Source organism: Hordeum vulgare, chromosome 2H, assembly GCF_904849725.1.
Source record: "Hordeum vulgare subsp. vulgare chromosome 2H, MorexV3_pseudomolecules_assembly, whole genome shotgun sequence".
NCBI classification, from domain to species: domain Eukaryota; kingdom Viridiplantae; phylum Streptophyta; class Magnoliopsida; order Poales; family Poaceae; genus Hordeum; species Hordeum vulgare.
In genome coordinates, this window is record NC_058519.1 from 134,502,980 (window position 1) to 134,575,068 (window position 72,089).

At 43.1% G+C, this 72,089-nt stretch overlaps 1 protein-coding gene and 1 pseudogene across 4 annotated transcripts; both read left to right on the forward strand.

Moving 5' to 3' along the window:
• Nucleotides 1-10,293: 10,293 nt before the first annotated feature.
• LOC123425534 lies at nucleotides 10,294-10,965 on the forward strand (annotated as a pseudogene).
• A 13,820-nt stretch (nucleotides 10,966-24,785) lies between these two features.
• On the forward strand, nucleotides 24,786-29,326 carry LOC123425535 (heterogeneous nuclear ribonucleoprotein 1-like). 4 transcript variants are annotated; one of them, XR_006621858.1, is made up of 5 exons: nucleotides 24,788-25,110; nucleotides 25,351-25,597; nucleotides 25,718-26,897; nucleotides 27,639-27,709; nucleotides 28,783-29,326. XR_006621858.1 is itself a non-coding variant. In XM_045109224.1 (4 exons), exons 2-4 carry the CDS (start codon nucleotides 25,376-25,378, stop codon nucleotides 28,794-28,796), a joined length of 1,416 nt encoding a protein of 471 aa, XP_044965159.1. In that variant the 5' UTR covers nucleotides 24,792-25,110; nucleotides 25,351-25,375; the 3' UTR covers nucleotides 28,797-29,326. The 4 variants fall into 4 exon arrangements, 3 of the variants coding, with proteins under 3 accessions (XP_044965158.1, XP_044965159.1, XP_044965161.1); XM_045109224.1 differs by lacking the exon at nucleotides 27,639-27,709 and having other exon boundaries at nucleotides 24,792-25,110; XM_045109223.1 differs by lacking the exons at nucleotides 27,639-27,709; nucleotides 28,783-29,326 and having other exon boundaries at nucleotides 24,786-25,110; nucleotides 25,718-26,953.
• Nucleotides 29,327-72,089: the final 42,763 nt, after the last annotated feature.

Genomic DNA, 72,089 nt, shown 5'->3' on the forward strand with positions numbered 1-72,089 from the left:
TGAGCATCACAGTCATATGATACTCATCTTTTGCGCAAGGCTTTGTGTCGAAAAACTTTGAACCACGTCCTCCTACCTCATCCATTTGCGAAGACCATCTACATTTTAATACTCTATAATGTGATAAGAAAAAACAGATTGGACGAAGGCCATGTTTGTTTGGGGTTATGCTTCAGCTTTTGCAGTTTTTTCTTACTTTGACTTTAGCCGCATCTGATCATGCATGTAGCATATTTGAATTACGCGAGATGTTTTCTGGGCATGAGAGAGCATGTCGTTTTCAAACCATTTAATCCCCTTAGAGCATCTCTAGTGGATCCTCTATATGGAGGTGTATAGCAAATATATAACATCCCAGCAATATTTTACCCCCCAGCGGCTCGTGTAAAACGACATGTACACCATCCATGCCCATCCACGATGGTAGGAGGCGTGGAAGTAAACACGAGCCAGCCACGCTCGTGGAGCTCGCGTCATCCCAATGTCTCGCAAGGTAAATCGCTAGATCTGGCATCCGGGCGGGCTGCGGGCGGCGCTGTGCGGGGCGGGCTGCGGGCGGCGCTGTGCGGGGCGGGCTGCGGGCGGCGCCGCGGGGCGGGGTGTGGGATGCAGCGCGGGCAGGGTGCGGGGCGGCTGCGGGCGGGGTGCGGGGCGGGGTGCGGGGTGCGGGGTGCGGGGCGGGGTGCCACTACAGGAATCAGCTTCTTTGCCGTCTGCCATCACAGACGGCAAAGACTAAATCCCGAACGGCAAAGACAAAACAACAGACGGCAAAGAATCTCAGGGCCGGCAAAATTTCTGCGTCATCCTACGATGGCATAGGACCTTCTTTGCCGTCTGTCCCCCCAAAGCGGACGGCAAAGCTCTTTGCCGTCAGCTTTCCTTAGGAGCTACCGGCAAAGTGCTCGAGACGGCAGCCGACAGGAGTTGCCTCTCTTAGGGGTTAACGGAGGCTCTGCCATCTGCCTCCCCATTATTCTTTGCCGCCTGCCTCACCCTTATTCTTTGTCGTCTGCTCCCCCTTACTCTTTGCCGTCTGCCTCCTCCTCCCCCCCCCCCTCCACTCTTTGTCGTCTGCCTCATCCTCCCCCCCTCCTCTGTGCCATCTTTTTTGCCGTCTGCCCACCCTAGAGGCAGACGGCAAAGAGCCTATATAGACACCCCAGGATGCACAGCTGGGTGCCATGTGGCACCTTTGCCATCTGCCAGCTGATGGCACAGGTCTTTGCCATCAGCTGGCAGACGGAAAAGAGCCCATATAGTACTTGTTTTTTTTGTTTTATATTATTTCACAGCACACACACACACACACACACACACACACACACATATATATATATATATATATATATATTACATCACATTTATATAATTCACCACACATATATGATATATAGTTCACCACACATATACTTGCCAACACATATATATAATTCACCACACATATATGATATACATATAAAGTTCATCCATCGACATTGTTCAACTCCATGAATGCCACCTTCCATGCATGTAGTATATCCAATCTGCAAAAATATGAATAAGAAAGTCAGAAAAAACAAAATATGATGTTTTTCAGCTAATTATGTCATTTTTAGGGGAAAACAAGCTAAGAATATAATATTCATGAGCTAACCAAGGTTCTTATGCCATTTTTAGCTTATTATGGCATGTTGGAGCTAAATGGGTTAATTAAAGCAAGGATAATGTGAAAGAGGAGAAGAAAGAGGAGGAGGAGGAGGAGAATAAGAAATCAAGAAGAAGGAGGAGAAGGAGGAGAAGGACTAGAAGGTCCTTGGCCTTCTCCTCCTCCTCCTCCTCCTCCTCCTTCTCCTCCTTCTCTTCTTCTTCTTCTTCTTCTTTCTTTTCATTTTGCCTATTTCTTCTCCTCTTCTCCTCTTGTTGGAGCTAAATTACCTAAGTATGTCTTTTTGGATCTAAATGGATTAATTATCCCATTTTAGTGGAAAACAAGCTAAGTATATAATATTCATGAGCTAACCAAGGGTCTTATGCTATTTTGAGCTTATTATGGTATTTTGGAGCTAAATGGGCTAATTATGTCATTGTTGGGGAAATTAAAGAAAGGATGGTATGAAAGAGGAGAAGAAAGAGGAGGAGGAGGAGAAGAAGAAGAAATCAAGAAGAAGGAGGAGAAGGAGGAGGAGGAGAAGGACTAGAAGGTCCTTGGCCTTCTCCTTCTCCTCCTACTCCTCCTCCTCCTTCTCTTCTTCTTCTTCTTCTTCTTCTTTCTTTTCATTTTTCCTATTTCTTATCCTCTTCTCCTCTTGTTGGAGCTAAATTACCTAACTATGTCTTTTTGGAGCTAAATGGGCTAATTATCCCATTTTAGAGGAAAACAAGCTAAGTATATAATATTCATGAGCTAACCAAGGTTCTTATGCCATTTTGAGCTTATTATGGCATTTTGGAGCTAAATGGGCTAATTATGTCATTGTTGGGGAAATTAAAGCAAGGATAATATGAAAGAGGATAATAAAGAGGAGGAGGAGGAGAAGAAGAAGAAATCAAGAAGGAGGAGAAGGAGGAGGAGAAGGACTAGAAGGTCCTTGGCCTTCTCCTCCTTCTCCTTATTCTCTTCTTCTTCTTCTTCTTTCTTTTCATTTTTCCTATTTCTTCTCCTCTTCTTGGAGCTAAATTACCTAACTATGTCTATTTGGAGCTAAATGGGCTAATTATCTCATTTTAGATGAAAACAAGCTAAGTATATAATATTCATGAGCTAACCAAGGTTCTTATGCCATTTTGAGGTTATTATAGCATTTTGGAGCTAAATGGGCTAATTATGTCTTTTTGGGGAAATTAAAGCAAGGATAATATGAAAGAGGAGAAGAAAGAGGAGGAGGAGGATAAGAACAAGAAATCAAGAAGAAGGAGGAGAAGTAGGAGAAGGAGGAGGAGGAGAAGGACTAGAAGGTCCTTGGCCTTCTCCTCCTTCTCCTCCTCCTCCTCCTCCTTCTCCTTCTTCTCTTCTTCTTCTTCTTCTTTCTTTTCATTTTTCCTATTTCTTCTCCGCTTCTCCTCTTCTCCTCTTCCTGGAGCTAAATTACCTAATTATGTCTTTTTGGAGCTAAATGGGCTAATTATCTCATTTTAGAGGAAAACAAGCTAAGTATATAATATTCATGAGCTAACCAAGGTTCTTATGCCATTTTGAGGTTATTATGGCATTTTGGAGCTAAATGGGCTAATTATGTCTTTTTGGGGAAATTAAAGCAAGGATAATATGAAAGAGTAGAAGAAAGAGGAGGAGGAGGAGAAGAAGAAGAAATCCAGAAGAAGGAGGAGAAGGAGTAGAAGGAGGAGGAGGAGAAGGACTAGAAGGTCCTTGGCCTTCTCCTCCTTCTCCTCCTCCTTCTCCTTCTTCTCTTCTTCTTCTTCTTCTTTCTTTTCATTTTTCCTATTTCTTCTCCTCTTCTCCTCTTCTCCTCTTCTTGGAGCTAAATTACCTAATTATGTCTTTTTGGAGCTAAATGGGCTAATTATCTCATTTTAAGAGGAAAACAAGCTAAGTATATAATATTCATGAGCTAACCAAGGTTCTTATTCCATTTTGAGGTTATTATGGTATTTTGGATCTAAATGGGCTAATTATGTCTTTTGGGGAAATTAAAGCAAGGATAATATGAAAGAGGAGAAGAAAGAGGAGGAGGAGGAGAAGAAGAAGAAATCAAGAAGAAGGAGGAGAAGGAGGAGAAGGAGGAGGAGGAGAAGGACTAGAAGGTCCTTGGCCTTCTCCTTCTTCTCCTCCTCATCTTCCTCCTCCTCCTCCTCCTTCTCCTTCTTCTCTTCTTATTCTTCCTATTCTTTTCATTTTTCCTATTTCTTCTCCTCTTCTTGGAGCTAAATTACCTAATTTTGTCTTTTTGGAGCTAAATGGGCTAATTATCTCATTTTAGAGGAAAACAAGCTAAGTATATAATATTCATGAGCTAACCAAGGTTCTTATGCCATTTTGAGGTTATTATGGCATTTTGGAGCTAAATGGGCTAAATATGTATTTTTGGGGAAATTAAAGCAAGGATAATATGAAAGAGGAGAAGAGAAACTTACCGTAGTGGTCATCAAGGAGGAGAAACACCACGGTTGCTCGCGGCAGCTTCGTTTGGAGACGGTTGCCCTGGAGAAGGGTCGTGCGATGCCGCTCGGGAGTTATTCTGCAGAAAAGATATTTTGCAATGTCTCAGTTAGCATGATGACACTCAATTATTAATACTAGTTTATAATGAATCTCACCTTGCCAATCGAAGAGAAGACGGGCATCGGCGGAGGGACTTGACCGCTCTTCTCGCACAGACCCTGAAGAGTGGGTCGTATTAGTTAGTAATGAAACAGACATAACACACATGATTTGGCTAATGTGAAAAAAAACATACCACTAAAAGCTCGTACAGGGCCCGTTGACCCGCCTCATTCCGGGCCCTCTCCTCCTCAATCAATCGTTCCGTGGTGTGGTCCCTCTCATCAAGAGCAGCCCGAAGAGCAGCCTGGCTTGCCAATCTCTCTTTCTCAAGAGCAGCCTGGTTTGCCGCTCTCTCTTTCTGAAGAGCAGCCTGAAACACCATTCCTCGTTACCATAGTAATGATCTATGGTGACACACATAATGAAATGGATGAAAGTGTTCTTAGTCCGTACAGCTAACCTCGATGGCAAGTTTGACTGGCCGTGGACGACGCGTTATCTCAGGACAGCTGCTCGACTGGCGCGCCTTGATCTCCGGAAGAGTGAGTGGACAATGTATTATCCCATCTCCAATGGCTATCGAGCCATTGGGCCTCCTGCCACCAGATATCATCACCAGCTCTGGATCCAAAGGTTCCTAGCTAGGGTTAAAGTCATCCCCTTTTGTAGCCTTCCCCGCGTCCCTGTATGTCACGAGCTTCTGGTGGGATGATATGTTGGTGAAGTTATTGGGATCATCTAGGTCAGACTCAGAGAATGCCTTCGCCTTCTTGTACGAGGCAGTATGGGCCATGCCATAAAGGTCGTACAAGTGTGGCATCTCCGTCTTATTGTGATGCGTCTAAAAGAGAGGAACAAAATATTAGCATCAAGAATGAATTGCATGAATCATGAAACAAATCACATACCCAGTTTCGTCCAAACTGAAGTAAGTTGGCACTGCCTTGATGATGTGGCACACCAACCATTTGGCTACGCCGATCCTTCGCATTCTCGTGGACGGCTCGCCAGCTGCCTGTGCACCACTCATCAACCAACGCCTCCCAACAATCCATCTTATCCGCACACCATCTCGGGGGCACCTATAAGTTATTAGAAAGAATTTTCAGCGCTAGGCCTATGAATGAAATCAAGAAAACTACGTAGAAGGACTTAAGAATAGGTAATTACCTTCATGTATTGCTCCTTCTTCAGAAACTTTGTGCGGCAATCCTTCTTCTGCTTCTTAATACCACGCATAGCGTAGTAATCTCGAATAGCTTGCGGCCGAGCCTCGTGGCGCAAGTTCTGTAGTAACCGCCTACACTCGACCTCGAGAACCCTGGCCGCCTCCTCATATCCATCCTCACACCTATAGAAGGTCTGCAATCAAACGTGAAAACACCGATTAGTACAATAATTAGCTATATTGTTAATTTTAAATTCTATAAAAGGATAATTTACCCAAAAGCTCTTGATCACCATCTCGGCCCTCGTGTGGCACAAGACACCATCTATAATCTCCTCCTGCGGGGCCTGCGCAACCTGATAGTGCTCCCAGGAAAATCCTAGTCACTACAAGAAATATGCTCATACACGACGTTTTTTAAAATGTCGTTGATGAATTCGTCATAAATCTATGACGATTTCATACGAGATCGTCGTAAACCGTTTGAGGGATCAAATCTACATATAAATTACGACAATGTGAGTCAAAAACGTCGTAACCGCATAAGATGAGATCGTCATAAAAGTTCGTCATAACTTTTATGACGATTGTAAAAATGTCGTAACATGTTCTAACTATGTTGACATGTCACTCGTGGGTCCATTCTATCCCACCTCATCCTAGTTTGTGAAGCAACCTACTATTCTGTCATTCCAAAAATTCTCGAAAAATTCTCATAAATACTTTGGATCATATATTTCTCAAATATGTGAAAACCCTTCCTTCCATAGTTCAAAAATAATTCAGCAATATTATTTTTCCTATTCTGTTCAGAATAGCACTTCGTGAAGGAAGTGCTATTTCTATTTCTTTGATTACCCTCATATTTTTTGTGCACGCTTTCCTATCCAAATCATTGCCTCATGAAAACTTTTGTAACGATTTGCCTAGTAAATCTTTCTCAACAAATTTCCAAAGTTTGTGTTCAGCTAATAGCTTTGTGAAGGAAGTACTAGATAGGAATATCCTCATGAGTTGAATTTTTTCCACATCATCTATGTGCCCAAAACATAGCTCTCCATAAATTTTTAGCCACATCTAACAGTCCATGTGAGCTCATGATCCAATCTTTGTTTCTAGTACTATTTTCATTTTGTGAAGCAACTACATTTTATATTGCTTTATAGTTGATGAAAATTTACCACGGGATGACACTAACCATATAACCTCACTCCACCAAATTTTAGCTCATTTAATTCAGCCAGTTTCTCTCAATATTTTTCCCAATATTCTGTTCAGTAGAGAGCATTGTGAAGGAAGTACAATTTTTGTTTATCCAAATTTTATGAAATTTTTACAGTACCTTAATGTGCCCAAATTATCATCCTCCTCCAAATTTCATCTCAATCCAATCACCTATGTGAGCCCAGTTTCAATTACCATTTTCTGTCCAGATTGGCACATTGTGAAGGAAGTGTCACTTTGGCATGTCCAAATGGTATAATTTTTATACAGTGCCTTCATATGCCCAAATTAACATCATACACCAAATTTCAGCTCAATCCATTCATTCATTTGATCCCAGATTCAACATTCATATTTCTGCACAGTGTGTTACTTTGTAAAGCAAGTGTCACCTAGGTTCATCCATTTGAGCTAAAAATTTGCCAATAGAGTCTCCTTAGTATATGATCACCCTCAGCCAAAATTTAGGCCCATTGTCTATGTGAATTACTCGCACCGATAATCAAACACTTGGGTGCTAATTCATGTTTGAGCTTAGTTCAGTCTCCTCGTGAGATTCTTCTATTGTATTCTTCTTGCTAACACCTACCGAGGGATTGTCCAACCCACCAAACATGCATATTCCACCTAGAATGCGGGGCAACGCAACGGTCAGGCGGTGACCATGCGGCTGGCATGCAAGTTCACGCGCTCTGGAGTTGGGCCCTCGACCACCGTCCAAACCTCAATTTCAACGCACCACACCATGTATTTATGATTAAATAGATACTTGTGTACCTAGAAATTGTTTTTAAGAAAAATAAAGAGCAAACTATAATGTACCTGCAGTTCAAATTTGACCCGCTTTCAGCTGATTCAATGAAAAATTGTCTTTTTCACGAAAGGTCGATAAAAGTTTTTAACACCCAACCATTTTGTCAATTGTACATTAAATATGGACTAGTATTTTATAAAAATGATTTGGTCCAATTTTGAAACAAATATATGGTAGGTCCTTCACAAAAGAACTCATTTTGGTCACTTGAAAAATGGAAAATGAATTTTTCATACAAGGAAAATGAAAAATTTCTTAATAAACATTGTTTGCCATTCCAATATGCACCCTTGTGAAAAATATTATATCATTTGAACAAACTATGTCATGAATGTGGCCATAAGATTGATCATTTGGCTTGAAAGCCATATATCTTAACACATGATAGCCCATTTCTAAGAACACTTATTTAAAATAATTGTCATATTACAAGTTTATTATTTTTCCTGGTAATAATTGTCGTATTGTCGTATTACAAGTTTATTATTTTTCCTGGTAATAATTGTCGTATTGTCGTATTACAAGTTTATTGTGGCAATAATTGTCGTATTTCCTGAATTTTCCATGGCCATTTCAAAACGCGGTCAAAACAGCGGGGATGACCGTTCCTACCTATGGTTGAATCTTGGAAATGTTTTGATGTTTCGATGATTAAATAGATACTTGTGTACCTAGAAATTATTTTTAAGAAAAATGAAGAGCAAACTATAATGTAGCTGCAGTTCAAATTTGACCCGCTTTCAACTGATTCAATGAAAATTTGTCTTTTTCACGAGAGGTCGATAAAAGTTTTTAACACCCAACCATTTTGTTAATTGTACATTAAGTATGGACTAGTATTTTATAGGAATGGAGGGAGTGTCATTTTCATTGCTGGCATGCTTATTATCAGTGTTGTCTATATTTTTGCCGATTTTCAAGTTTGTATCACACCATCAGCTACTTAATGCTGTCTTTTGGTTGACAGATTTTGTACTTGAAGGAAATGTAGCCACACCCTTTGAAGGTAAATATGATGCATATTTGGAACTACTATCTTCTATGTACTGTCCTATGCCAGACAATATCTTACTATGGGAAGCTTAAATTTCCTTCTGATTACCCTTTTAAGCCTCCAAGTATCAGGTACTGAAACATTAGAGCATTGGTTGTTGTGCTTTTTTAATGACAATTCATTCTTATTTGGATGTTTAAAAGGAAAGCAATTAGATAAAATGTTGTATCGAATCAATAAATTGACTCTTCTTAGATTTGTACTTACAATTTGTCTTTGTTGTGCAACATGACAACCCCCAGCGGCAGGTTTGCCCCTCACAAACTACACCTAAAACGGTATTATTATGTTGTCCCGTAACAATGTACGGGCATTCCACTAGATGACCACGTAATGCATCATATCAAAGAGATATACCTTTGGAATTATGCCTCTGGAAACCATATAAATTTATATGCGTCAAAGAACTATACAAAAGTATATGAAACTAAAATATATGTTGTTGTCCGTACGGTTTCACACTTACATGTGGATGACCACGTAGTCCATTCAACTCAGTCACTGATGCATTCAACTAGATGACCATGTAATTCAACTACATCGCGTCAAATCAACACGTATCTGTCAAAGTTTTCACGTAGTAGTATTCGTTATCCATATTAAGGATGGAAATTTCCAAGTTTGATACAACACGAAGTTGGCCATGGATACACAATGAAGTGGGATGGCATTAAATCAGATAGAAAGAAGAACATGAGGCGTGATATAGCAAAAGGTCGGGAGAGAAAAACAAGCTTTGATGTAGTGATTTGGTAGAACAATGCATGCACATTACTCTCCCATAGTTTTATGAAATATAGAAGTCAATTGATTAGCCTATATGTAGGTTTTTTGACCTCCAAGGGGGGATGTGGAGGTTGCTAAATAGGACGGAGGAAGGCACCATATTTGTGAATACATTGTCAGAAATAGAAAAATATATGATATTAATTTTTTCGGTGGCAACGCACGGGCAATCAACCAACACTTATCCCATTTGCATCACTTGCATGTAAGTAGCTGATTGCAAGGATGTTGGTTAAGGAGATACAAATGACTACTAAGAAGTTTTATTTGTGTGTCTATATGTTATTTGCTATCCCGTGGCAACGCATGGGCATTAAGCTAGTTTATTTAAATGCATAAAAATAGCTAAAAGAATCGGAAATGCATAAAAATTGGTTATCATCCATAAAATGTGGTATAAAATTAGTGCAAATTTTAGTGATGTCATTTTGCAAAATATTTTTGATAGCTGCTTCATAAAACACTCTCTTTTTAGCACTAAATCATAATTTGAAAAAACCTCACATTTCGAACCAATCAGGAGGCAGCCCACGGATCACCCCCACTGTAGTCGATCTGAGCCGTCCACACCTACCGTCGATCCATTCCACAGATCAGCTTTGCTGAACGCCCGCGCGAGGCACACCCTCCAGTCCTCCTCCCTCAGTCTCTCGATCCAGATCCAATCTCTCTGTAGCCTCCCTCTCTCGTAGCTTCGCCTCACCCTGCCGCAGATCCGGGGCTCCCGGGAATCTCCCCACCGTGAGGCAATGGCGTAGGCGAGGCTCCCCACCCCACCCCCCGTGCCGCCGCCTCCTCGTCTCGTGATTTCGTCGGTCGTCTCCTTGTTCGCTCGTCGAGATTTTCTTTGCTTTTCGTCTCCACTTCGGCCAGCGAGACCATGCTACTAATTGAGCGGTTGTCGCAGCTCCGTGGTTTCAGGGGGGCGCCCACCGGCAGGCGTGCTGAGCTAGGACCGTGAGCAGGCGGGCGGGCGCGGGCTGAAGGGGCGCCGGCCGGGGGATACGAAGTCAACGCCGGCGGCAGATCCCCAGAGTTGATCGATGGGGTCGTTCAAGGGGCACGTGCTGCCGGGGACGCTGTTCCTGGCGGTGGGCGCCTGGCACGTGTGGGCAGTGGGGCGCTGCGGCACCTGGAGCTCTACGTCGTCGCCGGGGGCGCCTTCCTGGACATGTGCGTGGAGGTGCTCTACTCCACCCACCTCCGCATATTCGCCCCCGGCGGCGGGGTCAACCCGGCCCACCTCAACGACCTAGAGCATGGCGGCATGCTGCTCATGTTCTTCCTCCTCGGCGCCCTCGCCCTCCTCTCCCAAAACACCAGGTCAGCTCACCATCCATCCATCCATCATCTCATGGATCCAAAATTCATCCATTTTCTTGCTGGCATATACAAGACAGGTTAATTTCATTTTCGCAGGAGGGCCTAGTGGAGGTGCGCCAGCTCCCAAAGATCAAGGAGAACGTCAAGGACGTGATGTTCTACTGCTGAGCTCCTGTTGAGCTGTTCCCACCCTACGCTACCATTACCATACCCTGAGTTTGTTCTTCGTGAGAGAGAGAGAGAGAGAGCCCGAGATGGCTATGACTTTGTTTTGTCGACTTTGGCCGTGGAGCATGTTACTCGTAGCTCTAGCAGTATCTAGAGTTCCATTTTGAAGTAGCCAGGATACCTATCTATGACTGAGCTTTAAGTTACAAAGAGGTTTTCCTATTTGCCCTGTTGATCTGTGTTATTCTCATCTTTTGGTTTTTAAATTTGAAATTTTCGGTGAACTACTTTGTTTCTGGACTTTGGGCGAACAGGTCCAAGTCAGAGCAGCAACTTGTTTGAGTTGCTCTTGGCTTGCACTTGGCCTTGTCCAAAACCAAATTGGTCAGCCAGATTCCACAGCCGGCTTGGCCTTTGCGCGCTGCATCTATTGATTCTACTTCTCCGGTTCTTTGATTTCGAGAGAACTTCTCATCTCATAGAGTCTTGCAGGTAGAGTATTTTCAGTGGAGAATTTAGGAACAAGTCATCATAGGAGTAGAAATTTTTCACAAGCACCAGGCTGAACCTTCTTTTATCCAATGAATTTTAAGAAGTTAGGGTTTCTAATTGAATTTTCAACTTTTCACAAGAACGAATTTGAAGTTTTAGTGATCACAAATGCCTAACATGTTTGTACAATGTGGTCACAAGCTTCATAGCACACTTTAATTCCTTTTGTTTAGATTTTTAAGTTGCTCTTGGCTTGGACTTCGGCTTGCCCAGTTGTAGAGTGCATAGTCGGATGGCTTTTGCACAATGCACCTTTGTTCTTAGTGCTCCAGTTAACATAAGAGCTTTTGTAGACAGAAGAATTCCCTGTGGAGTTATTTAGTCACTTGAGTTTTGTTGCTTCAAGGGAGCAACACTTTTCAAAGCCATCAGACTACACCTTTCTTTTTCCAATGAAATTCAATAAGGCAGGATTTTTATCCCAACAATGAATTTCATAGTTAGTACCCATAGATCACAAGAATCATCAGCTAGTACTAATGCTAGCTGATGATTCTTGCAGTGGAACAGTATCTGTGAAAAACTTCCACTGTGCTGCATTTACCATTTTATTCAGTAAACAGACACTAATTGAACACCAAAATTTATGTTTCAGATTTGTTTTCGCAGGGGATTTCGCTCTATGGGATCCACCAAATCATGCAGTATGTGTTGTCATGTTTGGTGCGATTTGTCTAGTTTTTCTCCATGTTAATCTTCATTGCTATGATTGGGTGGTCAGTTAACCCATTAGATCTGATGAAGATTCCTTTTTACTTCACTGTCGTTAGATGTGTAGTATGTTTTGTCATGATAGATGGTATGTAGTAGCTCACTATTTTTGTAGGGTGGGCGGCTGTGTGGTTCTCTGCAGAATTACACTTAGTGAAATATGACTAGCTTAAGTTAATGTATATGGCACATTTACAGTTTCTCATTTGCAAGTATATTTATGGATCATTGTTTATCAGTCAAGGTTCTACATGGTGCTAGTTTCCCGATCCGCACACTGATTATTGTGATGATGATCATGGTATTTATTGCGGATCAGTTGCTGGTTCTGTCTACTTTTTTCCATGGGTGTGGATATCAAGATTTTGATGTACTCACATCTGTCTTTAGTTTTGCATTATGTGATAGTGAATTATAATGCAATCCTTCTGTTTGAGTACGGAGGGAGTACTAAACAATATGTAGACACGCGTTAGAAGTTAGTACCAATAGTTATAGTTCTTATAACAGAATAAAGTGAGGTTTGGTAGTACATGTCAGATTAAACATGTGAAGCATCCCTTCTTACTGAGATTCAAATATGCTGTAGTAATTCCAGACGCTGTTCAGAAGTCATTATTCTAAGTGTTTTTTTATAACTAGCAGCTTTTATACAACTCTGACATCTAGTATAATGGATATATTTTGTGATTTGAAATTACTGATCTGTGCTCTCGTGTAATATTACGGTCTAATGTTTTTTGTTTTGTATCTTCCTCTGTTGCTAGGAAAGTGGTGATAAGATGTCGATGATGCCTACTTGGGACAATCAAATCAACGCAACATAAAAATTTCTGAACCTATGTCTCATAGGAGAGTGGAATGAACTCCATTGTTAGCAGATGTGTCATTGTTCTATTGTGCAATTATGTTCGTTCTTTCTATATTCCTGTGTAAGGAAATGTATTCATGAAATGAGTTATTGTGTTATGTAAACCTGAGAGATGTATTATGTGATGTTATATGATGGATGATTTTAATTCGACTTGGAGTTTTCTTGATTTGAATATGAAATAGTGCTGCATTTAATATTGGACAAATAATTGGTTGAAAAGGCCCAATAAATAGAAATGAAACCAAGTTCTGGAAAAAAAGTTGCTGAATTAAAAAATGAAAAAAGGCCAAAACTAAAACTGGATCAAATGTATTTGGACATGAAAAGGCCAGGGCCCAAATTAGAATGATAAAAAAAATTCGAAAAAAAACTAAAATGGTTGTAAAGAGGCCAAGGCCCAAAAAGAAGCCCAATAAGAAAAGCCCAAAAAAATAAAACGAGCCCATCTGATCAATTGAAATGGGTTGGGCTGATTTCAACCATGACGTTTTGATTTCGTCGTAATATTGCCACGTAGGATTGGGTTGGATTGCCAACGACGATTTAGGATCGTCGTAAAGGTTACGAAGATCCAGGAATCGTCGTAAAGGTTACGACGATTTTGATCAAAACATCGCTGCTGTTCATTTGTGACGCTCCGTTTTTGATGTTTGGTTTTTCATCGTGAGATCGTCGTAAACTAAAAACCGTGACGATGTAGCGACGAAAATATAGCGTCGTGTATTAGCATATTCCTTGTAGTGAGTGTAGGAACCTGACCCTCACCAGGCAACGTGACAAACCCCGGGAAATTTGTCCGGCAAAGCACACCAAGGACGGAGTTCGGCTTGCAGACTCCAAGAGGGTGTACCCATCCCCTGCAGTATGATAAGGTCAGCGCATTAGATATTTGAACAAACTTGAAGGCAAAAGCTAAAAAAAGAGTAAATGTACTTACCTATCTCCTTCAGGTTTAATCACCGGCCTCTGCTCGCGGGTAGCCGGCGCGACCGGGAGACGTGTACTACCACGCTTGTACACGGTGGCCCCGTCCACCTGCACATCGCCCTCATTATCCGTAAGCTCATCCCCGCATCTCCGCCCCTGAGCCACCCGGACCCTCGGTCCAATCCGGCAACTCGGTACGATCCGACCAGGTCTCCCATCCGGGCCTCTCCACGTCGGGTGAAGCCTCCGGAACCGTACTCTCCTCCGACTGCTCTTAGGCCGAATGCACCTCGACCCGAGGCTGCTCCTAGACCGGAGTCTCATGGGACGAATGCCCGTCAACAACAGGCTCCTGGAACGGAGTCCCCATAGCCTCCTCCGCAAACGGGTCGACCATACTAGTCCTATGCTCGGGTGAATGAGCTGGTGGTGGTGGCGAGGACGGCTCAACAGTCCTCCTGGATCTTCCGCGACCACCACCTCTCCCTGTACCCTTCCCCTTCTTCCCTACCCGACCAACACCTCTCCCACTGGGCAATGCCGCCGACGAACAAGAACCCATGGGTGGTGTCGACAGACTGTCTGCCAAGGCTCTACGGAGAGATAGGGGTGGAAGGGAAGTACCACCCCTCGTGCGGGGCGCCTGGGAAGAACCCGTCGAGCGATCTGGACCAGCGCCCACCATCTTTCCACACCTGGTGACCTGCCATGATAAAGATTAAAAGAAATTAGTACAACATAAAAAAATTGAATAACTGACATGAATAATAAAGATTAAAATATATATAATTTAAGTTGTGAATCTTACAAACTAATAATCATCATCAATAAATGCATCATCATCATCACTATCACACATGTCTTCATGAATGACGTGCTCGTCAGGTTCAACGGCGTGAAGTTGTGAAAGGCATTCCTTTAATCGTTGAAGCATTGACACGTCATCCGCATCAGTAACCTCTACGAGTTCCAGGTCTTCTGGTTCCGGCTCAGGGCTGGAGTCGGATTCATTGTCGCTGTCTACTTCCATGTTCTTGGGTGAAGCACGGTGGTTCTTGAAACGTTTCTTGGAAAGACGTGTTTCTTGGAAGAATTCTCCATCATATGTGTCTGGGTTAATGTGAGGTTCATAATCCTGTTCATTTGGGAGAGGTGGTCTGACATGTGGCGGCACTTCATAAACAACATACCAACCTTCCAGATTCTTATCCGTTTGGCATGCCCACGATAGATAGAAAACTTGGGTCGCCTGTTGAGCCGTAATATAGACATCGGGAACATCTAAATGGGTGTTTGGATTGATTTCGACTAGTCCTATATGTTCATGAGTCCTTTTAGTCTTTTTCGGCTCGAACCAATAACATTTGAAGACTACGACGTTCGGTGGGTTTTCACCATAGAATTGAAGTTCATAAATTGCTTCAACTCTTCCATAATACTCGATAACACCTTCGCCGATAGCAGAGGCACCACAATTTGTAGATTTTCGGTCGGGCATAGATAGCTCTTTGCCAAAGGTACGAAAGAGATACCCGTTGATGTTGTATTTCTCAAATGAACGGACCTTATAGTCAAAACCATTAGCGACTTGTCTCAATTCGGCGTCCATAGGCTCTGAATTAGCCTACAAGTTTAATACGAAACAGTTGTTGCATTAGCCGCAAGTTAGACCAAGAATGAAATGGTCCATTATGGATAATTACCGTTTGTTTGAACCAAGAGATGAAACCGGGATAGCCGCCTCCTGTCTTTGACAGAAGCTCATACTCTTCGACGGAATCATTTTCGATCACCGCTCCATCCGAGAATTTGGCGACGTAATGGCTGTTTGAAATATCCGGGAATAAGAGCAGTTCAAATGAATTAGAAGTTACGGGAAAATGTGCCGAGAACTCACTCGATGTACGGCCGCACTTCTGTTAGGTTGTTGAAGATATACAACGAAATGTTCTGCCATTCTTCGACATCCAACGTTATTGGTTTCGAAGCACCGGCTGGTGCGAGCTTCCCTTTGAATAGGCTGAGGTTGGGCCCACCTTTTTTTAGGGTCTGCATCATTGTGCCGAGGCTTCGGATTATGCAAATGATGATTTTTGGCTTCGTAGTGTGCTGTCACAAAGTTTTCCACCTCCTCAGTAATGAATGCCTCAGCCATCGATGCTTCAATTCTACGCTTATTTTTACATTTAGCTCGAAGGGTCTTCTGCATCCTATCAGTTGCATAGCACCAACGATCTTGCACGGGCCCACCCAATCTTGCCTCGGTCGGTAGATGTAAAATCAAATGCTACATTGGATTAAAGAAGCCCGGTGGAAAGATCTTCTCTAACTTGCACAACAACTCCGGTGCAAACTCCTCCATGTCTTCTACCACGCCAGGAGACAATTCTTTCGCACAAAGAACACGGAAGAAATAGCTCAGCTCCGCCAGTACTAGCCATTCATCCTCAGGAATAAAGCCACGTAACATCACCGGCATTACCCGCTCTAGCCATATGTGCCAATCATGACTCTTGAGACCAAAGATTTTTAATTTTTCAAGACTCGCTCCCCTCTTTAGATTCGCTGCATACCCATCGGGGAACATCAATTGCATTTTTACCCACAAGATAATTTCCCTCATAGCTGGCCTTCCAAGATTGAACCAGGCCTTTGGCTTCGACCACTTCTGCTTTCCTTTGCCTTCTCGCATGTTTTGTAACGGTCTATGACATAGTGTCTCTTGATCGACTCTAGCCTTAATATTATCCTTTGTCTTTCCATCTATGTCGAACAATGTACCAAAAATAGCCTCTCCGATATTCTTTTCAGTGTGCATCATGTCGATATTGTGTGGAAGAAGGAGGTCTTTGAAGTAAGGCAGATCCCAGAAGCATGGCTTGTGAGTCCAGGCGTGTTTTGAATTATACCCCTTGAAATACCCTGGACGCTCTGGATCAGGCTCGAGGGCGTTTAACTGATCCAGGATCTGTTGGCCTGTGAACGCAGGTGGTGCCAAGTTTTTGACAACTTTACCTTTGGTAAAGTTCTTCTTGTCTTTTCTGAACTGATGGTCAGGATCCAGGAACTGTCTATGCAAGTCAAAGCAAGAATACTTCCGACCCTCCTGCAACCAATGAAACTGAAGAGCTACCTTGCATTGGGGGCACGGGAACCTTCCATGCACACACCATCCAGAGAATAGCGCATACGCTGGCAAGTCATGCATAGAGTACATGTACCACACATGCATTTTGAAGTTTTCTTTTCTAGCGGCATCGTATGTCTTGACCCCATTATCCCAAGATTCTTCCAATTCATCCTTAAGCGATTGCAGGTACACATTCATATTCTTCCCCAGATAATTGGGTCCTGGAATTATCAACGTCAGAAATATGTTCTTTCTTTGCATAATCTGCCCGGGGGGGAGATTGAGTGGAATGACAAATACATGCCAACAACTGTATTGGGTTGCCGTCATGCCGAAGGGATTAAAACCATCCGTGGCGGCGCAGACTCGAGTATTCCTTGGATCTACCGCTTTATCCTGATGCAATCCATCGAAATGTTTCCACGCTTCCCCATCCGATGTGTGTACCATCATCTTATTCCCATCCGCATCTAGTTCGGTTCTTTTGCCCAATTTGTGCCATGTCATCTGTCTGGCTGTCTCTTCGATCATGAAAAGACGTTGAAGTCTTGGTACGATTGGCATATACCGAAGAACACTAACTGCGATTTTGGTCTGCCTCTTCTCACCCATACCGTTGTCTACCACAAGATACCTGCAAGACTCGCAATTGGGACAATAGTCCAAGTGTGCATACTCCTTCCTAAATAAGACACATCCTTTCTCACATGCATCTATCTTCTCATAGGGCATCTTAAGTACACGAAGTATTTTGTCCGTCTGGTACAGGTTTGCAGGCATGACATGGCCTTTGGGTAGGAAACGTCCAAATAGTGTCATCATCGCGTCGTAGCATTCTCTTCCCAAGTTGAACTGAGCCTTCAGAGCCATTACTTATGCAATTTCATCCAGCTGACAAAGCTCAGTGTGCTCATGGAGAGGACGTTTTGAAGACTCCAACATTTCATAAAAGGCCTTTGCAGATTCCTCCATCTCATCTTCCAAATCCCGAGCATCATCAAAGTCTTGCACCATGTCTTCGATCCCGGTACCATGCTCGTCCGTGCGACGACGGACCACCTCGGCTCTTGTGTGTTGTATAGACTCACCATGAAATATCCACACCGTATAATTAGGCTTAAAACCACTCCTCTGCAGGTGTTTAATCATTACAGCCTCTATCGTCTTTTTATAGTTGTCGCATCTAGGACAGGGGCAATAGTTTCTTTCCTGGCCATTTGCGAATGCGGCTTTCACAAATTCCTTTATTTTTACAAACCATTATTTCATCATCTCTTTCTGACTAGGGTGACCGGTATACATCCACGCACGATCACTCATCTTGCGTAGCTACTAAAGACAGAAGAAATATATTTATATATAATTTTGCATTTATATTCATCGGTTAATCAGGTTCGCCATTTTTATTACGTCCAGGCAACCTACACGCTAATAGGTAAAGATAGGTCCTAATCCCACCCGAGTATGTGTAGATTGGGTTCGTTTTCCCATGCTCTGCTCCGGATCCAACGCAAAATTTCGGCAGCACCTCCCCGCTGTTCTCCTGATACACGTCTCCGCAATAAACAGAGAGGATGTGCATCCGGAGAACAACAGGGAGGCACTGACGAAATTCCGCATCGGATCCAGAGCACATCATACGGGAAAACGAACCCAATCTACACATACTCGGGCTGTCCATGGATAATGTTGGACAATTCGAAAGGATGGCGGTTATAAATATGCAAAGACATGCATATTCATAGATGTCGCCCTTTCGAACGGGAGACGCATACTGGTCACGCATACTCATGATTGAAGAAACCTATATATAGCTAGCAAGTTTCATCGTCATGAAGACCGGGACAGAGCAAATTAAGGGGGTAGGAGGAGAAGTTATTTGTGCTCACCAACAAACGTAGGGGCGGAGCCCGTCCAACGCACGTGGAGGTCGTCGAACAACTGCACATTGAAATTCACCCGATCAAGACAAATATGATGTTTTTATAAGATAATCAAAAAATATGTGACCTAACTCTTCTTATTCTTATTTTGTTTTTTCCTCTTATTCTTCTTCTTCTTATTCTTATTCTTATTTTCTTTTTTCTTTTTTCCTCTTATTCTTCTTCTCCTTCTTCTTCTTTTCTCCTCTTCTTCAGGTTATGTCTTTTTGGGGAAATTCATTTAGCTAAATTGGCTAATCATGTCTTTTTGGGGAAATTAAAGCAAGGATAATATGAAAGAGGAGAAGAAAGAGGAGGAGGAGGAGGAGAATAAGAAGAAATCAAGAAGAAGGAGGAGAAGGACTAGAAGGTCCTTGGCCTTCTCCTCCTTCTCCTCCTCCTCCTCCTTCTCCTCCTTCTCCTCATCATCTTCTTCTTCTTCTTCTTTCTTTTCATTTTGCCTATTTCTTCTCCTCTTCTCCTCTTGTTGGAGCTAAATTACCGAATTATGTCTTTTTGGAGCTAAATGGGTTAATTATCCCATTTTAGAGGAAAACAAGCTAAGTAGATAATATTCATGAGCTAACCAAGGTTCTTATGCCATTTTGAGCTTATTATGGTATTTTGGAGCTAAATGGGCTAATTATGTCATTGTTGGGGAAATTAAAGCAAGGATAATATGAAAGAGGATAAGAAAGAGGAGGAGGAGGAGAAGAAGAAGAAATCAAGAAGAATGAGGAGAAGGAGGAGGAGGAGGAGAAGGACTAGAAGGTCCGTGGCCTTCTCCTTCTCCTCCTCCTCCTCCTCCTTCTCCTTCTTCTCTTCTTCTTCTTTCTTTTCATTTTTCCTATTTCTTCTCCTCTTCTCCTCTTGTTGGAGCTAAATTACCTAACTATGTCTTTTTGGAGCTAAATGGGCTAATTATCCCATTTTAGAGGAAAACAAGCTAAGTATATAATATTCCTGAGCTAACCAAGGTTCTTATGTCATTTTGAGCTTATTATGGCATTTTGGAGCTAAATGGGCTAATTATGTCATTGTTGGGGAAATTAAAGCAAGGATAATATGAAAGAGGAGAATAAAGAGGAGGAGGAGGAGAAGAAGAAGAAATCAAGAATAAGGAGGAGAATTAGGAGAAGGAGGAGGAGGAGAAGGACTAGAAGGTCCTTGGCCTTCTCCGCCTCCTCCTCCTTCTCCTCCTTCTCCTTCTTCTCTTCTTCTTCTTCTTCTTCTTTCTTTTCATTTTTCCTATTTCTTCTCCTCTTCTTGGAGCTAAATAACCTAATTATGTCTTTTTGGAGCTAAATGGGCTAATTATCCCATTTTAGAAGAAAACAAGCTAAGTATATAATATTCATGAGCTAACCAAGGTTCTTATGCCATTTTGAGGTTATTATGGCATTTTGGAGCTAAATGGGCTAATTTTGTCTTTTTGGGGAAATTAAAGCAAGGATAATATGAAAGAGGAGAAGAAAGAGGAGGTGGACGAGAAGAAGAAGAAATCAAGAAGAAGGAGGAGAAGGACTAGAAGGTCCTTGGCCTTCTCCTCCTTCTCCTCCTCCTCCTCCTCCTCCTCCTCCTTCTCCTTCTTCTCTTCTTCTTCTTCTTCTTCTTCTTCTTCTTTCTTTTCATTTTCCTATTTCTTCTCATCTTCTCCTCTTCTTGGAGCTAAATTACCTAATTATGTCTTTTTGGAGCTAAATGGGCTAATTATCTCATTTTAGAGGAAAACAAGTTAAGTATATAATATTCATGAGGTAACCAAGGTTCTTATGCCATTTTGAGGTTATTATGTCATTTTGGAGCTAAATGGGCTAATTATGTCTTTTTGGGGAAATTAAAGTAAGGATAATATGAAAGAGGAGAAGAAAGAGGAGGAGGAGGAGAAGAAGAAGAAATCAAGAAGAAGGAGGAGAAGGAGGAGAAGGAGGAGGAGGAGAAGGACTAGAAGGTCCTTGGACTTCTCCTCCTTCTCCTCCTCCTCCTCCTCCTCCTCCTTCTCCTTCTTCTGTTCTTCTTCTTCTTCTTCTTCTTCTTTCTTTTCATTTTTCCTATTTCTTCTCCTCTTCTTGGAGCTAAATGACCTAATTATGTCTATTTGGATCTAAATGGGCTAATTATCTCATTTTAGAGGAAAACAAGCTAAGTATATAATATTCATGAGCTAACCAAGGTTCTTATGCCATTTTGAGGTTATTATAGCATTTTGGAGCAAATGGGCTAATTATGTCTTTTTGGGAAAATTAAAGCAAGGATAATATGAAAGAGGAGAAGAAAGAGGAGGAGGAGGAGGAGAAGAAGAGGAAATCAAGAAGAAGGAGGTGAAGGAGGAGGAGGAGAAGGACTAGAAGGTCCTTGGCCTTCTCCTCCTTCTCCTCCTCCTCCTCCTGCTCCTTCTTCTTTTCTTATCTTCTTCTTCTTCTTCTTCTTATTTTCTTTTTTCTTTTTTCCTCTTATTCTTCCTCTCCTTCTTCTTCTTTTCTTTTTCTCTTCTTCTTCTTCTTCTTCTTATTATTATTATTATTATTATTATTATTATTATTATTATTTTCTTTTTTCTTTTTTCCTCTTATTCTTCTTCTCCTTCTTCTTGTTTTCTTCTCTTCTTCTTCTTCTTCTTCTTCTTCTTCTTCTTATTTTCTTTTTTCCTCTTATTCTTCTCTTCCTCTCCTATTTTTCTTCTTCTTCTTCTTCTTCTTTCTTCTCCTTCCCTTCCTTTTCCTTCTTCTTCTTTTCCTTCTTCTTCTTATTTTTTCTTCTCCTTTCTCCTTCTTCTTCTTCTTCTCCTTTCTCCTTCTTCTTCTTCTCCTTTCTCCTCCTTCTTCTTCTCCTTTTCTCCTTTATAAAACAGGGAACTAACCTAACTAAACCTAAACTAAAACTGAACCTAAACTAAACTAAAACTAAGCCAAAACCTCAGTAAAACATATAACTAATTAAACAAAAACTATTAAAAAAGAAGAAAGAAAACTAACCGGGGGGAGGAGGGCCGCAGGGGGAGGAGAGGCCGCAGGGGGAGGAGGGTAGCAGGGGGAGGAGGGGCACGGTGAGGGCGCGCGAGGAGGGCAGCAATGGTGGGGTGGGTCGCTGGGGTCGGGGTGGCGTCGGCGACGGTGGCGGTGGGGCAGGGAGGCCGGACGAGGGCGCGGCGGCGGTGGTGGTGTCGAGGGTGAGAGAGAGGGGTGTCAGGGTGGAGGAGGGGGCGCAGGGCGGCGGTGGAGGAGGGTGCAGGGGGGCGGGGAGGAGGAGGGGCGCAGGGCGGCGGTGGAGGAGGGTGCAGGGCGGCCGGGGTGGAGGAGGGGGCGCAGGGCGGCGGTGGAGAGGGTGCAGGGCGGCCGGGGAGGAGGAGGGCGCAGGGCAGCGCAGGGAGGCCGGAGGAGGGCGCGGGGCAACGCAGGGAGGCCGGAGGAGGGCGCGGCGGCGGTGGTGGTGTCGGGGGTGAGAGAGAGGGGAGTCGGGGTGGCCGTTAGGGGGAGAGAGAGGCGCGTGGGGGTGGGGCTAACGGTCGTTAGGGGGGCACCCTCTTTGTCGTCCGCCTCCCAACGGCAAAGAGCATGCAGGCAGACGGCAAAGAAAGTGGCCGTTAGGGGGGAGAGAGGGGCTGCGGGGTGGGCCGCCCATGCTCTTTGCCGTCTGCCTGCATGCTCTTTGCCGTGAGCTGGCAGACGACAAAGAGCTGGCTGATGGCAAATAGTACCTTTGGCATCAGCCTGCTCTTTGCCGTCTGGTTTCTGGTAGCTGATGGCAAAGATGGTCTTTGCCATCAGCCAGCAAACGGCAAAGATGGTCTTTGCCATCAGCCAGCAAACGGCAAAGAAGCAACAGATGGCAAACAACTGTTTTCCAATAGTGTGCGGGGCGGGGTGCGCTGCGGGCGGCGGGGTGTGGGGCGGCGCTGCGGGCGGCGGCGGCGCGCTGTGCGGGATGCCGCGGGGTGCGGGGCGGCGCTGCGGGGTGCGGGCGACGCTGCAGGCGGCGGGGTGCGGGGCGGCGCTGCGGGGTGCGGGCGGCGCTGTGCGGGGCGGGTTGTGCGGCGAGATGCAGGGCATTGTTGTTGTCCATTGTTGCTGTTCATTGCTGTCTAAAATAGTTGTCTAAAATTTGTATTTGTATTTGTCTATTGCTTGCAGATGAATGATGGCCAAACCTTTTTGGACATCACTGATTTTGGTTACACACAAACACAACCAGACAGTCCAATTGGAGAGCAGGCAACTCCATCAATTCAGCATCGTTCTGCAATAACACAGAAAGGAAAAATCCAACAAAGGAAAAAATTGCTCTAGTGATGAGGACAAGGTTCTCATAGCAGCATGGGCAGATACAAGTTTGGATATTGTTGGAACAGATCAAAACCGAGATACTTATTGGGCTAGAATTTCAGAGTACTACAACAGACAGAAGGAATCATCATGGCCGGAGCGAAATGATAATGCAATCAATTGCCGTTACACATTCATTAACACAGAGACCTCTAAATTTTGTGGTTACCTTCAGCAGATTTTAAATAGGCAAGAAAGTGAAAGGACTATAGAAGAAAAGGTATGCGCCAATATGTGATGTGCAATATTCTATATGTGTTGTGCATATTTTAACCATTTATTTATATGTGCAGACAAACGATGCACACATTATGTTCAAGGAAATGGATCCTACAAAAAAGAAGCCTTTCACATTGATGCATTGCTACATAGAGTTTTCGAAGTATCCAAAGTGGCAGACAAGAGAACTTGAAACTTCTGTGAAGAAACAAAAGAAGACCATTGATGCAAGTCCGGACACAGCCACCAATGATTCGGCTGATGCATCCTCGGTACGTACTGATGCTACCTCGATACGCACTGATGCTTTTGAACATGAGAAAAGACCTGATGGTGTGAAGAAGGACAAGAGAGGTAAGGCTGATGACATTGCTTCCAAGCTTTCATTAGAAACTGTGTGGGCAGCAAAGCAAGAGAAGGATGAGATCAAAGAGGCGACAAGAAATGCTCGCTACGCGCATCAACTTGAATTGCGAAAAGAGAAGATTGCACTAAAAAAAGGAGGATCACGAAACAATAGGGAGGATGCACGAAGACAGTTTGAATTAGATGAGAGGATCATGCTCATCGACACTAGTGGTATGACTGATGTGCAAAAGCAGTTCTACCAAGCTAAGCAGAAGGAGATCCTTGCTCGCGGCCTAGAGTAATGTGAGCTATATGTTGTTGTTGTAAGAACAACTTATTGTTTTCTGTTTGTTGTTGTAAGAATAATTTGATGCTTTCTGCTAGTTGTTGTAATAACAATTTGATGCTTTCCGCTAGTTTATTGATAGCTGCATTACAAATATAGCCGTTGGAAATATAACCGTTGAAATATACACGTCCTAATTTACACGTTTCACTGAAAAACTGGGATATGGACGTGTAAATGAAGATATACACATTCAAATTTACACCATCCACTAAAGATGTTCTTACAAGCGTTACTACATACTGTACATCCCGTCAATGATATCGTACTGCTCCATTTCTCGTCCCGGCTTAGTAAAAGAGCGCTGCCACCATTTCAAAAAAAGCTGGGAGCTTTCGGCGTAAGAGAAGAGAGAATTTGAAACTGGGCCGGCTCCGGTCCGTTTCTCCGCGTCGTCACTGGCAGGTTGCGGCTGGCGGGTTCGTCTTCCTCCTCGCGGCGCACCAGCCCAGCTGATGAGATGAGGGTCCAGCGCGGCAGGGCCGAGCGAGCGGGCGGCACGCACCTGCCCCCTGGATAGTTTTATGCGATTATCCGCGTCACCCCACCCCCCGCCCCGCCCCGCCCCCGCTGCTGCTTTCCCAATCGAGCCGAGCACCGCGATTCCAGGCCAGCGGAAACCGATTAAAAAAGGCAACCCCCTCCGTCCGCGCAAAAGTAAAAAACAACAACCGCATCGCAGCGCAGCGCAGCGCAGCACCGAGCGAGCGGAGGGAGGGAGGGAGAGGAGCGAGCAAAAGTTCGATAAAAAGGAGAGGAGGAGACGAAGCGTCCAAGCCCAAGTAACATCCCCACCTCCCCCTTCCTCCCTCCCCCCCCCGGCCGCATCGAGATCTTGGCTGCCACCGCCGGAGATCGCGAGGAGCGGCCCCGCGGCTCCCCCCGATCCCTCCACCTCCTCCGCCGCCGCCGCCGACGACGACCGCCGATCGGTGAGTCGCCCGATCCGCCCCGGCCACCTCCGCTCCGCCCCGCCCCGCACCCCCGGCGCCGATCGCCGCTGGATCGGCCGGATCTGGTACGGATCTCGCGTAATTCCGCGGCCCTGTGAGGCGCGTTTGTCGTTTTGCCGCGTGGGCCGCGGGCGCGGCTCGATCGCCGCGTTGCTTTCAGCTCGGATCTAGCTGACGCGCGCTCTGTGCGCGCGGGGCGGGGCCGTGTGCGTTTTGTGGTGGCTGCCCTGTGGATAAGTCGGGGTTTTGTCCGCATTTGCTATGGCTGGCTGGTATGAATTGCCCCTCACTCTTGTGGATTGCAGGGGTAGGAGGGGAGGGGAGGACGCGATGGAGGCCGACTCCGGGAAGCTCTTCGTGGGCGGCATCTCCTGGGAGACGGACGAGGACCGCCTCCGCGACTACTTTGGCCGCTTCGGGGAGGTCACCGAGGCTGTCATCATGCGCGACCGCAACACCGGCCGCGCCCGCGGCTTCGGCTTCATAGTCTTCGCCGAGGCAGGCGTTGCTGAGCGAGTCACCATGGACAAGCACATGATCGACGGACGCATGGTAATCACCTCATGCGATTCTTGCTCCTTCTTCCGCTCATGTAGCCATGTGCATTTCGTTGGGAATCCTGTCTGTGGTTCAATCAAGCTTGAGCTCAATTGTCTGGCCAATTCAATTCAGGTCGAAGCAAAGAAGGCTGTTCCCAGGGACGACCAGAGCATCGCAAGCAAGAACAATGGCAGCAGCATAGGCTCGCCTGGCCCAGTCCGTACCAGAAAGATCTTTGTTGGAGGGCTGGCCTCCAATGTTACTGAGGTTGAATTCAGAAGGTATTTTGAGCAATTCGGTATGATAACAGATGTGGTTGTCATGTACGACCACAACACCCAGAGGCCTAGGGGCTTTGGCTTCATCACCTATGATTCAGAAGATGCAGTGGATAAGGCGCTGCACAAGAACTTCCATGAGCTTAATGGCAAGATGGTTGAAGTCAAGAGAGCTGTCCCAAAGGAGCAGTCGCCTGGACCTGTCGCACGTTCACCTGCTGGAGGGCAGAACCTTGCTATCAGCAGGGTTCACAACTTCTTGAATGGCTTCAACCAGGGATATAATCCAAACCCGATAGGAGGTTACGGCATGAGGGTGGATGGAAGGTTTGGGCTGCTTTCAGGTGCACGAAATGGGTTTTCTTCATTTGGGCCCAGTTATGGAATGGGCATGAATGTTGAAACTGGGATGAATGCAAATTTTGGTGCAAATTCTAGCTTCCTCAATAACTCAAATGGGCGGCAAATGGGCTCATACTACAATGGTGGTTCAAACAGACTAGGTAGCCCTATTGGGTACGTTGGTCTTAATGACGATTCAGGATCCATATTGAGTTCAATGGGAAGGAATGTTTGGGGTAATGGAAATGTCAACTACCAGAACAGCCCTACAAACATGAGTTCTTTTGTACCATCTGGAAGTGGGAGTCAAGTTGGTATTACTGCCGATGGTATCAATTGGGGAGGTCCTACTTCTGCTCATGGGATGGGAAGCATTTCAAGCCTTGGGTCTAACATTGGCCGTGGGACTGGAGATAACTTTGGTTTGCCATCTGGCGGCTATGGAAGGAGCAACCCAACTGGCACCATTGGTGAACCTTTTTCTGCATCAGCCAATGCATATGAAATGAACAACATAGATACATATGGCAACAACTCTATTTATGGTGACTCAACCTGGAGGTTCACGTCATCTGAGATCGATATTCCTCCTTTTGATAATGATCTTGGAAATATCGATCCAGATATCAAATCGAACATGCCAGCAAGTTACATGGGCAACTATACTGTTAATAATAATCAGACAAGCAGAGGTCAGTATCCGCTTCAACATTTTGCTATCAGCTACACATGAATTTCCCATCTTTTTTTTGAAATTAAAGGTGCTGCATAACTCACTCGGCTATTCAAAAATAGAATGAATATTTAATAGAGCAATTGATCTACCCTTCATAGTTTATTAGAACCATTACATCTGCATGTCTATGCTTCTGGAAAGGAAAAATGTTGCATAATTGCATGCCGTATGCTTAATCAGTTGATGCTAGAGCATAATCAAAATCAATAGACCTTTGTTGGGGCTTTCGTCAGATTTGACTGGTAGATCAATGGATTAAACTTGAAGGAATTGTCTTGTAATCATATTGTGGCAGTATACTTATCACATTTAACTGACACAATATTGGGTGCTGTCTGACTGCTTTCGCTGTAATGAAAGCACTATTGAGAGTAACAACTTTTGGACGCATCAGCTTCGAATGATAATGAATAGATCAAATAGCGAGCAGTGCCTTCATCCATTCCATTGACCTGGGATATGCTTCCATGTAATGCCTGACAAACATAATGGATTAGGGACCAATGATGCGTTTTGCAATCTGAGTTGTACTTACTGCTAAGTAAATCATGCATCCATTGGTGTAGGATTTATTCAGTAATCTGATTTGTTTAGTTTCCATATCTATTCTATGATCTTTGACATAATACTAGGACAAATTTTGTGACCAGCTTTTTCATAAGTAAAGTTGAGATTTGCTACAACCTTGTTATTGTAGTGCCATCCTGAAGTTGAGGGTAAATGATAGCATTGGAGATGTGTAATGCATGTGCCTGAACAATATAAAGGGTAAGAAATGAGAAAACAATATATTTGAAACATAAATAAAATTGGAAAAGAGGGCGAGCCTTGAGCAATTATGACTACATTTTGTATGCATGTTGTCATTGGCTGAGCAATTCACTTGTCTAAATATGTTTATAAACTAATGTTACAACATCAGTTTGGAACTTGCATTAAGTGAAGTATGTAAAGTGCTTGACTCATGTCTGTGGAGTTTGGAGGATGGACATATGTTGGTTCTTCCTTTTGTCTGAGGAATTATTATAGTTATAAATTACCATTTTCTGCCTGGACTGTTATCGGTTGTTTTGTTTCCAAAGCTACTGTCATTTGTTTCTGTGCTTGATTGATAGTTTAGATACATATGAACGAATTTGCCTTCCTAGAAACTAGGTAAGATAACCCATTGAATGATACTTTTATTATTATTATTATTACCAATTTGTGATAAACTCTGTGTGTTTGTATGTGTTTAGAATTCTGGCAACAGCTTAATCCTATTTGTTCAAATAATTAAATGTACTACAACGAAGTTTGATAGTGATTCTAACTTTTTTTATAATTAGAGAGATAGTCAATCAGTTCCAATTGAAAATGAAAACAGTATTGTAGTTAATATTTTGCTTTCCTGAAAATGTGCTGAGTCAGAATTGTTACATAAGGTAGTGTTGGTTTTGTACTTTGATGCACCAAGGACTGGGTCATGTTGCTCAACTGGTGCTGTAGAGATGTAAATTTCCATTTTAATTTGGACAAGTGTGCTTGTTGCTTGCCCCATTTCCTGTGTAGATGAGTAGATCGTAGTTGAATGTGTGTCGCGAAGAATTACTTCTGCTATCTGATCAGGCATGCGTGACAAAAAGTCGCTCACATGTATTTTGTTACAACTTAACCTTTATAATATGTTTGGGAATGAAAATGCCTAAGTTGTTTTGGTAACTTGATACTAAGTCTTCTACTAGTCAACGCATGATCGAGTCTGTTTGTTGTCAATGCCCTCTTTATTCCTTAAATCTATACTGTGAAGAGAAACTATACAATCTTTGTTCCTGATTATGGTTTGTTGCACCCTTTCGCAGGTATCACTTCCTAGGCGAGAATATTATTATAGTCATATATATGACTTGGGATAGGCAAGACACCCATTATATCAGGTATTCAGGTGCAGTACTGTGAATTGGTGATATCAGATTAATATACAGGTTAGTTAATTGTTTCTAGCTAACCAGAGGTGTGGTTTACGGACACCAACCAACATGCTAGAGGAGCGGGATACAAACATTTTGTGAAGGTTTCAGATTTTAGTTTAATTTTCTACGTGTACTAGGTCTTTTGGTTTTCCAATGAGATGTGCAGTGGTGATTGCGGCACACACTTAGAAGGTGTTCCAACATAAGCTGGAATTCTGTCATACGGACGACAAACTTGTATACCAGGGATGCTGTATTATCTTGCCCATTTATGGCAACATTAGCTTGCGTGTTTTTCCTCTTCTCCTTTTTTTAACCATTTCATTTGTTACTAGAGATTTGGTCGGCTTTACTAGTAAAAACTATTTGGGGGTGCCAATGCCATCTTGGTCCCCATTAATAAAGTCACCCAAAGTACATACACTGTTTCATACAATGTTTCTTCTTGTAGTTCTTCTGTGTCTATTTGTATGCTGTTGCTTGTTTCTTCTTATGGAAAAAAATAATACAAGTTTGCATCTGATCGTGCGTATTTGCACGCCGTGTCTCGGTTGTTTTAAAGCGTATCAGTCGGTAGGTAGGTACTCACATACACAAGCTTTTCATAGCTCAGGATAGGATGCATGTGCTCGTGTATTCCATTTCTATCTTTTTGAAAGTAGCTTTAGATCTCATGTGGAGGGGAACTGCCTTTGCCTTTTGGGTAGTTGAAGTACACCATGCTGCTTGTACTTTTCCTCTATAAATAGCTCGCTGTTTTCTGCTTCTTCCATATTTCTTGGCTTCCTTCCTCATCACGGTCTTCACCGTTTCATGTTAAGCTGTCGCTTTCAGCCACCTACATGTAGAGTGCTTCACCTAACGGTTTTCCATATCTGATGGTTGCCGATGCTTTAGTCCATGTTTGGACTGGCATTTCACTCCACATTTCCAGAAATTCAGACAACCATAGAAATCGTGCAAAATTGCAAAGGTTTGGTGTGTAGGAGGGCGGCACTAACCCTATCCTATTGCGGTTTGCGAACCCAATGGCGTCTGCTCCATGGCGACAGGGCGAAGCTCCTTCCCGGTAGTCTTGGTAGCTAGCTGCAGTTCCAAGCTTCCGATCTCCTCCAGCACATATCTTGACAATGACCTCGCCCTGATGCCCTGTCAACCTAACCTTCGTCGGTATTGTTGTGTTGTGTGGTACCCTCCACCAGCCATCCGTCAGGCTGGTGCCTTCCAGCATCCCAACGCCTAGCCAAGCCTAGCCAAGTGGGAAGGCATCCCTACTCCTAGCCAAGTGCGTAGCGAATCTGATGGAGAACAGACATGCCTGGAATCAAAAGCGAGTGGCTGTTCATCGGAACTGTTATAGTCCGAATACATAAGGTTGGGTCTGCAAACATTTTGCCGGGCCTCGAGCCGTTCCAAATTTTGCTTTCAATCCATGGTTCTGAGCATGGGAGCTCTGGGTAGTCAGGTTAAAACACCAAGACTCATACGTATAAGAGTAGGTTCAGTTAATTGCAGGGCGTATGGATGGTCTGCCGATCCGGTATGTGATGGGCACACCCGTTATGGGGTGTTGCCTCGATGTTAGTGAGATATAGGAGAAACATTGAGACCTTAGGGCATCTTCAACCCTGATTCTTAAATTGAGGTGGGGATACTGATGCGGGAGCTGGCCTCCAAAGCTAAGCCCCAAATGTCCTTTTACATTTTAAACAAATTTGATGCAAATTTAAACAAACATGGCGATTTTCATTGAAACTTGGATACTTTTTACATAAAAGATCATTCAGTGATCTAAAAATAAAATAAATAACTAAACCACCCTATACTTGACGGTGACCTCATACGCGATGCTAGGCTTTCCGGCGGTACCTTCATTGTTGTTGTTGTCGTCGGGGTTCAGGCGACGGTAGGGCATAGTGCCGCGACACTGTGTCCCAGCCGTCGCTTGTGGCTTGCAAATGATATTCTTTGCTTCCTCCATGTCGTTTGTAATGCGACCATAGCGACGACCATCACTGATGGGGGGTGGGGTGTGAGGGAGATGGTGGCCGGAGTTGATGGAGGCGGCGGACTCGTGAAGAGACCACTCATGTCCATATGAAGAGACCACTCATGTCCATACTTGACCATTTCCTTGTTGAGTCGGTGGACACGACGCTTGCTCGTCTCTCTCGCGGTCTTCGATCGGTTGAGGGCCCATGCTGTTGCCATCTCTGGGTCCATCTAGGATGTGTGACGGGGGATCGTCGGAGTCCGTGAACCTTGCCCAACCCACGGTGTTGTGCAAGCCCGTCGTTGCTCCTTGTTGGCATACTCCTGCGATGTAATAGTACTCAGGGAGGATGAGATGCCGCCGTCGTCGTCAAGGTAGCGTCGAATGCGACTGTGCGTCTTCATGGCGTGGGTAGGCCACCACAGGAGCGGTAGGGCGGGGAGATCCGCTCCCCCTTGATGCCGCGGGGTGGCAACGAGATTCGTTCCTCCTTGACTCGACGTCTGATTTGGATTGGACGCCGTAGTTGTGTGAGGAAGAGTGGGGAGGGGAAGCGGGCTATGATGCAGAGAAGCATTTTTGATGGGGTCACCGGATTGTGGACGTGGAGAAGCGAGCGACTAAGCACTAACTCCATCTGCTCCTCGACTCCTCGTGATCGGTATCCAGAACCGCATACATTGCGCCATGCGAAAGGACGACTTGTGCGGCTCGTCCTCCTCGTTGCCGAAGGAGATCACCATCCTTTCCTTCGCCGAGGATCAGGCGGCCAACGAGCAAGAGGTGTGAGGGCGACGTCGCCACAATCCAGAGCAGCCTGGCCGTGCCAAGGCCCAAGACTTGCTCATCGCCGGATTGGTAGAGGAAGAGGGGAAGGGCGGATGTGTGGGGCGATGCTGCTTGGAGAGTACGTTCTGGATTTCATGAGGGGAGGTTCGGTACAACTGCTTCTTTCTTTGACCTTCTATTTTTCTTTGATTCTCCACTGACTTGTGTTCGTCTATCTCGACTTGACTTTATGCCGCAAAGAGGAAATATTGAAATCCCAACATGTCTCTGGGTTTGGTACAACTGCTAGTGGTGTTTTTTTTCTTTTCTTTTTAAACAAAGATTTTTTTTACCTCGTCGATTAATTAAGAAGAAGAAAATTGTTCGATTAACTTATGAAAAATAGGACAAAAACAGACATAAACACTTTTCAAAACGGTCCACTCACATGACCACGTAGACTGCCTGTCAAATGCCCTCAACACACAACAATCACAACCCTCAACACTTGTATGACTCAAAAAACCAAAGCCACATCAACAACACGAGAAGCTGAGCACTATCCGTCATGAATTTGTGAAAGCTTTTCCTTTGGCATCATCAACCAAAGGAACCTCCAACTGCTTACTTGACAGGCGAAACTTGACCCTCACTCAAGGTCGCCGTTATGTTCACCTTCATATACTCCACTGATAGACTTAAACATAACTTCTTAAGCTCGGACATGATCTACAACACGAAAGCCATAAGCACTGGGACTTGCCCTTATGGAAGAAACCATATAAAAGGGGAGGTAGACACCGATGATGAATGGACTCCAACGACGGAAGAAAGAGTCATATAACTCCTTAAGCTCGGGCTAGTGGTGCTTTTCTTTTGGTCAAACAATCATCAACATGATATTCATTGCCAAAGAAACGATTGGATTTCTTTAACCGCGGAAGGAACAATTTAGGCTGTAGGTGGGACTTTAGGTGGTCGTCCCACCACAGTCCACCTAGTCCCGGAAAACGGCGTTGCAAAGTACGAGCTTTATGGAGCTAGTTTAAAGCAAAAATTCAAAAAATATTTATAAGTTCCAAAAAATGTCATTTTTACAAATACATATGCATATTCTTCAAGTATGTATAAAATGTCATCAATTAATTTGGTTATTTACATGCTACTCAGAAAAAACAAATATCTGGCGTAAATATAACAAAGAAAAGTCCTATTTTAATATATGTGTTTATCTTTTCTTTGTGTACATCACATATGAATATATCTGATCATGAAATTTTATACATGTATACTACAAATATATGTCTACATGTATACTTGCTTTCAAAAAAAAAATTGAAGTATGGAAAAAGGTATTTTCGTTGAAAAGAAAATAAAGGGCTCAGTAGAGCTCGACCTCTGCAAGCACTTTTTGACTGAAGACGAGCATATTAACATACATGCTTGCCTTTTGAGGTCCAGAGGCAAGCTAGATTATTGAATAAGTACAAAAATTGACATGGTTGAAGAACAATTGACACAAATTGTATAAAAATCATCATGGAGGCAACAAGGTTGATGTAGACGACCTACATGATTGATTCCCCCTCCGACAGGACACCAGAAAAGGTCTTCAGATGGGAATCACGGCGGAACAGAGACTTAGAACGGCGAAAAAGTGTTTCTGGTTGCTCTGTGGGGTTTTTAAAATATTTTAGGATTTATATAAGTGGATTTAGGCCAGGGGGCCTCACGAGGGGGCCATAAGCCCTAGGGGCGCGCCCAATGAGCTTGTCGCTCCCTCATGCAGTATCTGGCCTCCTCCCAAAGCTTCATGGGCTCAAAATCTTCCAAAAAAATTATCAAAAAGTTCCATTGTGTTTGGACTCTATTTTGTATTGATTTTCTGCAAAAGTAAAAAACACGCAAAAAACAGAAACTGACGCTGGACACTGGGTTAATAGGTTAGTTCCCAAAAATTATATAAATAACATATTATTGGATATAAAATATCTAAGATTGATAATATAATAACACGGAACAACAAAAAATATCGATACATTAGAGATGTATCATCACCCCAAGCTTAATTCCTACTCGTCCTCGAGTAGGTAAATGAAAAAAAACAAAACTTTTGATGCGACATGCTACCCAACATGTAATCTCTTTTAGATATGATCTTTGAGAAACGATGAATTAACTTATATCAACATAATAGTATCAATAAACATAAGAAGCATAATCATTCATATTCAAAATATACGATCCTTAAAAACTATTATTCCCTACTCATCTTGTCATATTAGCATGGCATGACACTGTCTTCACCGCATAAGTATAAATCATGAAAACCTCGATGTCAAGTCATGCAATTGAATAGTACTTCTAACACCCTTCAACATTTTCAACTCCACTCAATACATGAGCGTGAACCATGGATATAGCACATGGGTGAAATAGAGTATGGTGGTAGAGATCAAAATGAGTCAAAGTGGAAAGAAAGTCTTGCATTAACTAGGCGGATCAATGGGCTATGTAGATGCCCGTCAATCGATAACAATGCGAGGAGTAGGGATTACCATGGTCCAAATGCACTAGAGCTACAAGTGTATGAAATCTCAAATGAAACTAAATGGGCGTGCATTCAACTTGCTTGTTTATGAAGACCTCTGGCATTTGAGGAATCTCGTCATCGGAATATACAATTCAAGTTCTATACAAAAAAAATCCACTAGCATATGAAAAAGATAACTGAGGAGACTCTCCATATGAAGAACACGGTGCTCCCTGTAAGCACAAGTGTGGAAAAAAAGATAGTAACACTGCCCTTCTCTCTTTTCTCCCAGTTTCATTTTTTTCTTTTTTTTCTCATGATGGGCCTTTTTTTTTGCCTCCTTCATTTTTTTTCCTTTTTTATATTTTTTTTCATTTTTTGTCTGGAGTCTCATCCCGACTTTTGGGGGAATCATAGTCTCCATTATCCTTTCCTCACTGGGACAGTGCTCTATTAATGACTATCATCACACTTTTATTTACTTACAACTCAATATGAAGAACTATACAAGATGATTCTATATGAATGCCTCTGGCGGTGTTCCAGGATGTGCAATGATCTAGCATAACATGTAGATAATGATGAACGGTGGTTGTGACATAAATACTATGTCAGCTACATGATCATGCAAAGCAATAAGATTATGAACCCACAAGTCATGTGACGGAAGGATGAAATTTGCATGGCATTATATCTCGGGGTGACTACCATAATAGGTAGGTATGGTGACTGTTTTGAGGAAGATATAGGGTGGCTTATGTGCGATAGAGCATATCATATCACGGTGTTTGGATGCACTAATGAAGTTTTCACTGACTCTCGAGGTGAGAATGGGCAATGCACAATACTGAAGAGGCTAGCAAATTACGGAAAAGTGAGAGTGCGTATATCCATGGAGTCACATTAGTCATAAAAAACTCACATACTTATTGTAAAGCCGTATTAGCTCTCTCTAAGCAAAGTACTACTGCAGGTCTCCTAGGGAGGAGGTTGGTAGGAGTTAACCACCGCGCATCCCCGATCAAAACAACATGATAAGATTTCATTCAGACATAAGAATGCTCACACCTCATCACCATGCCATAACCAATATTTAGACGAGTAACAAATAACAAGCTTTAATACCAATATTTATACTAACCAATGATTGTGTACTCATGTCCTTTTATTTACTCACACTTCTCTGGTATGATGAGCTACATGAAGGTTTTTATTATATCCCCCTTGAATACCTATCCTTTTTGGACTAGTCTTATAACACGTGCATATTACCGTCCCTATTTCTTAGTGTCTCAAAGATATTTAAGTGAAGCATGAGAGTACAATTATTTCTCTAAAATTTGAACACCACCGTGCTCTAAAAGATAAAAGTGAAGCACTAGAGAAAATGTCTAGCTCAAAAGATATAAGTGAAGCATATGGAGCAAAGTTGTCAGGATCGTGACTCAAGTCTTAGAATCTTACGACTTTACGATCCAAACTAGCCCCTCCGATTCTACGATTTTGCTCATAGAATCTAAGTTCACACGATCCTAGTAGTTATGATTCTACGATTCACGATCCTACCAACGGAGCTACGATCCGATTCAGAATCGCGATTCTAACAACCTTGATACAGAGTATTCTAAAAAATTATGATGAACATGTGTCTCTTTAAAATATGCGTGTCCAACAAACAATGATTTTAGAAAACTAAAAAAGCAAACTATAATACACGACACTCCAAGCAAAATTCATATCATGTGATGAATAAAAATATACTCCAAGTGACGTACCGATAGAAGGAGATGAAAGAGGGGATGTCATCTGGGGCATCCCCAAGCTTAGATGCTTGAGTATTCCTTGAATATTACCTTGGGGTGCCTTGGGAATCCCCAAGCTTAAGGTCTTGCCACTCCTTATTTCTTCATCCATCGTTGTCTCACCCAAAAATTGAAAACTTCAGCACACAAAACTCAACAAAAATCTCGTGAGATCCATTAGTATAATAGGTAAATCATAAACTTTAGGTACTATTGTAAATTGATTCATATTCAATCATTGTATAAGGTACTGTATTATAAATTCTCCATGACTTATATCTGTAGGGGAACGTTGCATGGGAAACAAAAAATTTCCTACGCACACGAGGACCTATCATGGTGATGTCCATCTACGAGAGGAGATTAGATCTATGTACCCTTGTAGATCGCTCAGCGGGAAGCGTTAAGAAACACGGTTGATGTAGTGGTACAACTTCGTGATTCAAATTACTGTCGTCCCACGACCCGTCCCACGAACGGTTCCGATCTAGCGCCAAACGGACGATACCTCCGCGTTCAGCACATGTACAGCTCGATGATGATCTCGGCCTTCTTGATCCAGCAAGCAAGACGGAGAAGTAGATGAGTTCTCTCGCAGCGTGACGACGCTCCGGTGGTGGTGATGATCTACTCCTGCAGGGCTCCGCCCGAGCTCCGCATAATTCTGATCTAGAGGTAAAACTATGTGGAATAGGCTTGAGTTGCACGTGGCAAAGTTGTGTCTCAAAAAGCCCTAAACCACCAATGTATATAGGAGGAGGGGAGGGCCCCACGGGTGCGCCGGCCGCTAGGGTGGAGGAGGACTCCTCCTCCAATTCGGCTCTTTCCTTTTCTTATTATTCTTTTCCTTTGGTATTTTTACATGTGGCGCCATAGCCCTCTTGGGCTAGTAACGCCCCCGACACACCAGCTGGCGGTCGTTACTCTTGGCGGGATCTAGACTGGCCCCACATATCAATACTAGTCTTTTCTGCGCACTTTGTCCTCACTCATGCGCACCCGGGATCAACTTTCCGGTTGGTCACCCATCCTAGAACTACTCCAAGCCAAGCACGCTTAACCTGGGAGTTCTGTTCGAATGGGCTCCCAGAAAAGAAGGAATTCCTTATTGATATGAGTAGTCTATCATCCCTAATAAGCCAGGCTATCACATACACCACCACTCAGAGGAACCGACGTCCTTGTCGGGCCACAAGAGCGTTCCCTCTTGGTACAAACGTCTGTGCATCCAGTCCAGTACATGTACCATGTCGTGTGCCACAACGGGTCACAAACGTCATGAACAACATGACCGCACACCTGTCTGCGAACATCCGTGTAACCACGAGGGTCGGCTCTGATACCAAACTTGTAACGCCCCGGACACACCCACCGACGGTCGTTACTCCTGGCGGGATCTAGAATGGCCCCACATATCAATACTAGTCTTTTCTGCGCACTTTGTCCTCACTCATGCACACCCGGGATCAACTTTCCGGTCGGTCACCCATCCTAGAACTACTCCAAGCCAAGCACGCTTAACCTGGGAGTTCTGTTCGAATGGGCTCCCGGTAAAGAAGGAATTCCTTATTGATATGAGTAGTCCATCATCCCTAATAAGCTAGGCTATCACAACCAGCCCACTAAGGACTTGGTGCGCCACCCTAGGGCCTTGGGCTCACTCCCGGGTGGGTGGGCCCCCTCCCGGTAAACAACCAGTACCCATTCGTCACTCCCGGTACACTCCCGGTAATGCCCGAAACTTTCCGGTGACCAAATGAAACCATCCTATATATGAGTCTTCGTTTCCGGAAACCCTCGTGACGTCCATGATCTCATCCGGGACTCCGAACAACATTCAGTAACCACACATATAACTCAACTATACTAAAACATCATCGAACCTTAAGTGTGCAGACCCTGCGGGTTCGAGAACTATGTAGACATGACCCGAGACACTCCTCGGTCAATATTCAATAGCGGGACCTGGATGCCCATATTGGATATTCGATGAAGATCTTATCGGTTGAACCTCACTGTCAATAATTGATATAATCCCGTATGTCATTCCCTTTGTCCTTCGGTATGTTACTTGCCCGAGATACGATCGTCGGTATCCGCATACCTATTTCAATCTCGTTACTGACAAGTCTCTTTATTTGTTCCGTAATACAAGATCCCGTGACTTACACTTAGTCACATTGCTTACAAGGCTTGTGTGTGATGTTGTATTACCGAGTGGGCCCCGAGATACCTCTCCGTCACACGGAGTGACAAATCCCAGTCTTGATCCATACTAACTCAACGGACACCTTCGGAGATACCCGTAGAGCACCTTTATAGTCACCCAGTTATGTTGCGACGTTTGATGCACACAAGGTATTCCTCTGGTGCCAGTGAGTTATATGATGTCATGGTCATAGGAATAAATACTTGACACACAGAAAACAATAGCAACAAAATGACACGATCAATATGCTACGTTCATAGTTTGGGTCTAGTCCATCACATGATTCTCCTAATGATGTGATCCAGTTATCAAGTGACAACACTTGCACATAGTCAGAAAACCTTGACTATCCTTGATCAACTGGCTAGCCAACTAGAGGCTTGCTAGAGACATTGTTTTGTCTATGTATCCACACATGTATCTATGTTTTCATTCAATACAATTATAGCATGGATAATAAACGATTATCTTGTAACATGATATATAATAATAACTATTTATCATTGCCTCTAGGGCATATTTCCAACAATACCCCCCGACATAATTCGTAGCATCATAAAAAAAGAATCTATGCAAGTAAAAACAAAATCTGTCTAGAACAGAACAGTTTGTAATGATTAGAACCAAAACCATGCTTCTGTAACTCAAAAAATGCTGAAAAATTGGGACAACCTAGTAAATTTGTATAACAATACTATGTAAAAAATTCAGATCAAAAATATGTGTCAGTAAAATCAGAAAAAGTGTGCACTTGACGTAAACGTTTTTATTTTTGCACACGACCAATTGTACTATCATCCAAATCATCCCAAAGGCTTTACCTGTCACAAAACACTAATTAAACATAAAACACAATCATTAAAATATCAATAATCATGTATACACACCAAAACATAAAGTAAAACAAGAAATTTGAGATAACTACTGGGTTGCCTTTCAACAAGCGCTATTGTTTTATGCCCCTAGCTAGGCATAATGCATAGTATCAAGTGTTATCATCCTTCACGTTCAGCTGTGAGACTTAGCACACTAGTTATTAATGACCATGCTCCTAGGGACAAAGAGTGGATGTTTAATAATAGGTTCCTTTATCACACAATGAAGTTAGGGTGCACTCTAATCATTTTGAGGTCTTCATTCTTCTTACTTGGTGTGGCACTAGTGTTTTTGGGAACATACATAACCTTGATATTCTTATTAAGAGGAGTCCTTTCATTAGTTTTAGAAGTTGAAAAAGAGGATCACACTCTATTAATGATTTATTCCAACTTATCAATTCTAGACGGGCTTTGCCCTTGCCGTTCACTAATATTTGGTTTGTTATCTTTTAACATCTTTAGAATAATCCCTACTTTCGAACTAAGTTGATTAACTTGACAGTGACCCTTTTGTCTAAATTTTCAATGTGCTCAACCATAGGCATTTTATTCTCAATAACATCTAGCCTATCCATGACATATTCCAACATTAATATTGTCTAATTAATAATGATAGGTGGTGATTCCACTGAATTTTCCATAGCATTGAAAGTGACCACAACATGACTCATCAAGAAATCAACACCGGTAATAGTGTCAACCACAAATCTATACCAAGTAGTAACACCTACATAGAAATTACGAAGAAAAATAATAGTGGATTGCCTATGAGTGGATCTACTTTGAGCATCGCAAATTCTATACCAAACATCTTTTAATTTCTCTCCTTCTGTTTGTTTAAAAAGCTCTTCATTCTCAGGAGTACATGGGGCAATAGAAGAACTAGCCATGATAACAAGCAAAAAAGTAAACCAACAAAGGTAAATATTTTTATGTTTTTCATATTTTTGAGCAGGCAAATATAAAAGCAAATAAAAAGGAGAACAAGTGAATGACAATTTGTATGAAGGGGCCTCATGAGAATCTGATGATGTCTCCTCGACAACGGCGCTAGAAATCCTTCCTACTACTTGTAAACTGTGTTGGGTTTTTTCTCACAAAGGAGGGATGATGCAGTATAGTAGAGATAAGTATTCCCCTCAGTAAGAACCGAGGTTATCAAACCAATAGGAGAACCAAGCAAAATCTCGTTGTCAGCACCTGCACACACAAAATTAAACATTTGCACCCAACACGGGCAAGAGGGTTGTCAAGCCCATTGAACTTGTTATTTGCAAGGATCAATACTGAAAGATAGAGATGATATAAATGCAAAAGTAAATAAATATTAAATAAATTGTAGCAAGGTAAATGGGTTTTTAACAATAGGATTAAATGTACCAAGGGGCCATACTTTTCACTAGAGACTTCTCTCTCGAGCATAGCACACGGTGGGTAAACGAATTATTGTTGAGCAATTGATATAAAAGCACATAGTTATGCCATGTTATTCACTACAATGATTATGTGTATATATGCATCACGTCCATAAAGAATAGACCGAAATAATCCTGCATCTACTACTATTACTCCACTTCAAGAGCCCTTCTATGCTTACCTCTCTAGGTATTAAGTGCATGACAAACAAAGTAATGCCTGGAGCAAGATGACATGATGTAGACAAAGTAAGACAATTAATAAGTTTAGACCCCTTCGCTTTATCCTTAGTGGAAACAATACAAATACATGTTTTGTCCCATTCTCCCACTGGGATATGGAGCATCGCAAGATTGAACCCACTACAACGCACTACTTCGAGTGAAGATAAATCAATCTAGTTGGCCAAACCAAACAGATAGATCACAGAGAAATACGAAGCTATAATAATCATGCATAATACAATTCAGAAAAGACTCAATTACTTTCAGTGAATATACTGATCATAAACCCAATATTCATCGGATCCCAACCAACATACCACAAAACAGGATTACATCAGATAGATCACCGCGGGAATCGTGGCAAACATTGTATTGAATATCATAGAGAGAGAATAAGCCATCTAGGTACTAGCTATGGACCCGTAGGTCTGTGGTTGACTACTCACACATAATCATGAAAAGGTGTAGACGGCCTGAGTGATCAATTCCCCCTCCGACAGAGCATCGAAAAAGATGTCCACATGGGATCACGTTGGAATAGAGACTTGCGGCGGCGTAAAAAGTGTCTCTGGTTGATCTCTAGGGTTTTTAGAATATTTCAGGATTTATAGAAGTGGATTTAGGTCAGGGGCCCCATGAGGGGGCTACAAGCCCTAGGGGTGCACCCTCCCCCCAGGGCGCGCCTTGTGAGACTATCACTCCCTCGTGCAGCGTCTCGCCTCCTCGCGAAGCTTTGTGGGCCCAAAATGTGTTGGGGAACGTAGCATAAATTCAAAATTTTCCTACGCCATATTCAGATCTTCCTATGGAGAGATCAACAACGAGAGAGGGGTGAGAGAATCTTCATACCTTTTAAGATCGCTAAGCTGCCTCTTGGGGCTGGTGGACCCTCGGAACCATTTCCGGTGGTCCTGGTGGTCCCGGTACGCTACCGGTAACGCCCGAAACATTTCCGGTGTCCAAACCCATCCATCCTATATATCAATCTTTACCTCTGGACCATTCCACAGCTCCTCGTGACGTACGAGATCTCATCCGGGACTCCGAACAACTTTCGGTAATCTCGTATAACATTTCCCTATAACCCTAGCGTCATCGAACCTCAAGTGTGTAGACCCTACGGGTTCGGGAAACATGCAGACATGACCGAGACACCTCTCCGGCCAATAACTATCAGCGGGGTCTGGATACCCATGGTGGATCCCACTTGCTCCATGATGATCTCATCAGATGAACCACGATGTCAAGGATTCAATCAATCCCGTATACAATTCCCTTTGTCTGTTGGTATGGAACTTGCCCGAGATTCGATCGTCGGTATACCTATACCTTGTTCAATCTCGTTACCGGGAAGTCTCTTTACTCGTTCCGTAGCACGTCATCCTGTGACTAACTCATTAATCACATAGAGCTCATGATGATGTTCTACCGAGTGGGCCCAGAGATACCTCTCCTCGCACGGAGTGACAAATCCCGATCTCGATTCGTGCCAACCCAACAGACACTTTCAGAGGTACCCGTAGTGCACCTTTATAGTCACCCAGTTACGTTGTGATGTTTGATACACCCAAAGCACTCCTACGGTATCCGGGAGTTGCACAATCTCACGGTCGAAGGAAAAGACACTTGACATTAGAAAAGCTTTAGCATACGAACAATACGATCTAGTGCTATGCTTACGATTGGGTCTTGTCCATCACATCATTCTCCCAATGATGTGATCCCGTTATCAATGACACCTAATGTCCATGATCAGGAAACCATGATCATCTATTGATTAACGAGCTAGCCAACTAGAGGCTTGCTAGGGACACATTGTGATCTATTTATTCACACATGTATTACTGTTTCCTGTTAATACAATTATAGCATGAACAATAGATGATTATCATGAACAAGGAAATATGATAATAACCATTTTATTATTGCCTCTAAGGCATATTTCCAAGAGTCTCCCACTTGCACTAGAGTCAATAATCTAGTTGCATTGTGATGTATCGAACACCCATAGGATCATGGTGTTGATCATGTTTTTCTCGAGGAAGAGGTTTAGTCAACGGGTCTGCAATATTCAGATCCGTGTGCACTTTACAAATATCTATTACTCCACTCTGGACATGGTCCTGGATGGAGTTGTAGCGGCGTTTGATGTGCTTGGTCTTCCAGTGAAACCTGGGCTCCTTGGCTATGGCAATGGCCCCAGTGTTATCACAGAAGAGCGTCATCGGACCCGACGCGCTAGGGACCACTCCAAGGTCGGTGATGAGCTCCTTCATCCAAATTCCTTCATGAGCCGCTTCTGAAGCAGCTATGTACTCCGCTTCACATGTAGATGCTGCCACGACTTCTTGCTTGCTGCTGCACCAGCTCACTGCTGCACCAGCTCACTGCTGCACCAGCTCACTGCCCCACCATTCAAAACATACACGTATCCGGTCTGTGACTTAGAGTCATCCAGATCTGTGTCGAAGCTAGCATCGACGTAACCCTTTACGACGAGCTCTTCGTCACCTCCATAAACGAGAAACATCTCCTTAGTCCTCTTCAGGTACTTAAGGATATTCTTGACCGCTGTCCAGTGTTCCATACCGTGATCACTTTGGTACCTCCCTACCAAACTTATGGCAAGGTTTATATCAGGTATGGTACACAACATGGCATACATTAGAGAGCCTACGGCTGAAGCGTATGGGACATACTCATCTTCTCTGTATCTGCTGCCGGGTCGGTGACTGAGTCTTACTCAATCACATACCTTGCAAAACTGGCAAGAACCCCTTCTTTGAGTTTTCCATATTGAACTTCTTCAATATCTTGTCAAGGTATGTACTTTGCAAAAGACCTATGAGGCGTCTTGATCTATCTCTATAGATCTTGATGCCTAATATGTATGCAACTTATCCAAGGTCCTTCATTGAAAAACTCTTGTTCAAATAGGCCTTTATGCTCTCCAACAACTCTATGTTATTCCCCATCAATAATATGTCATCCACATACAGTATGAGGAAAGCTACAGAGCTCCCACTCACTTTCTTGTACAGACAGACTTCTCCATAAACCCGTATGAACCCAAACGCTTTAATCACCTAATTAAAGCGAATGTTCCAACTCCGAGATGCTTGCACCAGCCCATAGATGGAGCACTAGAGCTTGCACACTTTGTTAGCACCCTTAGGGTCGACAAAACCTTTTGGTTGCATCATATACAACTATTCCTTAAGATTCCCGTTAAGGAACGCTGTTTTGACGTCCATTTGCCAAATTTCATAATCATGAAAAGCGACAATTGCTAACATGATTCAGACTGACTTCAGCTTCGCTACGGGAGAGAAAGTCTTCTCATAGTCAACTCCTTGAATTTGTCAAAAACCCTTTGCGACAAGTCGAGCTTTATAAATGGTCACATTTCTGTTTGCATCAGTCTTCTTCTTGAAGATCCATTTATTTTCTATGGCTCGCCGATCATCGGGCAAGTCCACCGAAGTCCATACTTTGTTCTCATACATGGATCCTATCTCGGATTTCATAGCCTCAAGCCATTTGTTGGAATCCGGGCCCGCCATTTCTTCTTCATAGTTCGAAGGTTGACCGTTGTCTAACAACATGGTTTCCATCACAGGGTTGCCGTACCACTCTGGTGCGGAGTGTACCCTTGTGGACCTTCGCGATTCAGTAGCAACTTGATCCGAAGCATCATGATCATCATCATTAACTTCCTCTTCAGTTGGCGTAGGTGCCACAGGAACAATTTCCCGCACTGCGCTACTTTCTGGTTCGAGAGGGGGTGTAATTACCTCATCAAGTTCTACTTTCCTCCCACTTCTTTCGAGAGAAACTCTTTCTCTAGAAAGGATCCATTCTTGGCAACAAAGATTTTACCTTCGGATCTAAGATAGAAGGTGTACCCAATTGTTTCCTTAGGGTATCCTATGAATATGCATTTCTCCGCTTTGGGTTCGAGCTTCTCTCGTTGAAGTTTCTTCACATAAGCATCGCAGCCCCAAACTTTAAGTAACGACAACTTAGGTTTCTTGCCAAACCATAGTTCATACGGTGTCGTCTCAACGGATTTAGACGGTTCCCTATTTAAAGTAAATGCTGCAGTTTCTAATGCGTATCCCAAAAATGATAGCGGTAAGTCGGTAATAGACATCATAGATCGTACCATATCTAATAAAGTGCGATTACGACGTTCAGACACTCCGTTGCGTTGCGGTGTGCCAAGCGGTGTCAGTTGTGAAACAATTCCATACTTTCTTAGGTGTGTGCCAAACTCGTGACTCAAATATTCTCCTCCACGATGAGATCGTAGACACTTACTCTTTCTGTCACGTTGATTCTCAACCTCACTCTGAAATTCCTTGAACTTTTCAAACGCCTCAGATTTGTGCTTCATCAAGTAGATATACCCATACTTACTCAAATCATTGGTGAGAGTGAGAACATAACGGTAGCCACCACGAGCTTCAACGTTCATTGGACCACACACATCAGTATGTATTATTTCCAATAAGTCGGTCGCTCTCTCCATTATTCCTGAGAATGGAGTCTTAGTCATCTTGCCCATGAGGCACGGTTCGCATGTGTCAAATGATTCAAAGTCAAGAACTCTAATAGTCCATCAGTATGGAGCTTCTTCATGCGCTTAACACTGATATGACCAAGGTGGCAGTGCCACAAGTATGTGGGACTATCATTATCAACCTTACATCTTTTCGTACTCACACTATGAATATGTGTAACATCACGATCGAGATTCATCAAGAATAAACCTTTCACCAGCGGAGCATGACCATAAAACATATCACTCATATAAATAGAACAACCATTATTCTCTGACTTAAATGAGTAGCCGTCTCGCATTAAGCAATACCCTGATACAATATTCATGCTCAAAGCTGGTACTAAATAACAATTATTAAGGTTTAAAACTAATCCCGACGGTAGATGTAGAGGTAGCGTGCCGACGGCGATCACATCGACCTTGGAGCCATTCCCGACGCGCATCGTCACCTCGTCCTTGGCTAGTCTCCGCTTATTCCATAGTTCCTGATTTGAGTTGCAAATGTGAGCAACAACACCGGTATCAAATACCCAGGAGCTACTACGAGCGCTGGTAAGGTACACATCAATAACATGTATATCATATATACCTTTAACGTTGCCAGCCTTCTTGTCCGCTAAGTACTAGGGGCAGTTCCGCTTCCAGTGACCTCTTCCCTTGTAATAGAAGCAATCAGTCTCAGGCTTGGGTCCATTCTTTTTCTTCTTCCCGATATCTTGCTTACCGGGCGCGGCAACGGCTTTGCCGTCTTTCTTGAAGTTCTTCTTACCCTTGCCCTTCTTGAAACTGGTGGTCTTATTAACCATCAACACTTGATGCTCTTTCTTGATTTCTATTTCTATAGACTTGAGCATCGAGTACAACTCGGGAATGGTCTTCTCCATCCCTTGCATGTTGTTGTTCAGCACAAAACCTTTGTAGCTTGGTGGGAGAGACTGGAGGATTCTGTCAATTATAGCATCATCCGGAAGTTCGACTCCAAGTGAAGTCAGACGACCGTGTAACCCAGACATTTTGAGTATGTGCTCATTGACATAACTGTTCTCCTCCATCTTACAACTAAAGAACTTGTCGGAGACTTCATATCTCTCGACACGGGCATGAGCTTGAAAAACTAGTTTCAGCTCTTGGAACATCTCATATGCACCGTGTTGCTCAAAACGCCTTTGGAACCCCGTTTCCAAACTGTATACCATGCCACACCTAACCAGAGAGTAGTCATTACTCTGCGTTTGCCAGACGTTCAGAATGTTCTGGGCTGCTGCAGGAGCAGGAGGGTCACCTAGCGGCGCATCAAGTACATAAGCCTTTTTAGCTGCTTCAAAGATGAGCTTCAAGTTGCGGACCCAGTCCGCATCGTTGCTACCATCATCTTTCAGCTTGTTTTTCTCTAAGAATGCGTTGAAATTGAGGTTGACGTTGGCCATCTACAATATTTGTAAAGACAACTTTTAGACTAAGTTCATGACAATTAAGTTCATTTAATCAAATTAAGTATGAACTCCCACTTAAATCGACATCCGTCTAGTTATCTAAGTGATACATGTTCTGTGTTGACTAACCCGTGTCCGATCATCACGTGAGACGGTCTAGTCGTCATGGTGAGCAACTTCATGCTGATCGTATTCAACCATATGACTCATGTTCGACCTTTCGGTCTCTTGTATTCGAGGTCATGTGTGTACATGCTAAGCTCGTCGAGTCAACCTAAGTGTTTCGCGTGTGTAAATCTGGCTTACACCCGTTGTATGCGAACGTTAGAATCTATCACACCCGATCATCACGTGGTGCTTCAAGACAACGATCCTTCGCAACGGTGCACACTCAGGGGAATACGTTCTCGAAATTTTTAAGAGGGATCATCTTATTATGCTACCGTCGTTCTAAGCAATAAGATGAAAAACATGATAAACATCACATGCAATCATATAGTGACATGATATGGCCATTATAATGTTTGCTCTTTCGATCTCCATCTTCAGGCATCGCATGATCATCATTGTCACCGGCGTGACACCATGATCTCCATCATCGTGTCTCCGTGAAGTCGTCATGCCAACTACTACTACCACTACTACTATAGCTAACTGTTAGCAATGAAGTAAAAGTAGTAAACACATGGCGTTGCATCTCATACAATAAATTAAGACAACTCCTATGGCTCCTGCCGGTTGTCATACTCATCGACATGCAAGTCGTGAATCCTATTACAATAAGATGATCATCTCATACATCACACATGCAACATCACAACTTTGGCCATATCACATCACATGTCAAACCCTGCAAAAACAAGTTAGACGTTCTCTAATTGTTGTTGCAAGTTTTACGTGGCTGATTTGGGTTTCTAGCAATAACGCCTTCTTACCTACGTGACAACCACAACGATGATATGACAAAGGTATTAACCCTTCATAAGGACCCTTTTCATCAAATCCAATCCGACTAGAGTGGGAGAGACAGACACCCGCTAGCCACCTTTATGCACGGTGTGCATGTCTGTCGGTGGAACCTGTCTCACGTTAGCGTACGTGTAAGGTCGGTCCGGGCCGCTTCATCCCACAATACCGCCGGAAAAGAATAAGACTAGTAGCGGCAAGCAATTGACAAATCATCGCCCACAACCTGGCTGTAATGCCACTGTTGGGGAACGTAGCATAAATTCAAAATTTTCCTATGCCATATTCAAATCTTCCTATGGAGAGACCAGCAACGAGAGAGGGGTGAGAGAATCTTCATACCTTTGAAGATCGCTAAGCGGAAGTGTTGCTAGAACGCGGTTGATGGAGTCGTACTCGCGGTGATAGATCGCGGTGTGATTCCGATCTAGTGCCGAACCACGACACCTCCGCGTTCAACACACGTCCAGCCCGGTGACGTCTCCCGCACCTTGATCCAGCAAAGAGGAGGGAGAGGTTGGGGAAGATCTCCGGCAGCACGACGGCGTGGTGTCGATGGAGAGACGAGGTCTCCTGGCAGGGCTTCGCCAAGCACTGTGGGAGAGGAGGAAGGAAGGGAAGCAGGGCTGCGCCGAGGGAGCTGGAAAACTGTGTGCAAAACAGCCCCAAAACCCTCTCTATATATAGGAGGAGGGGAGGGGGGTGTGCCACCCCTAGGGTTCCCACCCTAGGTGGTGCGGCAGCCCCCCACGATGGGAGGTGCGGCGGCCAGGGCAGGAAGAAGGGGTGGCACCCCTAGGTGGGCCTTAGGACCACCAGCGCCTAGGGTTTGCCCCCCCTTCCACCTCATGCGCCTTGGGCCCCTATGTGGGTGGCGCACCAGCCCACTTTGGGCTGGTTTCCCTCCACCATTTGGCCCATGCTGCCTCTTGGGGCTGGTGGCCCCTCCTGGTGGACCCCCGGAACAATTTCCGGTGTCCAGACCCATCCATCCTATATATCAATCTTTACCTCTGGACCATTCCACAGCTCCTCGTGACATCCGGGATCTCATCCGGGACTCCGAACAACTTCCGGTAATCTCGTATAACATTTCCCTATAACCATAGCGTCATCGAACCTTAAGTGTGTAGACCTGATGACCCTCAAGTATAGGGGATCACAACAGTTTTCGAGGGTAGAGTATTCGACCCAAATTTGTTGATTCCCCAAAGGGGAAGCGAAAGAATATTCTCAAGCATTAGCAGCTGCATTTTTCGGATTCAACCACACCTCAAAGATTAGTGTGTGCAAGCAAAGTATCAGTAACAAAGTAGTATGATAGCAACGGTGTCAGAAACATAACTGTTGATGGCAGACTATTCCTAACTGTTGTATCAATGGCGCCAGTGTTGCACGTGGATGGGGAACTATTCTTCCCCGACAACAGAGACGAAAGAGGATCTTGCGACAAGTAACGGCGAAGCAACAAGGAACAACAGTAGCAGCAGCAGCAGAATAACAACAGTGGCAACAGTAGTAGCAACAAAGTGGCCCAATCCCTTTTGTAGCAAGGGACAAGCCTAGACAAAGTAACATAGCAAGGACCAGTAGTAAAAGACTCGTAGGCAGTGGATCGGTGATGGATGAGTGTGAATGATATGATTCATCATGTAACAACTATAACACGGAGAGATATGTAACTAGCTCGTGTTCGTCAATCTAATGTAGGCATGTATTCCGTATGTAGTCATACGTGCTTAGGGAAAAGAACTTGCATGCCATCAATTGTCCATCCCTCCCGTGGCAGCGGGGTCCTAATGGAAACTACGGGATATTAAGGTTCTCCTTTTAATAAAGAACCGGACCAACGCATTAACACGTGGTGAATACATGAACTCCTCATACTATGGTCATTTCCGGGAGTGGTTCCGACTATTGTCACTCCGGGGTTGCCGGGTCATAACACATAGTAGGTGACTACAACTTGCAAGATAGGATCTAAAACACACATATATTGGCGACAACATAATAGGTTCAGATCTGAAATCAGGGCACTCGGGCCCTAGTGACAAGCATTAAGCATAGGCAAGTAGTAACAACATCAATCTAGAACATAGTGGATACTAGGGATCAATCCCCGTCAAAACTAACTCGATTACATGATAGATCTATCCAACTCATCACCGTACAACAAGCCTACGATGAGATTACTCACGAACGATGAAGAGCATCATGAGATTGTCGATGGAGGAAGGTTGATGATGACGATGGCGACGATTTCCCCTCTCCGGAGCCCGAAACGGACTCCAGATCTACCCTCTAGATGAAGAACAGGAGGTGGCGGCGCCTCCGTATCGTAAAACACGATGAAACCTTCTCTCTGTTTTTTTTCCGGGCGAGACGGAAGATATAGAACTGAGTTTGGGGGCGGTGGTGCCACGTGGGCCCCACAAGCCCTCACGGCGCGACCTAGGGGGGTGGCCGCGGCCTGTGGGATTGTGGCCCACTAGCACGCCCCCTCCGGTGGATCTTTGCGTAGATATTTTTCTTTTATTCCAGAAAAAATCTCCGTAAATTTTCAGGACATTCGGAGAACTTTTATTTCTGCACAAAAACAACACCATGGCAATTCTGCTGAAAACAGCGTCAGTCCGGGTTAGTTCCATTCAAATCATGCAAATTAGAGTCCAAAACAAGGGCAAAAGAGTTCGGAAAAGTAGATACGACGGAGACGTATCAACTCCCCCAAGCTTAAAGCCTTGCTTGTCCTCAAGCAATTCAGTTGATAAACTGAAAGAGACAAAAGAAAAACTTTGACGAACTCTGTTTGATCTTGTTGTTGCAACTATGTCTAACTCATAACCAGAATTTCAGCAAGATCACAAGCAAACCACATAAGCAAATGACATCTAGGTCTCACGTTAAACTCATATCAATGGCATAATGTACTAGCGAGCAAATAATAATAAGTCTCAAACATCAACACTTCAATCAAGACAATCATGAAGCAACACGAATAGATGGTATCTCGCTAGCTCCTTCTGAGACCGCAAAACATAAATGCAGAGCACCTTCAAAGACCAAGGGCCGACTAAACATTGTAATTTAAGGCAATGAAGATCCAGTCACAGTCATACTCAACACAGTTAAAAGCAAAGCATAAAAATGACAGAGGTGCTCTCTAATTGGTGCTTTTATAAGAGGAGGAGACTCAACAGGAACATAAGTAGACAGGCCCTTCACAGAGGGAAGCATTGATTTGCAGAGGTTCCAGAGCTCAAGCTCTGAAAACAGAGATAATAATTTTGGGTGGCATGCTTTCATTGTCAAAGCAATGACATAGAGTTCTCAACATCTTCCACGCTACACATGCTATAGGAGGTTCCCAAACAGAAAAGTAAAGTTTTGTCTCCTCCACCACCAATCAATCACACTCCACGGCTAACCGAATCCTCGGGTACCGTCCATACCAACATCAATCCTGGGGGAGTTTTGTTTGGAATTATCTTTTCGATTTGAGCATGGAACTGGGAATTTCAAATACCGACCCCTTTCTCGTGAATGATAGTGAATAAACACATATCGAGGATAACAAGCCTAGCATGGAAGATACCAATAGCCCCCTGTCACCACATGAGCGGTTCGGGCATGCAAAACAGATTATTTCTTGAAGATTTAGAGAGTGGCACATGCAAATTTACTTGGAACGGCAGGTAGATACCGCATATAGGTAGGTATGGTGGACTCATAGGGAACAACTTTGGGTTTATGGAAGTGGATGCACGAGCAGTATTCCCGCTTAGTACAAGTGAAGGTTAGCAAAAGGCTGGGAAGCGACCAACTAGAGAGCGACAACAATCATCAAAATGCATTGAGATTAACTAACATTGAGTGCAAGCATGAGTAGGACATAAATCACCATGAACATGAATATCATAGAGGCTATGTTGATTTTGTTTCAACTACATGCATGAACATGCGCCAAGTCAAGCCACTTGAATCATTCAAAGGAGGATACCATCCTATCATACTACAACACAGTCATCTCAACATTCATGTGGGCATCCAAGACAAACCATTATAAGCTCCTAGCTAAGTAAGCATGGCAGAAGCAACTATGATCTCTAAGTTGTCATTGCAAACATGTTTCTCTCACAACAAAGCTGAATCAGGCATGATGAGCTAGTCATACTTACAAAAACCAAATAGATCGAGTTCATACTAGCTTTTCCAGGCTCAATCACTTCATCATATATCGTCATTATTGCCTTTCACTTGCATGACCGAACGATGTGAACAATAATAAGCGTGCTCGTGCATTGGACTACGCTGGAATCTGCAGGCAAGCACAAAGGAGAAGACAAAGTAATATGGCTCTTTGAAAGCTAAACAGGTATGCATGCAAGAGACACTAAACATTGTGACCAATATGTTCTACCTTGACCCAAAGAAAAAGAAAACTATCTACACGGGAAAGCTCCCAACAAGCAAAAGAAGAAAAAGAAAATATTTTTGATTTTTTCTCAAACTAGACAGACACACGAAAAGAAAACGAGAAAAAGAAAATAAACTAGCATGGATGATATAGTGGCAAAGTGTGAACACCAGCTAACAAAACGAAAGCATAAGAAAGAATGTAAAGTCGGTGAGAACACGTACTCCCCCAAGCTTAGGCTTTTGGCCTAAGTTGGTCTACTCCCATGGATGGTCCTGGCAACACCCAGATTCATAATGGGGGTTGTACGGGAGCGCTAACAGCCACTGCCTGAATAGCTGCCTCACGGAGACGAGCAGCCTTTGCCTCCCTCTCATACTCCTCCGCCCCTCCTCTGGTTATGTAATATCTTTGTTTTACCTGAAAGTCAAAGAAAGCAGGAGTAGGAAGGGTAATATGGAAAACGCGCTGCCGGTTAAATATCATACGGTATAGGAGGGATTCCTCATCCCTCTCAAGGAACTGGTAGCGTGTCAAAGTGACGCGGTCAAGGAAAGCTGTATGGAGCGGGGGATCTCCTTCGCAGATGGGTACTCCAAGGAAATTTGCTATGCGAGTGGCATAGATCCCACCAAAGAAATCCCCTTCAATAGCATTCTTAGTCAGCCTCCTTGCTATAATAGCTGCCATGTTGAAGCTTTTGTCACCCGTCACTGCGCTCTTAAGGATATTAAGGTCGGGTGCGCAGAGGTGACAATGCTCAATCTTTCCATTAAGGCATCTGCCTATGAAGAGGGCAAAGTAATGCAAGGCAGGAAAATGAATACTCCCCATGGTAGCTTGCGTAATGTCTCTGGTTTCTCCAACCGTAATACCAGAGCAAAAATCTCTAACCGAAGATTTAGGAGGATCATTGAGACTACCCCAAATAGGTATCTTGCAAATTCTATTGAAATCCTCTAAATCCATGGTATACGATTTGTCATAGAGATCAAACAGCACCGATGTCTCACGGCGAGCTGAAAATTTGAATCTACGAACAAAAGAGGCAGTGAGAGCAACGTATTGTTCACATTTATCGGATATGAATTCTTCGAGTCCAACGTTGCGAACAAGTGCATCAAACTCATCTTTGAAGCCTGCCTCAATCATAGATTCATCTGAAGGCCATTCACATGGTTGTACCTGCGCGTCCCTTGGTTGGTAAGGATCGGGCTCCCGAATCGCAAGACGGGGACCTCTCTTGCTTGAGGAACCACCATGAAAGTTTCTCCTGAACATCTTCCTTTTCTGAAATTTTCAGTGATTCTAAGGAAAGGTGACCAAGGCTCAACAAAACTCGTAGCAACTACTCCCACAAGTGCCTAGAGACCATATTACGCATCAAAACTACTTGGGACCAGCTAAAATCAGCATGCAAAGCTCAAGAACATGGTCACCAAGGCAGCAAAAATACGTGGAGTATAAGGCACTAGAGCAAAAACTAATTGGATCAATGGAGGAGTCACTTACCAAGGAGTAATTTCCCAAAACAGTTCGGAGAACGGTGATTCGAGCAAAGAGATCGAAAATCCCAGCAAGAGGAGCAAGAACACGGGTTTGAGGTGCGAAACGATTTTTTTCTGGAGGTAGGATAAGGGGATAAGAGCAATAAGGAGTGGAGGGGGTGCGTGTGGTCTCCACAAGCCTGGGTGGCGCGGCCAGGGGGGTGCCCGCGCCCCAAGGGCTTGTGGCCCACTGGTGTGGCCCCCAGACAAGCTCTTTGTCTCAGAATTTTTCAGAAATTCCAAAAAATATCATACTTGATTTTCAGGACGTTCGGAGAACTTTTATTTTCGGGGTACTTTTCTACCGGATGCTAAAACAGAAAACAGGAAAAACTAAACTAAATCTATCATTTTTCTTTTAAGCAACCGAAGGTGAAAGCTTGGAACAGAGGTTTGTGACTCCTCGATTCATCCATCTCATGGTCATCGAAAGAAATCCGTCAATAGGTTGATCAAGTCTTCTTGACAAGCCTTTTCGAATCACAAAAGAGAACGGAGAATTCTCGAATAGTCACTAGGTCACCTCAATGGGGATATGTATTTCCCCAACAAGCAAATCATACTTCATCTTGACACGAGGTATAGGGCATTCAAAGCTCCGAATAAGAATCGATGAAGCTTTTTCGATAGCATCGATGCAATGTACTTGATATTGTTTCTTCGGAAAGTGCACCGTATGCTCATTACCATTGACATGGAAAGTGACATTTCCTTTGTTGCAATCTATAACAGCCCCTGCAGTGTTTAAAAAGGGTCTTCCGAGGATGACCGCCATGGCATCGTCCTCAGGAATATCCAAGATAACAAAGTCTGTTAAGATAGTGACATTAGCAACCACAACAGGCACATCCTCGCAAATGCCGATAGGGAAAGCAGTTGATTTGTCAGCCATTTGCAGAGTGATTTCAGTGGGTGTCAACTTATCCAGTTCAGGTCTACGATAAAGAGAGAGAGGCATAACACTAACACCGGCTCCAAGGTCGCATAAAGCAGTTCTAACGTAGTTACCTTTAATGGAGCAATGTATAGTGGGCACACCGGGATCACCTAGTTTCTTAGGAGTTCCACCCTTGAAGGTATAATTAGCGAGCATGGTGGAAATCTCAACCTCAGGTATCCTCCTCTTATTAGTCACAATATCTTTCATGTACTTAGCATACGGAGACATCTTGAGCATATCTGTCAAACGCATTTGCAGAAAGACAGGTCTGATCATTTCAACAAATTGCTCAAAATCCTCATCATCATTTTTCTTGGATGGTTTGGGAGGAAAGGGCATGGGTTTCTGAACCCATGGTTCCCTTTCTTTACCGTGCTTCCTAGCAGTGAAGTCATTCTTATGATATCTCTTAGTCTGAGGCTGTGGGTTATCAAGATCAACAGGTTCAATCTCCACATCCTTATCGTTGCTAGGTTGATCATCGTCATGAACATCACTATTGATATTATCATTAGGCTCATGTTCATCACCACATTGTGTTTCAGCATCAGAGACAGAGGCATCGTTTGGACTCTCAAGTGTAGCAGCAATAGGGTTGCTACCGTGCACATCCCTATCATCTTTCTTCTTCTTTCTAGGATGACTAGGTGCATCAGTGCTAACTCCTTGAGAATCTTGTTCAATCCTCTTCGGATGACCCTCAGGATACATAGGTTCCTGGGTCATTCTACCGCCTCTGGTGACGACTCTAACGGAATTGTCATTCAACTCATTGAGCAAGTCATTCTGAGCCTTAAGTACTTGTTCTACCTGAGTAGTAACCATAGAGGCATGTTTACTCAGGAGCTTAAGATCATTGACATTTCTGTCCACACAAGCACTTAAATGACTAAGCATACGAGCATTTTTTTCCAATAGTCTGCTAACATAATCATTGAAACTTTGGTGTTTGGCAACAAAGTTATCAAATTCATCCATGCATAAGCTAGCAGGTTTATCAAAAGGAATATCACTCTCATCAAACCTACGCAGAGAGTTTAATTCTACTACCTATATCGGGTTATCAAGACCATGGATCTCTTCGATAGGTGGTAGATTTTTGACATCTTCAGATTTAATGCCTTTCTCTCGCATAGATTTCTTGGCTTCTTGCATATCTTCAGGACTGAGGAATAGAATACCTCTTTTCTTCGGAGTTGGATTAGGAGGTGGTTCGGGAATAGTCCAAGCATTCTCATTGCACAAGATGTTATTCAATAGGATCTTAGTTTGTTCTACAGTTCGTTTCCTAAAAACACAACCAACACAACTATCTAGGTGATCTTTGGAAGCATCAGTAAGTCCATTATAGAAGATATCAAGTATTTCATTTTCTCAAGAGGGTGATCAGGCAAAGCATTCAGTAGCTGGACGAGCCTCCCCTAAGCTTGTGGGAGACTCTCTTCTTCAGCTTGAGCAAAGTTGTATATTTCCTACAAGGCAGCTTGCTTCTTATGGGCAGGGAAATATTTTTCAGAGAAGTAGTAGACCATATCCTGGGGGCTACACACACAACCAGGAGCAAGAGAAGTGAACGAAGTCTTAGCATCATCCTTTAGTGAGAAAGGAAACGGCTTGAGGATATAGTAGTGGCGGATCTTTGCCTCACTAGTGAATAGGGTGGCTATATCGTGCAGTTTGGTAAGATGAGCTACAACCGTTTCAGACTCATAACCGTGAAAATGATCACATTCGACCAGAGTGATTAATTCAGGGTCGACACAGAATTCATAATCGTTATCGGTCACAAATATAGGCGAAGTAGCAAACTTCGGGTCGTATTTCATCCTAGCGTTCAAAGATTTTTCTTTCCACTTGCGTAGTAGTTTCTCAACATCATAGCTATCCTTACACGCAAGAAAATCCTCAGCTATCTCTCCCTCCATAACATAGCGCGTATCAGGCATAACAGGCAATTCAGGCATAGTGACAGCTTCTACTTCAATAGTATCGGCAGTTTCAGAAGTATCATCACATCTAGCAGCAATTCTAGCAAGTTGTGCATCAAGGAATGCACCTAGTGGCAAAGCAGTATCAGGCATAGCATCATCAGGCATAGTATCAAGCATAGCATCATCATAAGCATCATGGGCAGCAGAAGTAGCATCATCAAGCACATGCGACATATCAAGATTTCTAACAGGAGGCAAAGTCGCAAACTTACTCAAAACGGAAGGTGAATCAAGTGCAGAGCTAGATGGCAGTTCCTTACCTCTCCTCGTAGGGGAAGGCAAGATTTTAGTTCTTGGATCTTTCGGATTCCTCATAGTGACCAGCAGACGTCAATCCCAAGTGACTCAGAGAATATAGCTGTGTTTCCCCGGCAACGGCGCCAGAAAAATGTCTTGATGACCCTCAAGTATAGGGGATCGCAACAGTTTTCGAGGGTAGAGTATTCGACCCAAATTTGTTGATTCGCCAAAGGAGAAGCGAAAGAATATTCTCAAGCATTAGCAGCTGCATTTTTCGGATTCAACCACACCTGAAAGATTAGTGTCTGCAAGCAAAGTATCAGTAGGAAAGTAGTATGATAGCAACGGTGTCAGAAACAGAACTGTTGACGGCAGATTATTCCTAACTGTTGTATCAATGGCTCCAGTGTTGCACGTGGACGGGGAACTATTCTTCCCCGACAACGGAGACGAAAAAGGATATTGTGACAAGTAACAACGAAGCAGCAAGGAACAACAGTAGCAGAGTAACAACAGTGGCAACAGTAGTAGCAACAAAGTGGCTCAATCCCTTTTGTAGCAAGGGACAAGCATATACAAAGTAACGTAGCAAGGACCAGTAGTAAAAGACTCGTAGGCAGTGGATCCGTGATGGATGAGTGTGACGGATGTGATTCATCATGTAACATCTATAACACGGAGAGATATGTAACTAGCTCCCATTCGTCAATCTAATGTAGGCATGTATTCCGTATGTAGTCATACGTGCTTAGGGAAAAGAACTTGCATGACATCTATTGTCCATCCCTCCCGTGGCAGTGGGGTCCTAATGGAAACTACGGGATATTAAGGTTCTCCTTTTAATAAAGAACCGGACCAACGCATTAACACGTGGTGAATACATGAACTCCTCATACTATGGTCATTTCCGGGAGTGGTTCCGACTATTGTCACTCCGGGGTTGCCGGGTCATAACACATAGTAGGTGACTACAACTTGCAAGATAGGATCTAAAACACACATATATTGGCGACAACATAATAGGTTCAGATCTGAAATCATGGCACTCGGGCCCTAGTGACAAGCATTAAGCATAGCCAAGTAGGAGCAACATCAATCTAGAACATAGTAGATACTAGGGATGAATCCCCGTCAAAACTAACTCGATTACATGATAGATCTCATCCAACTCATCACCGTCCAGCAAGCCTACGATGAGATTACTCACGAACGATGAAGAGCATCATGGAATTGTCGATGGAGGAAGGTTGATGATGACGATGGCGACGATTTCCCCTCTCTGGAGCCCGAAACGGACTCCAGATCTGCCCTCCAGATGAAGAATAGGAGGTGGCGGCGCCTCCATATCGTAAAACACGATGAAACCTTCTCTCAATTTTTTTCCGGGCGAGACGGAAGATATAGAGCTGAGTTTGGGGGCGGTGGTGCCATGTGGGCCCCAGAAGCCCTCACGACGCGGCCTAGGGGGGTGGCCGCGGCCTGTGGGCTTGTGGCCCACTGGCACGCCCCCTCAGGTGGATCTTTGCGCAGGTATTTTTATTTTATTCCAGAAAAAATCTCCGTAAATTTTCAGGACATTCCGAGAACTTTTATTTCTGCACAAAAACAACACCATGGCAATTCTGCTGAAAACAGCGCCAGTCCGGGTTAGTTCCATTCAAATCATGCAAATTAGAGTCCAAAACAAGGGCAAAAGAGTTTGGAAAAGTAGATACGACGGAGATGTATCAAGACCCTACGGGTTCGGGAAACAGGCAGACATGACCGAGACACCTCTCCGGCCAATAACCATCAACGGGGTCTGGATACCCATGGTAGCTCGCACTTGCTCCACGATGATCTCATCAGATGAACCATGATGTCAAGGATTCAATCAATCCTGTATACAATTCCCTTTGTCTGTCGGTATAGAACTTGCCCGAGATTCGATCGTCGGTATACCTATACCTTGTTCAATCTCGTTAGCGGTAAGTCTCTTTACTCGTTCCGTAGCACGTCATCCCGTGACTAACTCATTAATCACATAGAGCTCATGATGATGTTCTACCGAGTGGGCCCAGAGATACCTCTTCGTCGCACGGAGTGACAAATCCCGATCTTGATTCGTGCCAACCCAACAGACACTTTCAGAGGTACCCGTAGTGCACCTTTATAGTCACCCAGTTACGTTGTGACATTTGATACAGCCAAAGCACTCCTATGGTATCCGGGAGTTGCACAATCTCATGGTCGAAGGAAAAGACACTTGACATTAGAAAAGCTTTAGCATACGAACAATACGATCTAGTGCTATGCTTAGGATTGGGTCTTGTCCATCACATCATTCTCCCAATGATGTGATCCCGTTATCAATGACATCTAATGTCCATGATCAGGAAACCATGATCATCTATTGATTAACGAGCTAGCTAACTAGAGGCTTTCTAGGGACACATTGTGATCTATTTATTCACACATGTATTACTGTTTCCTGTTAATACAATTATCGCATGAACAATAGATGATTATCATGAACAAGGAAATATGATAATAACCATTTTATTATTGCCTCTAGGGCATATTTCCAACAAAATGTACTACAAAAAACACACAAAATACAAGAATTGGCATCAGGCACTGGGTTAATAGGTTAGTTTTCAAAAACGATATAAAATAGCATATTATTGCATATAAAAAGCTATCCAAGATTTATAATATAATAACATGGAACAATAAAAAATATTGATACGTTGGAGATGTATTAGTCGCTGCCGATGACCATAAAGCCTCGAGCACCAGGGGCATGTGGAAACCCTCTATCATCACCAAGAGGAAATTGGCGCGCTCAATAGTGGCGGATATCTACTATCAGCTGAGTTGGCCACCACTTGATCCCCCTTGGTCAAGGTGCTGACCAGCGCCCTACCTCGGTGAGGATACGGGAGTCCTGCTCTGGTGAGCGTGTTATCTTTCTCTCCCATCTTCTTTGTGGTTTGGGTTTTGTGATTCATCCCTTCCTCCAGGGACCCTTTTATTTCTACATCCTCTAATTCCATCACCTTGCCCCCAATTCGATCATGCACATGTACTGCTACGTCATGTTTTGTGAGGTGTTCCTCTGCATCGAGCCCAACTTCAGGCTTTGTCTGAAACTTTTCTGTGTTAAGATGCACATGAACGACTCCCAACTCATCGAGCGTGGTCCTTCTATGATAAGCTGGACACCGGGCTAGATAGGACCGAAAGAAAAGTTTATCAAGACCATGGAAAACTCGCAAGAAGAGTAGTTTTACATGGCCGATGTTCCCTCGGGCAACCTAGAAGGAATCCCCACTTCTTTCACTATAACTCCCCCGAAGTGACTCCACTCGTGGATCCTCAAACACACCGATTGGGAGGACGTCGAGGAGGCGCCGAGGCTTATGGAGTGGGTGCAACAATTCATCGACACAAATTTCACCTTGATTGATCTGATGTACGTGGCAGTCCATCGCGCCTTGGCACACTTTAGATCTGAGCTCGCCCGATTTGGCAGTTCACTCGGGAGGGCGACGATACCTGTGTCATCCAAGGATTTGATGGGAGGAGATCCATCGCATCAACGCAAACTCTCATTTTACCACACTATTACAGGAAGGTCCTAAGATGACACATGCATCTAAGACCCTTCGACCAAACTGTGTGCGATCCATGAATCGCAAACGATATAGTTCTAGATCCGTTGCCAATGACAAGAACTGTGTGTAATGACTGGTCCATTAGACGCGATTCAGATGAGACTTCATGTGCAATACATGCCATAAAATTGTTCCACACGAACTGTTTACAATTAGCCAAGATAACACAAATGGCTACGCAAATCCAGATATGTTCGATAGAGGGCCACAATTCACTTAGAGGAAGTGTGTGAGATGATACAACAGAGCACAAATGATTTAGTGTCAGAAGGCATGTTTGATACCCGATAAACATGTCAACAATCAAAATCGTGTGGTAATACCGATAGTAACACACACAATCCCTCGTAACAAGCTGTGTGTTGTGGGTAGATGGTTGCTGGTACACAATTGTGAGCGATTGATGAAATCACTACCGACGTGTTCCTTAGTTTAATCGTATGGGATGTGATTTGCTCTATTTGCACAACACCTATGCTCTACCTACATAATAACAACATATATACTTATTAGAACATGATTACATAACCAAAAAAGAACACAATGCCATTTCAAACATTGTATCACAAAAGCCAGAAATATTACAAGGTTCAAATTCCAGCATTACTAGGCCGAAATTCAAAGATTACAATGTTTAAACTGATATTAGAAATCAAATTCATCTTTTGAAGAATATGATTCATACAATATTTCTACGAAGGGATCAACCACCGAGAAGTCATATATCGGCTTGATACAGTGACTTCTGAATAATCTGTCATTTGAAGTTCGGAACTGAACTTCAGCTTCTACATAGCCTTTTCCATTCCGCTGTAGATGCCTTCGCTGAATAGAAAACCATTCATTTCTGCGCATTAAATATAGGGCAATCCTCATTACCTTGAGCACCCTTACTTTTTGAAAAAAGAACCCGACGACTTGAATCTTTGGTTTGGTGCCTCAATACCGGTTGAATGTAATTTCATTGAGATGGAAATCAAGGAATTTGATGGGATAATTATATTGTGCCACATTTTCCACTCCATGGTCTACTTGTATCTACAAACAAAGACAAGATATCAGTGCCTAGATGTAGTTTTGAACACTACATGCAATTTTGAGTTGGAGGATTTCTAAAGTACACTAATAGATTGCCATGTCATGTTCAATCGGTCATGATTAACATCTCAAAAATATGTACTGGTATCCTACAAATTTCCTTCAGAAATCATAGTACATTCGTCATTGTAATCATGTGTAAATTACCAACAAACTAAACTATGTTGTGGTTAACAATTAACAGGAAAGGAGCATCACCTTGATGTATAGATTCTCTGTGCACAAAAGGCATCTAAGGAATATAACAACTTCATCTAGATCAGGGCCAATGTATTTTAGTGCAAGTGTCTTCAGTGTGAAGACATCGTGAAACTCATGGGAATCGATTTCTTGAAGACAAACGAACAGAGATAAGTTTTTTAGATAAAATGCGATGTACAATAATAAGAAGGAGAAGATGACTGATATACATGAACGGGTATGGATCCAACTGTAACAAGTTCGGAGAATTCAATACATGAATAGCCCAAAACTTTCAGTTTTGGTACGTCAATGGCCCTGATTTTGGTTGGACCTTCTTTATCAAGGACAAACAATCTCTCAAGAAAAGGCGCATTCTTAGTGACCATATCATGAAACACCTTAGCTGTCCCCATGTTGTGGCACGAACCATGCACATAAATGGTACGGGCATTCGTTAAAGCAATGTGGAGGCTACTGAATCCAAACATCACTTGAAGACGAAGGTATTCAAGCGATGTACATCCATGGAGCAGGCGCTCCAAATCCTCCTTTGAGATGCTGACGCCAATGAGCTAGAGGTCCTTCAGTTTAGGGAGATAAAGAGCGTGCACGACATTAATCTGGCGGATAGAGCACTCCCTGAACGTAGCACAATGCAACATGGGAGCGAGGCGGAGCGCAGACGGAGGTAGCGAGCGCCGATGTCCAGCTTCAAAGCTGAGCTTCTCGAGCTGATCTAGAGCAGGGTAAGAACCACTGATGATACTTGGGTTCGACCTTGTAGTGGAACTGAACTTGCCAATGGAAAGGCGTCTCACTGGCCCAGTGTGCGTGGTGAGGATGTGGGACATTGCGTCCAAGCATTTGTGATCCCCACTGCAGAGCTCATCTTCGTCGATGAGGTCCAGGAGGTAGAGTGCGAGAGGGGTCACCACCGGCGAGAGAGGACGGTGTTCCGCATGAAAGATCTGATGGGGATGAGGGACATGATGGTTACGAACATCTCGTCGAGCAGGCTACTGATGAAGTCTATGCTCGTCGGACGCTCTTGCGGTTCTGCGTTGACCCGTGCAAGCTTGTTGGCCGCCTCGTCCCTCATCAAAGAAGGAGGTGATCCTTGACGATGGCGCTTATAGATTAGAATGAAAGAAAAGGAGGAGAATTAATGGAGAACTTGGGAGAGAGGCATGCGACAAATGGAGGTCAAAGGTCTCGATTCCCGATGAGTCACGTGCGCGACGAACTGTTCGCACGCATCCCGATGGGCCTACATAGAGAACTGCTCGCATGCGTGCTGTCTAATCAAACTTCCACACCCAACACCTCATACCCAATAAAATAAGAGGGATGCGTGGCAGCATGTGGCTGCAGTTAAAATTTGAAATATTCACACTAAATGCCTAGAAAATTTGGTTAATGTATAAAAATGTAAAAACGAACCCTCGACAATTACAAATTTTAACAGGACACTCTTACTAATCCATGTTGCCTCTGGAAAAAAGTCAAGGCGAGAAGAGGCAACGAATGTCGTTTCGTCCGCAAAGGTGACATGTTCCCTATTGGAACCATGAGGCTTCTAGTAAGAAGCTCTAGTTTGTAAGAAGCTTATGCCAAAACTGTTCCCAAATTGCACAACAAATTCACCACTGCATGTTGGTGCCATTTAATGAAACCATGCCAATTTTCATGAATTTCAAACGTGTTTTCGATTTATAGGAATTTAATAACCAACCTTTCTCAATGTTTGTTGCAGATCCACGGCGCCAAGGTGTTTGAAATTCATTCCCATTTCTTCCTGGGAACGAAACATGCACCTAGGGACACATATTTTCTTTTCAACCTATTTTGGTGCACTGGACCATGTGCATGTAGTTCAAATTTCAATTATGTACAATAAATAGCTAGAAAACCCGGTTAATGTATAATAATGTACGAACGAACCCTCGAAAATTCCATTTTTTAACACGACACCTTTACTAATCCATGTTCCCTGTGGAAACAAAATTAAGGCGAGAAGAGGCAACGACTGTCGTTTCGTTCGCAAACGTGACATGTTCCCTATCACAACCATGATGCTTCTACTGAGAAGCTCTATCTTGTAAGAAGCTTATGCCAAAACTGCCCCCAAATTGGATAAAATTTCACCAGTGCATGTTTGTTCCATTTCATGACACCATGCCAAGTTTCATAAATTTCAGACGAGTTTTGGATTTATAGGAATTTTAAAACCAAGATTCTCAATGTTTGTGCCCGATCCATGATGCCAACTTGTTTGAAATTCATTCCCATTTCTTGCATGGGAAATAAACATGCACCGAGAGACACATATATGGTTTTCAACCCATTTTGGTGCACTCGAGCATGTGCGTGTAGTTCAAATATGAAATATGCACACAAAGTGCCTACAGAACTCAGTTAATGTTTAAAAAATGTCTAAAATGAACCTTGGATAATTCCAAATTTTAAAACGGCACTCCTACTATTCAATGTTGTCTCTAGTTAAAAATTTAAGGTAAGAAGAGGCAATGAATATCATTTCGTCCATAGAGGTGACACGTTTCCTATCGGAATCACGAGGTGTCTAGTTAGAAGCTCTGGTTTGTAAGAAGCTCATGCCAACCTTTCACAATTTGGAATTTTTTACCACGACATGCTGGTGCCATTTCATGACACCATGCCAAGTTTCATGAGTTTCAGTCGAGTTTTGGATTTATAGGAATTTGAAAACCAAGCCTCTCAATGTTTGCGACAGATCCGTGACACCAAGGTGTTTGAAATTCATGCCCATTTCTTGCATGAGAACTAAACATGCACACATGGACACATATATGTTTTCTCAATCCATTTTTGTGTACTGGAGCATGTGCGTGTAGTTCAAATTTGAAATACGCACACTAAATGCCTAGAAAACTCGGTTAATGTATAAAAATGTCTAAATGAACCCTATATAATTCCAAATTTTAACACGATACTCCTATTAATCCATGTTGCCTCTCGATAACAATTAAAGGCGAGAAGAGGCAATAAATGTCGTTTTGTCCATAAAGGTGACATGTTCCCTATCGGAAGCATGAGGCTTCTAGTGAGAAGCTTTGGTTTGTAAGAAGCTTATGCCAAAACTTTTCCAAAATTGGACAAATAATTCACCACAACATGTTGGTGCCATTTCATGAAACCATGCCAAGTTTTATGAATTTCACACAATTTTTTGATTTATAGGAATATAAAAACCGAGCTTCTCAATGTTTGTGGCCGAACCACGGCGTTGAGGTGTTCGAAATTCATTACCATTTCCTGCATGGGAAGTAAACATGCACCCATGTACACCTATATGATTTTAACTCATTTTTGTGCACTATAGCATGTGCCTATAGTTCAAATTTAAAATATGCACACTAAATGCCTAGAAAACTCAGTTGATGTATGAAAATGTCTAAACAAACCCTAGTTAACTCCAAAGTTTAACACAACACTCCTATAGTTCCATGTTCACCGAACAAAAATGTTCTAGCAATTCAAACACCATCCTTTTCTGCCATAACTACATTTTGTATTTCAATTGAAAATAAAAAATCAAGTACACCTCAATTAGTTCTTTAGCAAGAATCATGTGCGATGCAGTATAAAATATCTTGGGATCTAGCTTACTGGGTAAGCTTGGTTGGCTACAGTCCATCGCCCGCGCGTCAACCACTCTTGCATACCAATTTTTTCATAGCACCGAGAGAAAATTTTCAGAAACTGCAGAAATATCTACCTCGCCCCTACCAAAATCCACATTTCCATCGTTTCCTCCTTGTTTTCCCAAGTTCAGACGTGCACTACTTGCTTGTAGCGCTGCCTCCTCGCCGGTGACGCTCCCTCCTGCTGCGTATCCTCATCGATCTTGTCAGGTAATCCACATCCCACCCACATTCTCCTTCTTCACCCGAGATGCCTCGACAACTAGCACGACACCTTCCACCCAAATTGCGTCCCCATCCTTCAAATAAGCGCCGCCCTAACCCCTGTTGCACGCTGTATAGCTAGGATTTCAAGGAGCATTTGGCAACGGAGAAGCAAATCGTGGCCCCATGCGCGGATGAGGTCGCAAGGGTTTGCAAGCATGCCGACTGCCATATCTTAGAGGAGAACCTCACCGTAGAGGCCATCATTAACGCCTCATGCACAGACACCACCATGCAGGTGCATGCTTTAAATGATCGTCCGTGGTGTTTTCTCGAGGCCACCGCTGGTGCCTTCTTGTGATGTTAATATGCAATCTGATCTTCTAGTATATATGTTATATATAATGTGCAATGTGGTGCTCAATTAAATGGTTGCTTGCTACTTCTTGAGCTTGCGTTGGTTTTTCCCTTGAAGAGGAAAGGGTGATGCAACAAAGTAGAGATAAGTATTTCCCTCAGTTTGAGAACCAAGGTATCAATCCAGTAGGAGTATCAAGATGAGGCACCAAGGCACCTGCGCAAAGACAAACAAACTTGCACCCAACGCGATAAAGGGGTTGTCAATCCCTTTACGATTACTTGCAAAGTGAGATCAGATAGTGATAATAGGTAAATATAAATAAATAAATAAAAGTGCAGCAAGGTATTGTTGGTATTTTTGTATGTAGATCTGAATATATAATGTGTAAAATAGACCCGGGGGCCATAGTGTTCACTAGAGGCTTCTCTCATGATAACAAGTATTACGGTGGGTGAACGAATTACTATCGAGCAATTGATAGAATCGCACAAAGTCATGACGTTATCTAAGGCAATGATCATACATATAGGCATCACGTCCGAGACAAGTAGACCGATACTTTCTGCATCTACTACTATTACTCCTCACGTCGACCGCTATCCAACATGCATCTAGTGTATTAAGTTCATAACAAACAGAGTAACGCCTTAAGCAAGATGACATGATGTAGAGGGATAAATTCATGCAATATGATATAAACCCCATCTTTTTACCCTTGATGGCAACAACACGATGCGTGCCTCGCTACCCCTTCTGTCAGTAGGTGAGGACACCGCACGGTATGAACCCAAAACCAAGCACTTCTCCCATTGCAAGAATTATAGATCAAGTTGGCCAAACGAAACCGATAACTCAAAGAGAATTACAAGGATACGAAATCATGCATATAAGAAATCAGAGGAGACTCAAATAATATTCATAGATAATCTGATCGTAAATCCACAATTCATCGGATCTCGACAAACACACCGCAAAAGAAAGTTACATCAGAGAGATCTCCATGAAGATCATGGAGAACTTTGTATTGAAGATCCAAGAGAGAGAAGAAGCCATCTAGCTACTAGCTATGGACCCGAAGGTCTGTGGTGAACTACTCACGCATCATCGGAGAGGCAATGGTGTTGATGAAGAAGCCCTCCGTGTCCGAATCCTCATCCGGCAGGGCATCAGAATGGTCCCCAGATGGGATCTCGCGGAAACAGAAGCTTGCGGCGGCGGAAAAGTATTTTCGTGGCTCTCTCTGCTCGTTTGGGGATTTTAGGGAATTTATAGACGAAAGAGGTAGGGCAAAGGAGGCACGGGGGTCCCGCACCTAGGGGGCTCGTGGCCTCCTCTGTGGCCCTCTGCCTTGGTTCTCAAGTCTTCTGGATCCCTTCTGTTATGGAAAAATCATCCCGAAGGTTTTATATCATTTGGACTCCGTTTAGTATTCTTATCTGAAAAAGGTCAAAATCACGGAAAAAACAGAAACTGGCACTAGGCACTAAGTTAATAGGTTAGCCCAAAAATGATATAAAATAGCATATAAATGCATATAAAACATCCCAAGTTGATAATATAATAGCATGGAATAATCAAATATTATAGATATGTTGGAGACGTATCATTGCTTCATTCGTTGTGATTTTCAGTTAACTCTTTGGTTCAATTCTGAAATGCGATGTTGAATTCTTGTGGGATAAATTTTGTATTGTTTTGCAGTGATAAATAAATCGAATTTGGCTATACTAAATACATGAGCAACATATACAATTGTTACATTTACTAGTTCTTAACCATGCTTGGTTTGGACAACTGTCTTTTCACGTGGCTCGAATTAATTTGTTAGATCTGCAATGTTTTTATTTTTAATAAATATATTTTTCTTAAAGTACACCAACTGTCGCTTAAACTGATCAATAACTACCATAACAATGGGAGACACGGAGATTTACGATCAAGGTTTGCACATGCATGGTCCTTTGGCTAATAGCACATTATTGTGCAATTGCAGCAACCATTCTAATATCTAGCTTTTAACATTTTGATCTTGAATATGTGGGTTATGTAGTCAAAGGTTTAGACCCACCGTTCGATCCATTTTGCATATGGGGAAATGACATGTCCATGAATATCAGTCAAGTCAAGAAACTCAGAAAGATTGTTATGATAAAGAAACTAGCGATGAATAACAACAAGATCTATGTTTGTACAATGAAGAAGACATCAGTCAACTATATGATGGGACTAACTCTTTACCTAGTTTTCTCCTTTGTTCCATTTCAAAATTTAGAACAAATATTTATGCATATATTTGTTTGTAGTCCTTTACAAAGCAATCCACTGATGAGTACCTGTGAAACCACTTGCATGGTCAAGAGACTAAGAAGGTATTCATTCAACACCCACGGTACAATATTGAAGTCTTACTCAAGAGGATGAAGATTGGGAGGGAAATCATCCGCAACCACTGGCCTAAAGTTGCAAGGACATTCAACATCACTGAAGGCTCAATATCTGCCTTCAGATTCAATAGTTTTCCACATGAGATTCGTTTGTGTATTTACTAAATATGATGCTACTTTCCAAAGGTTTTAGATGTTGCATGTGAAACTTGGTGTCGCTGAGTAATGTTGTAGCTATCTATTCCCTCCGTTCCTAAATGAAAGTATTTTTAGAGTTTTCACTATGGACTACATATGAATGTATATAGACATACTTTAGAGTGTGGATTCACTCATTTTTCTCCACACGTAGTCCGTAGTGGAATGTCTAATAGACTTATATTTAAGAGTAGTGGGAGTATATGCCTATATGATCATGTATACGTAGGCATCACGTCCATTAGAAAATAGGCCGACTCCTTCCTGCACCTACTATTATTACTCCACCCATCGACCGCTACCCGACATGCATCTAGAGTATTAAGTAAAATAGAGTAATGCTTGGAGAGCGATGACATGATGTTGACAAAGTAAACTCAACCAATATGAATAAACCCCATCGTTTTATCCTTAGTGGCAGCAACACAAATACGTAACTTGTCCCCTTCTATCATTGGGATATAGAAACTCGCCATGTTGAACCCACTACAACGCACCCCTCTCACTGAAGAAATACCAAACTACTTCACCAAGCAATTCAATAGATCGGAGAGAATACGAAGCTATGATGGTCATGCAAATAAGAATCCTAATAATTTCAAGAAGATTCAAATAATTTTCAGGAATAATCTGAACATAAACCCACAATTCATTTGATCCCAACAAACACACCATACAAAAGAATTACATCGGATAGATCAAAGCAAAGATGTGATGATCGTTGTATTGAAGATCAAGAGACAGAGAGAGAGATAGCCATCTAGATACTAACTATAGACCCATTGGTCTAAGGTTAACCACTCACACATCATCACGAGGGCAACAAGGTTGATGAGGAGTCCCTCCGTGATCGATCCCTCTGGCATGGTGTCAGAACGAATCTCTAGATGGGATCACAATGGAAGAGAGACTTGCGGTGGTGTAAAAATTGTTTTCCCTTTATTTTTAGATTTTTTGGAATATATGTTAATTAATGGGCCAGAGAACAGAGCAAGAGGGGCCACGAGGAGGTACAAGCCATCAGGGCGTGGCCACCCCCATAGTCGCACCCTATTGGCTTCTGGCTCCCCCGTGTGGCTTCAGGTCTTATCCCGAAGCTTCCAGGTCTTCTTTTGGTCCAGAAAAAATCAGAAAAAAGTTTCACGACAATTGGACTTTGTTTGGTACTAAAAACCTAAAAAAACAAAAAACACACAGAAAACAACAACTGACCACGGGCACTCGGTAAATAGGTTAGTGCTCAAAAATAATAAAAATTTGTGAATTATGACCGAAAAAGTACCCTAGGATGATTATATAATAACATGGAACAATAAAAAATTATAGGTACACTAGAGATGTACCAAGCTTCCCCAAGCTTAATTCCTCCTCGTCCTCGAGTAGGTAAATGATAAAAACTTATATTTCATGTGACATGCTACCCAATATGTAATATTTTGCATGTATGATCATTAAGAAATGATGAATTAACAAACATAAACATAATAATAATTATAAGCACAAGCAACAAAATCATCAATCTTTCAAAGTATATGGTCCTAAAAGAATGTTTACCCCCATTCATCTTTCATATTAGCAAAGCATGGCTCTGTCTTCACCATATTAATACAAATGTCAAGCACCACGGTGTCCAAGTCAGGCAATTGGATCATACTTTTTCAAAGTGAATCAGCTTTTTATTCTTCATGCAATACATGAGTGTGAGCCATGGGCATAGCATAAGGGTGGAATATAATATGGAGGTAGATATCAAAGGGGTAAAGGTGGAGAAGATAGTCTCACATCAACTAGGTGTACCAACGTGATATGGAGATGCCCATCGGTAGATGTTAATGCAAGGAGTAGGGATTGCCATGCAAGTGATGCACTAGATTTATAAGTGTATGAAAGCTCAAATTAAGCTAAGTGGGATGTGCATCCAACTTGCTTGCTCATGAAGACCCCGGGTATTTGAGGAAGCCCATCATTGGAATATGCAAGCCAAGTTTATAATAATGATAATATGATTCCCGCTTGCATATGAAAATGACATATCATGAGCCTCTCTATATGAGGAACATGGTGCCACTTTGAGGCACAAGTGTGGTAAAGGATAGCAGCAAAGTCCCTTCTCTCTTTTTCTCTCATTAATTTTTCTTTCATCTCTCTCTCTCTTTGGTGGGCTCATTTGGACTCCCCCATTTTTCTTTTTCTTTCGGAGTATCTTCGTGACTTGTGGGGGAATCATAGTCTCCACCACCCTTTCCTCACTGGGACAATGCTCTAATAATGATGATCATCACACTTTTATTTACTTACAACTCATGAAAGCTCGATATGAAGAACTATGACTCAATATGAATGCCTCTGGCAGTGTACTAGGATGTTCAATGATCTAGCATGACATGTATCAGCAATATAATGAATGGTAGCTTTGCTACAAATTCTATGTCAGCTCTATATGACCAGCAATATAATGAATGGTAGCTTTGCCACAAATGGTAACGTTGGATTTTGCATAGCAATATATCTCGGAATGGCTATGGAAATGCTATGATAGGTAGGTATGGTGGCTGTTTTGAGGAAGATATAGGAAGGTTTATGTGTGAGAGAGCATATCATGCCACGAGGTTTGGATGCACCGGTGAAGTTCGCACAGATCCTCAAGGCGAGAATGGGCAATACACAGTACCGAAGAGGCTAGCAAAATATGAGGAGGTGAGATTGCATATGTCCATTGTTTCACATCAATCATTAAGAACTCATATACTTATTGCCAAGTTCTATTAGTTTGACCACAAATCAAAGCACTACCCGCATGCACTTAGGGAGAGGGTTGGGAGGAGTTAACCATTGCGTGACTCCGACTCGAAACAACACTAGTATTTCAACGAGGAATGGAAATGCTCACACATCCCTTCCATGCCTTTTTAATATTCATACAAACAAGAAATTAACACATCTTAATACCAACACTTCTACTAATCAACAATGATGCACTCACACCCTTTTCATATTACCACATCAGTACCATTACCCACAATTTCTCTTCATGTGCTACATGATGGTTTTGATTATCACTCATTCAATACCTATTATTTTTGGACTAGCCTTATGACCCACACAAATTACCGCTACTATTTATTAACTCTCAAACAAATATAGGTGAAGAAATATTGTCCAAGTATTTCTACAAAATCTACACGCCATCATGCTCAAAAAGATATAAGTGAAGTACTAGAGCAACTACCTAGTTCAAAATATATAAGTGAAGCACATAGAGCATTCTAACAAAACATGATGAATGTGTGACTATCTGAGGTTGGTGTGTACAGAAAATGATGATTGTGGCGAACGAAAAACAAAAGGAAAAATAAAGAAAATGATGCTCCAAGCAAAGCTCTTATTATGTGACGAATAAAAATGTAGCTCCAAGCGACATACCGATGGATTGAGACGAAAGAGGGGATGTCTTATGGGGCACCCCCAAGCTTAGACGCTTGAGTATTCCTAGAATATTACCTTGTGT

Coding starts and splice junctions, on each gene's coding strand:
- LOC123425535 (XM_045109223.1), top strand. CDS start 25,376: ATGGAGGCCGACTCCGGGAAGCTCTTCGTGGGCGGCATCTCCTGGGAG. Junction 25,598..25,717: donor ACATGATCGACGGACGCATG/GTAATCACCTCA, acceptor AATTCAATTCAG/GTCGAAGCAAAGAAGGCTGT.